We start from the raw sequence: 60948 nt of genomic DNA, 5'->3' as shown, positions 1-60948 counted from the left end.
TCAAAATTAAAAATTATAACAAATTGTGATCTTGAATTGGCCAGGAATGACTGTCATAGCTTTCCATTATTTCAATTGAAATGATACTAGCAAAAGTATGTGTTTTGGTAAATGAATTTGCAAAAAAGTGAGTCAAAAAAGTTTAATAATTAGATATCATATTAACAAGGTGTATTGTATTATATAAATTTATGACAATGAAAATCTGCTTTGCAATTTTAGGTTTATAGTGTTTCTCATGTATCACTATCACCTCTTACGTATAAGTAATAAAATATTTTGAAAGGAAAAATCTTTATATTCTAGTACCTTTAACTGTACTGGTTTTTTATTGCTTTTTTTTGGCTGTGCTGGCTCTTAGTTGCAGCATGTGGGATCTAGTTCCCTGACTGGGGATTGAACCCAGACCTCCTGCACTGGGAGTGCATAGTCTTAGCCACTGGACCACCAGGGACGTCCCTTTTATTGCTTTTCAAAGAGGCTGTGCATTTAATTTTGAACTGGGCTTTGAAAATTATATAGTGGCCCTGATTCTCAAAACTAGTAATATTTTTTTAAAGCATTTTCGCATTTCCCCCAGTTGTCCTGACTCTGTGACAAGCCTTTCAGGCTTTTACAGACTTCCCTCCAGTCCAGTGAATGGCCATCATATGATGACTTTTTGAAAACCCACATCAGTGTGGAGGGCTGGTCATCTTGGAAGGCTGGCAGTCTCCACTAGGATGTCCCGTTCAGCCCTTTTGGGGACCCACCTTCTTGACCCAAGACAGTCTCTTGAATCACTCCCCAACTCCCACCCCAGATGGCAGATCTGAGTCCTTCGTTGTCAGTTTTTGAAGTCTTTTGACAGGTAACATATGTGGTAAGTGCTTTGGTCACTGCAGGGTGGAGGGAACACCCGAATCAAGATTCAAGGACAGAAAGTGCAAACGGAGAACGACGTGACTACTGCCGCCGTTCAGCTGCTCGGTCGTGTCCAACTCTCTGTGACCCCATGGACTGTAGCCCACCAGGCTTCCCTGTCCTTCACTGTCTCCCAGAGTTTGCTCAAACTCATGTTCATTGAGTTAGTAACGCTATCCAACCATCTCATCGTTTATAAATCTTCTTGAAGACTGAAGGGAAAGGCTGTTACAGTGAGGCCCAGGGTCTAGCCAAACCCAAAGGGTTGGAGCCCAGTCCCACCATGTCCCAGGGGTCTGCTTCAGGTTAAGGGTCGTCTGCTCAGAGGGGCTCAGCACTCACGCAGTTGAGATTTTTGGTTGCATGTTGGTTTAACATCTATCTCCCCTGCTGGAAGGCCACCTCTGTGAGGTCAGGGACTGTCTACCTGGTTCACTGTTGAACTCCTAAGAGTACAGAGTCTGGCACTTTACAGGATCTGTTTAAGTATTAAAACAGCTCAGGGCAGCTAACTTTAAAAACGGTGTCCTGCAAACATGTGTGTGCATAAGCGCATGGGAACGGTCTGGAAGGAATGAGGTCACGCTCCTAATCTTGGCTGCCTCTAGAAGGGACCAGGCTACGGAGTGGCGATGGGGTGTGTGTGCATGTACACAAGTCAAGTTGGGGGGTACTGGCTTCAGCTGTAATGATTTTACATTTTAACTAAACAATAATGAACAATAAAGCATGTTCCAGGTCAGGGGAGACAGAGGCGATAGGGAAATGCCAAGCCACACTCACGAAGGACAAAAAAACACCATGACGCTCTGCATCCGCTGGTGGGTTTTGAGTCTTCACTTTATTACTATGTCACCAGAAGTCACCACCTTCACTTGGTTCACCACAAATGGACAGATGTCATAGAGGAGGGTGCCACGGGGCCACTGGATTCACTCTTGAGAGACTTAACCAGGTGGTGGGGGAGTCCAGAGTGGGGGCCCAGGATGGGGACTGCCATTCACTGCGCACACGCACACACACACAGATATATTTGTGGAGCCTTATATTATACATCTTATATATAGAAAATATATATATTTATACTATACACAGGCAGTTACGTTGCGGGCAAGGCGGGGGCACCCAGACAAGGGCTGTGGGCACCTGGGGACGGGGAGTGTCACACTGAGAGGCAGCGCCAGGAGATGGGTGGACACGTTCATCCTCCCACAAACTCTTGTTAGGAGGGGTGCTCCCCCTTTGTGCTCCATAGAGAATCAAAGGGGTCTTGGGCCAAGATTGGGGGCTCCCAAGGGGTAGTATGGGGGAGGGGGTCTTGGTTACATGGGGGAAGCCTGGGACCCCCAACAGTCTTTGAAGATCAAGAATCACCTGGGAAGGTTGGAGTGGGGAGAAGATGCTGGGACCGTCTGAGCTAGCCCCAACAGTTACCCCCCCAGGAGTGGCAGGAGCCACACCCGGGCAGATGACCTGTGACTGCACAATCAGAGGCTGGAGACCTGGATCCAGAACCTCTAGCTCTGTGCTCAACCGTGGACAAGTCACTGTCTTCCTGGCCCGGACTTCACCCCATAAGGGTCCTCGAAGCTCTAAACTCGTGTGGAACCCAGTTTTCCTTGCCCTCTCTTGTACTCGATGGGAGGAGGGGGTCCAAACTCAGCGAGGTCAGACTGCAGGGGTGCCCTTCTCCAAGGAAAGGCTTGGAAGCAGGGGGGAGGCAGAGGAGGGGCAGCAGGGAGGGAAAGGGGGTGTCACTGACCTGTGAGCACTGGCTCCAGGCTTGAGGCCTCCAGGGGATTGTCCTCAGCCAACAGAAGTAGCAAGACTTCCCCACCAACCAGTGAGGAGGAGAGTCAGGAGCCCTGGGTCTCGATTAAGTCCTGCGCTCCACATCTCTGGCCCTCTCTTTCTCACCCACCAGGGCACAGCCTGACCACGGTGGGGTCCTGCCTGGGCAGCACCCCAGGACTAGTGGGGAATGCTGAGTGAAATGATTCATCACCCCCACTCCTGGCAGGGGGTCTGGTAAACCTTCCCAATCTGGGGTGGCAGGAGACTCTGTAATAAATACCCAGTACCTTGCTCTCTCACCCAGCATCACCAGCAGCTGGTCAGTGCCCTGGGGAACAGACAGGCAGCACCCTGGGGTCTCCCCAGCAAGGGAGGGTATTGGCAGGGAGGGGACAAGGCGGAGGACTTCTCATAGCATCCTGTGTGGACACCAAACTTTCTCTGCCAGAAACAGACCACATCCACCTGCACCCTGACCTGCTTTGCAAACCTCTGGTCTAGCGCAGGCTCCACTGCTCAACTTGGAGGATACCAGAGTCCCAGCCTGTCCTGACCTGGGCCACCCTGGGGGAGCCCCTTTCCCAGATGTGGAAAGTTGAAGTCCCCAACAAGCAGCTGTCACCCAGCTGTCTGGGGTCCTCTCCCGTCACAGCTGCGCCCTGGGAGGACTTGATCAGACCTGATCCATGCTCCACTGCCAACTCACTCGCGTGCTGAGCCTCAGTTTCTCCTTCTGCTAAGTGGGGGCAATGATGCTGCTTCTCTGCCAAGGAAATTCCCGCTCCTTCCCTCACTGGCATGCTAACACCTGCCCGTCCTCCGGGCCCCTCCGTGGGGGCCTGCAGTCCATACAGCTGTACTCACACAGCACCTGCCCCCCGTAAGGGACCCAGGGTCCAGCGGTCGGTTTAACGCTCATCTCTGAGGACAGTCAGCTCCTCGAGGGCAGACACCCCACCCTTTGTGTTCCTGCCACGAATGCCCCATCACTGCTGAGTCAAAAGGAAAGTGAGTGGCTATGACCTGCTTCATAGGGTTCTCGTGGGGGGTGGTGGTGGGAACTACCCAGCACAGTACCAACCCACAATCCCGCTGCCCCATTCCCCGAGGCACTGGCGGCTGGACCTCATCCCCACAGTCTCCCTGCTTCAAGGCCTGCCCACCCCATAAGGCTCAGTGGAGAGCCTGCATTATCCAGAGTCCCTCCTCAACCTCCCCGTGCCTCGGAGGACACCTGCCACCCTCTCCCCTGGCCTGCGGCCTCCCCCGGACTTCTATGCCCGAGGGGCTCTCGCCACCCATCTTGGGGACAGTCTGTCCCACAGCAGCAGCTTCCAGGCGTAGGCCGAGCTGGGTCTAGAGCCCTGTCTTCCCGCAGGGAGCCCAGTCACTTGGCAGGCCTTCTGGAAGGCCTTGGCTTGGCCGTCCCCACCCCTCGGCCCCCAGCTGACCCCGGATGAAGGAAAGATGACACCGTGTCCCAGAGCAGTTCTGTTTCCTGGGAGGTCACAGGGGCAGGGAAGGGGGCACCTGCCGGCTGGCTGGGGCGAAGTTGCTCAGGTAGCAAGCCCAGCTCTGCCACTCGCTCACTGTGATCTCAGGCCGGGCACTCCCCCCTCCAGGCCTCCTTGTCCACCCAGCCCCAGGCAGGGACTTAGCGCGCCACTCCTAGAGTCAGGGACAGTGGTCAATCCGTCGGGAGGCCGTGAAGGCCTGCTGGAGCTCCTGGGAGGATGCACCCAGCTCGGAGTGGTACATGGGAGCCAGGCCGGCCTGCTCGGCTCTCTCGCCTGGGAAGGCAGCCAGGGGAGAGGCCAGCGGGATGTGGGGAGAGGGGCCTGGAGGCAGGGCTGTCCCGCTGGGCAGAACAGTCGGGGCAGAGCAGGCCCCTGGCTTGCAGCAGAATCAGGGTGTCTCATGGGCTGAGGTCCCCAAGGCCTCCCAGAGGGACTGTAGCACTGAGCGGCGGAGCCCCGGGCTCGGGGATGGGAGATGGTGGGGACCCTGGGGGACAAAAGGTGCTCTGTAGTCGGGCAGCCTGTGGTGGCCCCACCTCTATCACTGGCTGCCTGAGTGACCCTGACCTCGCCAGGCCTGTCTCCTCAAGCATAAAATGGAGACGGCCCAACACTCCGAGCAGGGCGGGGGTGTCACTCCTAGCAGATGACAGCCCCCAGTGTCCTGCGGTACTCACACCCCGCAGTCAAACCTTCCCCGCATCCTCCAGGTGGAAGATTCTCTCCATTCCTACCTCTGGTTAAGAGCAGGGCCTCCTCCACATCCCCTCTTCCTCGTCTCCGGGGACCATCTGTCTTAGCACTCGTGCCAAGCACAGGCATGACATACAGTAGGTGCTCAATGAAGGCTCACAGACAAGGAACGAACGCAACCCCCAGGGCGCTGCACACCTGCACACACGTGTGGACACCCCCAGCACCTCACTACCCCGCCCACCCGAGTGGCCCTGGACCTCAGAGGAACCACCTGGAGGTGCCGGGCAGGGCAGCCAGAGAGGGAGCAGGGGGGCTGGGTGTGGAGGGAGGAGGCAGGGGGCGGCTGGGGTGGCTCAGGGGCAGGCGGGGGGCAGGTGGTCCCTGTGGCTCAGTAGCCCTGTGACTGGTAGCCCTGGGGCTCGGGCTCGAAGGCGCTGGCCGGCTGCTGGTAGGTGCCGCCCATGCTGGTGGGCTCTGGCCCGGCGCTGGGCTCCACGTAGGGGGCGTAAGGCATGCTGGAGTCCTGGCTGGGGTCCATGTAGTCCTGGGAGAAGAGGGCCGAGTCGGCGCCAATCTGGTACCTCTGGAAGGCCAGCACAGCCTGGCCCGCCTGGGGACGGGGGTTGGCAGGGACAAGGACAGGCAGGACGGGGTGGTTAGGGGAGAGACAGACAAGAGCACTGGATTAGTAGAGGTTAGTCCACAGGACACGGACAGTAGAGGGTTAAATATCCTCAAAACACGCTTGAGGGGGAATGGAAGAAAGCTGTCTTCAGAAGCCAGCCCAGAACCACACTGTCCAGTCCATAAGAAGTCTGGAGATCACCTACCTGACGACCCCTAATGCCAAAGGTTACTGAGGGCAAAAAAAATTTCTAGAGTCTCCACTCTGGAGTGTTAAAATGGCCTAAGCCCCATAATATCCTTCTCCAACTGTGTTCTTAGGATGTTAGATGGGATGGAGAAAAAAATTTCTTGGTGGGACAGATAAATGTCGGCCTCTCCTAAAAGTTATTCTGTCCCTCTTGCAGCTAGGCATAGCCATATCACTAAGCTCTAGCCAATGGGTCGGCCCCAAGTTCTCTTCTCACCCTTTGACTTGATGCCTGGAATGCAGATGTGAGAGCTGGCACTGTAGCTGTCATAATGGACCATGAGGTCCATGAGCCAAACTGTAAGGCTGGAAGAGGCCTCAGTCACTAAAGACTTCTGGAGTCACTTATGCCAGCCCTGGACTGTCTTCCCAGACTTAGACTTTTTTTAGACCACTGTCATTTGTGATTTCTGTCATTTGCTGCTGAACCTAATTCTAACTGAAATGCTTAATCAAATAAGTTTGGGAAACTGAGTTAAACAGAGGAACACAGGAGTCATCAGAGCTCTGATTATTTCATGTATGCTGGGATCCCCAAGCAAGCAACCACTTATCTGACCACTGAAGCCCTTTTTACATACAACTCAGTTGGGAAAGACTTGTCTACAGCATATACACATAGGTGGGAAACCCTTTTTAAGTAAAAGCAATTACATTATTATTAAGGACAATGAAACTGATCACACCAAGCTAGGGAATAAGTTAAGCCTGTCATTAAAAGAGAGTGTTTACAGGTTTACGCTGAAAGCCTTCTCCAGAGGTCTTCCCAACCAAGGTCATCTGCCTGTGATGGGAAAATGCTTATGTTCTACATACTTCTGTGTGGGGGCCAGGAAGACTGAGGCCTAGAAAAGGGGGCCTCATGGCAGAGTCAGTGCCAGAACCCAGATCTGAACATAGGGGTCCTGCCCCTTCCTAGGCCAGGGCCCTCCCCATCTCCTTCCTTTTGATCAGCCAGTTGACAAGGCACTAAGTCAACCAGGAACCTGAGAGGACCAACAGGTGAGAGGCAGGGGCAATGTGCCAGGGGCCTGGAAAAGGCAGACCAGACCTCAAGGAGGTAGGCCGAGGAAATCAGGAGCGGCCTTTCGTATTTTCCATGATGTTACTATGAGGTCCTGGCTACAGGGTGCTCAGATGCAGGGGCCTGGGGAAGGGAGATGGGAAGCCCCTCCCCCACCCAGGGTAGGGACCACGTCTCCAGCCCCCTTGAGCCATCAGCGAGTCCACAAGAGCACAAAGGGACTGGATGAATCAGTTCCTGAGAGGAATTTCTGCAGACATGGTCCTCCCGAGCTCCCTGGCTCTACTGCTGTCCTGCACGGAGGCAGAGGCCTGGAGCCGATGACCTTTGCAGACCCTTCCAAGGCGGGACTCTGGCTACAGGCAGCTAGTGCTATCTCTGCAGTCACTCCTTTAACCCAGCTGAGTTAAGGACTCTCTGAGCCATCCAGTTCAAAGAGCCACAGACAGGAACCGTGGAGGGGTGTGGGCCCCTGCTGGGCCTGGGTGCAGAGGTGAAGCTGGGAGTTCTGTTCAGAGCCCAGGGACCTAGTGGTCCACCTGGCTCTGCTTCTTCAGAGCAGGCGCACTCTCTGTGGCATCTCCACTGCGCAGGGCTTTGCCCTGGGGGCCAGTCTGTGTTCCAGGGCTGCTGAGGGCCCCAAGGAGCGAACCTGTGCAGGACTGGAGGCCAAGGTCCTTTGGAAGATCAGGGATTCACCACACAGGAATCACTCCCAAAGAAGAAGTTATGAAGGTGTCCCTGACTCCTTGGAGAGAATGAATGAATGAACAAAAGAACTGACATTTATTGAGCATCTCTGTGCCAAGCCCTGTGCCAACCTTCGTTTCATCTGCACAACAGCCCTGAGAGGTTGGTTCATTATCACTTCTCAATCCAGGGAGGCAGACTGAGGCACAGAGTGGTGCATGGCTCTGCCAAGGGTCCCACAGCACACGTGAGCAGAGTCAGACCAGGAGTCCCCTGCTGTGCTAGGCCAGGCCCCTTCTGGCAGCCAGCCTCCACTGGGACTGTAAAATTGACCTTCGTATTGCAGCTGTGGGAGGGCCTCTCAGCCCTTATGGAGCCACCTCCAGCCTGTGGCAGTGCATTTCAGAGAGATTTTGGTTTGTCTTTCTTCCCATCCCCAGCCTGTGCGCTCCTGGGGCCAGGAACCACCTGTGATTCATCACTAGGCACAGAACAGTTGCTCAATAAATGTTTACTGAATGAACACACACATGAAGAATCAACAAAGGAGGTGATGAGAAGTGGTGAGCCTTAACTGGCCCCTCTAGCCAGCCTTCCGCTACCCTGCACACCCTGGCATCTTGGCTGGTCCAGGCAGTGGGCTGCCCTTCAACCTTGCCACTGAGCATATACTTAGGGCTTCCTGCTTCTGGAAGCTGTGCAGGCCTACGGCTGTGCCGAGGCGGGAAACAGCGTGTTGTATTCCTCCTGGAAGGTAAGGTCCTTGAATCTCCGCACGGCCAAGGCTGCGGTCAGGCTCTGCCAGGAGAGAGCAGGGGTGAGGCCGGCGCGGAAGATGAGGGGGCAGGCAGAGGCGCCATCAGGGAGGTTGGCTTCAGGGGGCAGGTTGGCACCTGTCAGTCAGCCATTCAGACTCCGCCCCTGGAAGTCCCGGTGACCACTCACTCACTCCTCCTCTGCAAGCCCCGCCCCAGGGGAAAAGGGATGTCTAGGTGTCCACAAAAAGAAGAAATCTGGCCAGGATGGGCCCAGGAGGGGAACAGGGAAGGCTGGCTGCAGCATGGTCTCACAGAAGTGGCCGGCGCTGGTGCCTATATACAGCGCCGGGGGGGCTTCTTGCAGAAGGCTGAGGACAGCTCGAAGGCCTGGACGGGAGGGGGATGCGGGAGGGGAAGGGAGAACCCTTGGGAAGGGGGAAGGGAGCCTACATGACCCAAGATATCTGCAGGAGGGAGACGGGAGAAGAAAAAACATGTTGAGAGGACAGGGAGCCAGTGGGAGGAGGGGACAGTCACGCTGCCATACCAACTGGCGCACGAGACCACCAGATCCAAAATCCACAAAGGGGGCGACCTCTGGCCAGGGGCGCCCAGAGACATGCTTTTTTTGACCTACATATACATGTAGAGGTCAAATATATATGTATTTTTAACACACAAAGATCAGAATCCACATAGAAGTTCAGATTCCTGGCCTCCCTGGGAAAACCAGAAGCCCTGGCCTCTGTGGGTCCCCAGTCCTGCTCAGAACAGGGCCTGGGTAGACCTTTTCAGGATGCTGAACACCTGCCGCCCGGTCCACTCATGCCTTCTCTCATTCTGCCTGCCAGATGGGCACCTGTGTTTGTGACAGCCCACTGCAAACCCAATCTCCCCATTTTACAGACAGGAAGGCAGAGGCCCAGAAAATTAGGAGAAGCCCCAAGATTCAACCCAGGTCTCCTGACTCTCAGCCTCTGCTCTTTCTCAGCCTTGAACCTCAAAGCCTTATCTTCCCATCTAGGCCTCAACCTCTCATCTGTAGAAGGGAACAGTAAATAACTACCACCCAATGACCAGAGTGGTTAGGAGGGGAAGCTGTTTCCACAGGAAGGGTGCCCTGCACCAGAGCCAGGGTCTGCTATCACCCCCGACTGTCCTGGCTGGCAAAAGGCAGCGGTCTCCCTCCTCAGGGAGCAGCCCCGCCGTGTGCATTGAGGCGGGAAGCAGAACAGAGACCCTGGCTGTGCTCAAAGGCCACCCACCCGGGAGCCCGGCTGGGGCGGGCAGGTGTGGGCTGGCTGGACAGCGTACTCACCCACGTGAAGATGGAGAAGAAGGAGAAGGCGATGGCGGCCCGGGCCGCGTCCGTCCCCTCGTTCAGCGGGTTGTCCTTGGGCTCGGAGACCTGCCACTGGTTGGCCAGGAAGCAGAAGCCCACGAACCAGAGGAAGGCCCAGAAGGCTGGGGTGGGCACAGGGCCAGGCAGCCCACGTGGGCGGAGAGGGCGGGTGGGGAGGAGGAGACGGGAAAAAAGACCGAGGAACCGGGGAGGTTCAAGGGCACGTCTCCCACGCTCCCCACCCACAGAGGGAGAGGAGGTGGGGGGGGGTCAGAGTTCGAGGAGTGCAGGGAAGCCCAGGTGAGAACAGAGAGGCCGGCCAGACCCGGAGCAGGAGAGACCCCGAGGAAGGAGGCGGCCAGGCCCGGACCAGAGTCAGGGAGGGGCGGGCAGTGAGAGAGGGAGGGACGGGGAGAGGGAGAGACAGAGAAAAGTCAGTGAGCCTCGGCCGCGCTGCTCTAAGCTCAGCCAGCACAGGCTTCCCGGCTTAATCCCTGACTGACCCGTGGTCTAGCCGGAGGCCTGCAGCTCTTCTGTGAGGGGCGGCCACCTGAGCCCACCCCCAACCTGGCTGCAGCCGCCCAGAGAACTGGACCGGGGAGGACGAGGGGACACGTCTATCTGCAGTCCCACGGAGCCTTGAGACGGCTGAGGGTTCCTTTGAGAGTCCAGGTCTGGGAGTTTTAGGGGTGGGAGCCTTGTGGGGACAAGTTCCCCCTGGATGCCCACAGTCTACCTAGAGAGGCCCAAAGCTGCTCTGGATGAAGAGCGTGCGTGCCCAAGGGCTGGCACCTAGAGCCCAGCCCCTCCCAGAGGCACTGCTGGGGAGCCCTTGAGAACCACTCACGGCATATCTGTACCTTCAAATCGAAGGGGCCCCAGGCCTCACTGCCTGCAGACCAGGCACATCCTGAGAGTCCTGGAAGTGGCTGGAGGGGCCCCAGACCGAGACCCAAGAGCCCCAGGCCGAGACCCAAGAGCCCCAGGCCAGGGACACCAAGCCCAAGCCTCCTCCAGCCTCTCAGACTCACTGGGACAGAGGTCAGGGCACCTCTGCCAAAGCCGCTTCTGAAGGGCAAGGGCAGCTCCCCAGCCCCAAGTTCTGACCCTCCCAGGGCACCTAACGTGTGCAGGTCCTTTGGCCATCACTCGGCTTAGTACTCACAGGGCTCCACCAGGGAGGGGGGCCAGAGGAGGCCAGTGAAAGCAGAGTAACCCCCTCCGGACATTGTGTTCCTACTCTGCCATGAGCTGTGGGCTGTCTTGGGGTCTCGGGCCCCGCCCTGGTCCTACACAACCCTGCTGCCAGCCTTGTGACCCCAAGTCTGTCCCTTTGCAACCGCCTGCACCTCGGTTTCCCCATCTGGAAAATGGGCAGAAGGGTGGCAGCCACCTCCCAGGTGTGTGTGAGGCTGAGCAGGACCACAGTCAGGAAAGCCCCTGGCAGACTGTGCTGCTGGTGGGGGGAGGGGGGCACAGTACCCACTGGGGTGGGGCTCACCCGAGACGCCGATGTCAGACAGGACAGCCTTCTTCCGGTCCTTGACGCTGCTTATCTGGGGGAAGTACACGTCCAGGGCCAGGTAGAGCAGGCAGGTGAGGAAGGCGAGCACACCCACGGTCACGCCGTAGCCGCAGGCGTTGGGGTTGCGGTTGTAGATGCAGAACTCCTCGCTTTCCAAGGGGCTGTTGAGGTAGCCCTCATTCACGATGGAGCCGAACACCACGATGGAGAACACCTGTGGCGACAGGGGAGGGGTGGGGGTGGCCGTGAGACCCGGGCAGGCCCCTCCTAGTGCTGGCTGCCTGCCCCTCTGTGAGCCCTCTTCATCCCAGTCACAGGGCCAAGGTGCGGCATGCAGGTCAGAGGGGGAGGCCCAGAGAGGGAGGGAAACTTGCATGGGGTCAACACAGCACAGGTGGGGTCAATCACTTCCTTCTCCAGCTGGAGGCACTGAGGACGCCCCCACCCCCTGCCCAACCACAGATGTGGCCCCACTCCCCTTCCAGCCAGGTGCTAAGAGGCCTTCCTGGGCCCTGACACCAAGGTTCCTCTAGGACTGGACCCAGCCTCCCGGAAGAAGCGGTCTCAGCCCTCCAGGTGGTGAATGCCACGCCTGCAAGCCCCTGGCTGACTGTGGCATGAGCCAGCCCCATCATGGGTTCTGCGGAATGACAGGCTGTCCTGGGCTCTCAGGCCCTGTCCTTGGTCCCACCCTTCCCTGATGCCCAGGCGCTGACAAGCAGAAAGAATGACAAAGGACCAAATACACCAGTTACGACCTTGTCAATCACAGGGCAACCTGCAGGACCCCAAGCGTCACAGGCGTTACCTCCTTTAACGCCCCCAACAACCTCCAAGACGGGTCTACTTCAGCTGAGTTGGCTGCCAGCAGGGGTGGTCCCTCCTGACCCTACCTCCTGGCATCTGCATCCTTGTGCTATCTCCTTCCCCTTGACTGAGGGCTGAGCCTAGCAAGTTGCTTTTCAGCAAAACAGACTATGGCAAGAAGTGACGGGATGTCACTTGTGTGAGGAGATTACAAAGACCTGGCCTCGGCCAAGCTCATCCTCTCCGGCCCCTCCTTGCTCGCTCTGAGGGAAGCGGCTGCCAGATCTGGCGCTGCCTTGTGAAGAAACATACAGACGTGGAACTGAGGGAAGTCTCCAGGCAACAGCCAATAGGGAACTCGGCCCACAAGGAATGAGGCCTGCCAGCGCCATGAAAGTGAGCCTGACGGCAGAGCTCCCCTCAGCCTTCAGATGAGACCGCAGCCCTGGCCAACAGCTCAATGTGCGAGGCAGTGGCACCTCATTAAGCAGGCTCCCGGCCACGGAAAGTGAGAGAATCAAGCGCTTTTGTTGTTGTTGTTGTCGTTAACGTGTGCTATCCTTATTTGGCTGCATCAAGGCTTAGCTGCAGCGTGCTGCAGGATCTTGGTTACCACGTGCAGGCTTCTCTCTAGTTTTGGTGTGTGGGCTTAACTGCTGCACCGCATGTGGGATCTCAGTTTCCTAACCAGGGATTGAACCAGCATCCTCTGCACTGGAAGGCAGAGTCTTAACCCCTGGACCACTAGGGAAGTCCCCGAACATTGCCTGTTTTAAGTCATTACATTTGGGGGTGTGCTGTGGCACAGCAGCAGCTAACGAATACAGTCAGTATCGCTGGCGTTTTGCAGATGAGACAGGGAAGGTGAAGGCATCAGTTCATGTGCCCAGACTCACACAGCTGGGACGTGGCAGAGCTGGCTTCAAACCCAGCGACCTGATTCTGAAGTCCATGCTTCTTCCTCCTGCCTCTCACCTCCCCTGAAACTCTGAGGATGAAGAGGCCCAACCACAGTCAATGGACAAACACACAGACAGGAAGACAGAGCCTCAGATGTGGCCTGCAGTGAACTTGAGGTACAGCTGCATAGGACTTTTTTTTTAAACTTTTTATTTCATATTGAAGTATAGCTGATTAAGCTTCACCAATGGCTCACTGGGTCAAGAATCTGCCTGCAATGCAAGAGACAAAGGAGATGTAGGTTAGATCCCTGGGTTGGGAAGATCCTCTAGAGAAGGAAATGGCAACCCATTCCAGTATTCTTGCCTGGAGAATTCCACAGACAGAGGAGTCTGGTGGGCTACAGTCCATGGGGTTACAGAGTCAGGCACGACTGAGCAACTAAGCACACCGCTGATTAACAAAGTTGTGATAGTTTCAGGTGGACAGCAAAGGGACTCGGCCACACATACACATGTATCCATTCTCCCCCAAACTCCCCTCCCATCCAGGCTGTCACATAACAGAGTTCCCTGTGCTATAAAGTACGTCTTTGTTCGTTATCCATTTTAATGCAGAGGATTTTAATTGCCTATTTCCCACTTCATTTTGCTTTCCAATTTTTCCACAATGAGGAACTATAATTTCAGTGTGAACCAGATACATTTTTGTCCTTAGCTAACACCCTGGATGGGTAGAGGCTCCATGGCAGGTGTGAGAAAAAAATATGAGAAGCATCATTTTTTTAATTGCATTTTTAAGATGTCTACACATGGATGTTATAACGTACTAGATATATCAGTGTAGTAGTAATATATATATAAAACAAATCTACATTTTTTATTGAAGTATAATTATATATTATATAAGTTACAAGTATATAATATATACTTGTGATTCAGTTTTTAAAGGTTATACTCCATTTACAGTTATTATAAAATATTGGCTATAGTCTCCACGATGTACAATAAATCCTTGTAGCTTATTTTAGACATCAGTTTGTACCTCTTAATCCCCAACCCCTGTATTGCCCCTCCCTGCTGATAACCACAATTATTCTCTATATCTGGAAATCTGCTTCTTTTTTGTTGTATTTACTAGTTTATTGCATTTTTTAGACTCCATATATAACTGATATACAGTATTTGTCTCTATCTGACTTATTTCACTTAGCATAATATCCTCCAAGGCCATTCATGTTGGCAAATTTTCCTTCTTTTTTATGACTGAGTAGTATTCCATTCCAAGACAGATTTAGAAAAGGCAGAGGAACCAGAGATCAAATTGCCAACGTCCGTTGGATCATCAAAAAAGCAAGAGAATTCCAGAAAAATACCTACTTCTGCTTTATTGACTACGCCAAAGCCTCTGACTGTGTGGGTCACAACTGTGGAAAATTCTTAAAGAGATGGGAATACCAGACCACCTGACCTGCCTCCTAAGAAATCTGTATGCAGGTCAAGAAGCAACAGTAAGAACAGACTGGTTCCAAATTGGGAAAGGAGTATATCAAGGCTGTATATCGTCATCCTGCTGATTTAACTTATATGCAGAGTATGTCATGCGAAATGCCAGGCTGGAAGAAGCACAAACTGGAATCAAGATTGCCGGGAGAAATATCAATAACCTCAGATACACAGATGACACCACCCTATGGCAGAAAAGGAAGAGGAACTACAGTGCCTCTTTATGAAAGTGAAAGAGGAGAGTGAAAAAGTTGGGTTAAAACTCAACATTCAGAAAACTAAGATCATGGTATCTGGTCTCATCACTTAATGGCAAATAGATGGGGAAGCAACGGAAACAGTGACAGACTTTATTTTGGGGGGCTCCAAAATCACTGCAGATGGTGACCACAGCCATGAAATTAAAAGGCGCTTGCTCCTTGGAAGAAAAGCTATGACCAACCTAGACAGCATATTAAAAAGCAGAGACCTTTGCCAACAAAGGTCTGTCTAGTCAAAGCTATGGTTTTTCCAGTAGTCATGTACAGATGTGAGAGTTAACTATAAAGAAAGCTGAGTGCTGAAGAACTGATGCTTTTGAACTGTGGTGTTGGAGAAGACTCTTGAGAGTCCCCTGGATTTCAAGGAGATCCAACCAACCCATCCTAAAGGAAATCAGTCCTGAGTATTCGTTGGAAGGACTAATGCTGAACTCCAATACTTTGGCCACCTGATGCAAAGAACTGACTCCTTGGAAAAGACGCTGATACTGGGAAAGATTGAAGGCAGGCTGAGAAGGGGAAAACAGAGGATGAGATGGTTGGATGGCATCACCAACTTGATGGACATGAGTCTGAGCAGGCTCCAGGAGTTGGTGATAGACAGGGAAGCCTGGTGTGCTGTAGTCCATGGGGTCGCAAAGAGTCAGGCACAACTGAGTGACTGAACTGAACTGAGTATGCCACTGCATATATATACCACATCTTCTTTATCCATTTATCTGGTTGCTTTTTTTAAAAAGTATATTTATTTTTATTTATTTGGCTGCATGGGGGTCTTAGTTGTGGCACGTGGGATCTTCACGGTGGCATGCAAACTCTTAGCGCAGCATGTGGGATCCAGTTCCACGACCAGGGATTGAACCCTGGTCCCCTGCAGTGGCAGTATAGAATTAGCCACTGGACCACCAGGGAAGTTCCTGTCCATTCATCTGTTGATGGACACTTCAGGTTGCTTCCATTTCTTGGCAACTGTAGATGATGCTGCTATGAACCCTGGGGTGCATGTATCTTTTCAAGTCAGTGTTTTTGGTTTTCTCAGATATATGCCCAGGAGTGGAACTGCTGGGTCATACGGTACTTCCATTTTTAGTTTTTTGAGACACCTCCATACTGCTTTCCACAGTAGCTGCACCAATTTACATTCCCATCAAAGGTGTATGAGGATTCCCTTTTCTTCACATCCTCACCAACATTTGCTATTTGTGTTCTTTTTGATGATAACTATTCTGACTGATGTGAGGTGATACCTCATTGTGGTTTTGATTTGCATTTCCCTGGTGATTAGTGATGCTAAGTATCTTTTTATGTGCCTGTTGGCCATCTGCATGTCCCCTTTGGGGAAATGTCTATTCAGATCTTCTGCCCATTTTTAAATCAGCATTGTTTTTTTTTTTTTTTTACAGGATTTTGTGTGTGTGTGTGTGTGTTGAGTTGTAATAGCTGTTTACCTATGCTGGGTATTAACCCCTTATCAGCCTTATCAATTGCAAATATTTTCTCCCATTCAGTGGGGCTGTCTTTTTGTTTTGTTTATAATTCCATGGACTGTATAGTCCATTGGGTCGCAAAGAGTTGGACACGACTGAGTGACTTTCACTTTGTTGTGCAAAAGCATTCAGGTTTAATTAGGTCTCATTTATTTATTGTTACTTTTATTTCCTTGGCTTTAGGAGACAAATCCCCCCAAAATATTGCTAGGATTTATGTCAAAGAGTGTTCTGCTTATATTTTCCTCTATGGGTTTTACGTTTTCTGGTCTCACATTTAGGTCTTTCATCTATTGTGAGTCTGTTTTTGTATATGGTGTGAAAGAATGCTCTGATTTCATTCATTTATGTGTAGCTGTTCAGTTTCCCCAGCATTACGTATTGAAGAGACTGCTTTTTCTCCACTGTATATTCTTGCCTCCTTTGTCACAGGCTAATTGACCGTAAGTGCATGGGTTTCAGATTCACTCACACTTCATGGGAGGACTGACTCAAATTTTTTTCCCTAAAGGAGTGCATGATCTAAAGTTTCGAGATCACTGGTCCATGACACTGTGTATTAAGGATTCGGACCCAAATATCCACTACCAGATGAGTGGAGAAGTAAGCTGTGGCGCATCCATACAGCGGAATATTATTCAGCCACTAAAAGGGGCAGAGTTCTGATACAACTCGAGGGACCTTGAAACTGATGAAGAAAGAAGCGAAAGAAGCCAGATGTGAAAGGTCAGTATTATGATTTCTTTTACGTATTATACCCTTAATAGGCAAACCATGGCAAACAGACCAGAGATCACCAGCGGCTGGGGAAGTGGAGAATGGGGAGTTGACTACTTAACGGGCATGGGGGGTCTTTATGGGGGTAATGAAAGAGTTTCGAAACTAGACAGGCGGCAGTTGTACAACACTGTGAATGCACTAAACGTCACTGAACTGTATACTTTGAAATGGCTCATTGTGGGTAATGTCAATTTTTTTCTGCAATTCAAAAAAAAAGAAAGGATTGATAGGCTGTGATCTGGTCCAGCCACGGGCACCGAAGTGGGCAGTGGGGGCCCGTGAGCTACACGTCTGCCAATCCTGAGTTGGGAACGTACATGTCACCACAACCCCAGGCCTGTGGAGGCCTCCGGGCTCACAGCTCTGCCCAGTCACAGGCTCTGGTCTTCACAATCACCCCATGGAACAGTGAGGGCGATCCCTACTGCCCCCAAATTACAGAGCAGGAAAACTGAGGCTCCGAAAGAGAAGGTGACTCTGCTGTCGGGAGTACAGGCTGAATCGGAGCCCAGTTCCCCTCAGTCTCAGCATTACGCTCTCTTCCACCTGACCGAGCTGGCTCGGCATCAGGAGGTAGACCCCTAAAGGAGGGGCGACCCTTTATTTCCAGAGACCCAGGGGATCAGCAGGAAAGCAGGCTGTGGGGCCAGAGTGGCAGGTCTGGCGTTCGGGGTCACAGGAGGGGAGAAGCAGGAAGTCCTGACTTCAAAGCGGTTGTCAGACAGATCCCTGGGCTACTGACACAGCCCAGAGGAGCAAGGCAGACACCAACGCGAGATGAAGGCGGGCTCTGACAGCCAGCTGCCTGGGCCGTGCACTGCACAGCTCCAGGGTCCACCACTCACACAGCCCCTTGGACTGTGACCGAGGTCAGTCTAAGACTCCTACCAGAAAACCGCCAGGTCGGGAATCTGAGGCGCTGTCTTCAGATTTGGTCACTAGACACCACTGATCCAGCAAAATGGAAAGACAGTGAAAGACACTCAGTCGTGTCTGCTCTTTGCAACCCCACGGACTATACAGTCCATGGAATTCTCCAGGCCAGAATACTGGAGTGGGTTCTTCTCCAGGGGATCTTCCCAACCCAAGAATCGAGCCCAGGTCTCCTGCATTGCAGGCGGATTCCTCACCAGCTGAGCCACATGAGAAGCTTGAGAATACTGGGGTGGGTAGCCTATCCCTTCTCCAGCGGATCTTCCCGACCCAGGAATCGAACCGGGGTCTTAAAAGCCTCTTGATTAGAGAGAGACTTCAGACACGAGGAGTCACACAGACCGGATGGATTTAAACCCCAAGCCTGCTCCTCATGCTGTGTGGCCTCCAGCAAATGACATAACCTCTCTGAGCCTCAGCTTGGTCCTCTGTAAAAATTAAAACCTTCCCTCCAGGGCTGATGGGAGAAGGACATCAGTGAGTACCCAGAGCAGAGCGGCTGGAACTTTGTAGGGTTAACTGCCTTCTCCAGAGGCCCTGGACACTTCCTGACAGACGTGCTCCCTGGGGGCTGGAACAAGGGTGGGTCCCCCCCCCCGTGGCCCCCCCCCAAAGCAGCCTTTCAGGAGGTTGTGGGGGGAGGGGAGCAGATGGGAAGAAGTCTGGGCTTTGGCAGAGGAGGAACCATTAAGACAAGCCCTCTTGGGGGAGAGGAGCAGGGAGTCCTCAGGGAGGCCAGAGGAAAGTGCTGGCAAGGACGTGTCCCCAAGAGGGGATGAAGCAAGATCAAAACAGCCTCCGAAGGGCCTGGAGGAACCACAGGCAGAGCGGAAGGAGGGGTCCTCGGGCCAGCTCCTAGCCACCTGTCCTTCAGAGCTCCCTGCCCTTCTCTCCACAGACACGGCCTCGGGAAGGCATTCATCACAGGTCACAGGCTTCTTGGTGCCTCATGTTGGGCTGAGAGGGGGCATCCGGGGTGACCACCTCCATGGAGATACAGCTGTCGGGAGCTGACCAACTCTGGAGGGACAGGAACAAGGGGGCAAGAGCCTGGGTCACATTAGCCTGGGTGCTGAATCTGCCTGGTCCCTTGTCTAGCAGGTGACCTCAGGCCGGTCACTTAACCTCTCTGAGTCTCGGTTTCCAAGTCTGCACAGTGGGGCGTAACAGTACCTAAACCACTGACGTTTTGTGAGCAATGAGTGAGGTCCTGCATGCAAGGATCAGCCTGTGACCTGGAGTGACCTGTGACCTGGAGCATCCAAAAGGTGCCAGACTGACCCTAAACAAGTGGAACAGATAATGTAGGCCATGACTCATGGGAGGGAAGTGGCAGCGATCAGGGAGAGAGCCCTGAGCAGTGATTTCTGAGCTGAGCCAAGAAGGGGCCTAAAGGAGCATCAAGCGGGACAGGAGGAGACAGACTGGGTGAACGGGGGTCACCCAGTGAGCTCTGAACAGACGCTTGTCTGCAGGGATGTAGGGCCATGGAGATATCTGGGAGAGATGCTCCGTGGAGAAGTAGCCGAAAGTGCGAAGGCCCTGAGGCAGGAATGAGTCTGGTGGTTGGAGAGGCACACAGAGTATAGCTGAAGGGAATGAGCAAGGTGAGGTCACCCAGGGCTTCAAAGGGAAGGCGGAGTTCAGGAGAAGGTGAGTGACTTGATCTGAGTTAGGTTTTAAAAAGCATCACCCCGGAGAGGAGGAGAAAAGACTGTGGGTCAAAGGGAAAAGCAGGGGGACCAGTGGGACCAGGTGAGGGATGAGGGGGCAGGGCTGGTGTGGGTCAAGGGATGGGGTGAAGGGGCGGGAGGGGACTGTCCTGTGGAGGGAACGTCACCAGAACCTGCAGACAGAGGCCCGCTGCTGGGAGGGGAGGGGGGCGTGGGGGGTCATGCCAGGTCCCCTGGCTGCAGGGCTGGGCCAGGACAGGGAGCCTCCCAGGGCCAGGCTGAGAGTCTGCTGGTCAAGAAACTGAGGCTCCAGGAAGGGAAGAAGTATGGCTATGAACACACAAGCAGGCCCCTGCAGTCTGCCCACGCTCCCTACAGACATTCTGAGCCCAGGTGAACTCCTCTGTTTAGCCGCAGTCTCCCCGCCTGACTCAGTGGGCTGCTCAGGATCTCAGTGGGGGCCAGGCCCACAGATGAATCCCAAGCAGGAGTGTATGCAGGGTCAGGATCAGGGAGGGCGGGAGGCAGCCCCTGCTAAAAGCAGGCCCCAGCCTCAGGTTTCTGTTCCACAGTCAGACAGAGGAGGAACCGGGATTCCTCCAGACCCACGATGGGAGTGAAGGACACACTCTTGACTCCGCGAGGTCCCTGTCCTTATTCTCATTCTACCCGCGTCCGGGGGGCCTGCCCAGGTCACGTGGCTGGTTGGGGTAGATGAAGACTCAAACCCGGGTCTCTCTGAATCCAAGGCTGGTGCCCTGTGTCAGGCGTCCTCTGGGGTAACCTGCTGAGGCCGGATCTACAGGGATGGCAAGGTGTACACAGGGCAGTCACCAGAGAACCGGAAATGAAACCCAGATGAAATTTGATGCCGGCCACAGCTGCAAAGGCATGGGAGGGAGACGCTCACCCCACAGAGCAGATCTGCTGCAGGGACTGGAGGCAGGTCTGCGGAGGCAGATCCAGCAGCTGGGAAGCAAGAGAAAATGAGGGTGGGGGCCTCGGGGGGCCCCTGGTTACTGGCAGGCACAGGAAAAACAACATCCTTCCCTTGTGCTAAAGAAAATGTTTTTTTTAAAAAAAGCACCAAAGTAAACCGGGCCAAGATGCTGTTTTTTTCCCACCATCTTTATAATCCAATCCTGTGTCTAAAAAAAAAAGAAAACCCAGATTCCAGATGGCATTTAGAGCAGAGCTATGCCAAACTCAGAAAAATAAATCGGCAGGGACCTCAGCATCTCAGGGTCCTGGATTCAGACACACAGAGACAGAGACTCCAGAACCGCCAGACCCTGCCTGGCCTCCCATCTCTTCCTCTCTCAGCCCGCAATTCAGCCATCCCAGAGGACCAGTGTGGGCAAAGCCACCGGCTGTCTGATCATTTTGCCCCAGCAGTTCCCACCTCCCAGAATGCCCTTCCCCACCTTTTCCATTTTTCAAATAGGAACGAACTCCTTCACACCCTTCAAGACCCCGCTGGGAGGTGGCAACTTGCAGCCGCCCTCTGGGACACCCTCTTTCCTAGTCACCGTCCCCGACCCTGACCCTGGACATACTCCTGCTTGGGAGTAATCTATGGGTCTGTCCCCGGCTGAGACCCTGAGCCAACCCACAGCCTCCACAGGGGCCCTGCATCCACTGGGAGTGCTTGACTAAATCATCTTGTTTAATCCCCATCAAAACCTCTAAGGATAAAAAAAAAACCTAAAAACACCCCCCCTACATGTTAGGAGATGCACACCACGGTATATAAAACAGATCAAGTCCTACAGGATAGCACTGGGAACTATATTCAATATCTTGTAATAACGTAATGGAAGAGAATCTAAAAAAATCCATAAACATATACATAAAACCGAATCACTCCGCCGCACACCAGAAACTAACACAACATTGTAAATCAACTACACTTCAATAGACAAACAGCAGCAAGAAAACACCCGCCCAAAGTAGGCTTACTCAGCCCATTTCACAGACAGGGAAGCTGAAGCTTCTCTAGACTTTGGCCTGCCCGTGGCCAGCCCACCCGGAGCAGGTCAGTGTGGCGCCAGGTCTCCCAGGCTCAGCGCCCCTGCCAGCCCCATTCCAGGATGTGAGCCAACCCTTAACCTTCAGCTGCCTCCCCATGAGGAAGTGAATTCCAGACCCCAAACTCCAGGAGCAGGTGAACCCCAGGAGTGACAGCTGCTATCCCGCGCCTGTCTCCACCCACAGTGCAGGAGGGGCCTGGCCCACTTTCCTCCATGTCTGCACACGGAGCTGGCAGCCTGGGCCTGGCCCACTGCTGGGCATAAGGCTAACTTGGGCTCCAGGGAGGGTTGGCCCAGCTGGTGGGGTGGGCAGGGGGTGGAGGTGGCAGGGGGAGGTGGGGGCAGAGGTCACTGCTGTTTGCCAGGAACTTCCCAGAGGGCTGGCTTTAAACACCTTTAGGCACCTGCCGAATCTTTCCCCATAAACTATGGAGAGATGAGGTCGGGAGCCTATACTGCCCACCTCCTTTGCTATTTCTGGATGGCATCTTCTGCCTCACCCTGTACAGGGGCGTCTGCTTCCAAATTGGGCAGCTGGGAGGAGTCCCTGGTCCTAGCCTCACACTGCAAGGCAGCCAGCTGACCTGCTCACTGGCTCTCCACCTCGCAGTCTGGGCTACTGTCCACTCCCAGGCCGCAATGTTCCACTCCCAGGCCGCAATGTTGCTGCCTGAACCAGGACCACCACCTCTCCAGCCTCCTCCAAGCCGGCTCCAGACGGCCGCCAGGGGGCACTCACCACCCCCCAACTCTCATCAGTCCCTCCTGTGCCGTGCTTAGTCGCTCAGTCCTGTCCAACTGTGTGTGACCCTATGGACTGTAGCCCGCCAGGCTCCTCTGTTCACAGGGGTTCTCCAGGCAAGAACACTGGAGTGGATTGCCATGCCCTCCTCCAGGGAATCTTCGGGACCCAGCAATTGAACCGGGGTCTCCTGCATTGCAGGCGGATTCTTTACCAACCCAACTACCAGGGAAGCCTTCAGTCCCTCCTGGGCTGAGCAAAAAGTCCAGTCCCTAAGATGGATTCCCAAGGTCCCCCTACTTGAGCCTCTGGTCTCATCTCTGGTCTCTCCCAGTCTTCAGCGACCTCCAGCCCCTTATCCATCTGCACACTGACCCCCACTCAGCTGCTCAGACCCCAGAGTGGGCGTGTACTCAAACCCCATCCAACCTGGCTCGTGGGCCTATTTCTTCAGCCTTCCCCAAACAACTCTGCTTCCTCCACGCCCCACACGCTTGTCCAGGCCACCGTCCCCTGTCGCCAGGCGATGACAGCAGCTTCCCAGGGCCTGTGTGCCACTCCTGCCCCCTGCCCCATCCACTTTGCCACAGCTGGAAAGCTCTCTTCAGACCTAAGCCAGATCACATCATCCCCTGCTGCATCCCACACCTCCACGGAGAGCCCCGTCCCCACCACAAGCGCCAGGGTTCCTGCCTTCCGCTCCGCCTCCTTTCCTGCCCTTCTCCTCTCGCTCCCTCCTGAGCTCATTCCTGCCTCAGGTCCTTTCCACAGCTGCTTCCTTTGTCTGGGATGCCTAGAGTCCCCCAGGTCTTCCAAGCTGGCTCCTGCTGGTTCCTTCTCAATATCCAAATCTCAATGCAAGCCACTTCCTCAGAGAAGCCCTCCAGACCTGACTCCCAGTATTTGCCAATGCACCCACTTATTTTCTTGATAACATCATTACGTATTTTCTTTTTCTTATGTTTCGCTTCCGTTGTTGGGTGTATGTCTCTAACTCAGACCCAGAGGGAGGGTCGGGAGTGAACAGCAAGCCTGAACGATGGGCACTTGAGTTGAAAGGGTATTCTCTCCTTGGCACCTTGGCTTACACACCTCTAACCACGGGGAGCTCGCTCCCTAACAACAGGCTGCCAAGTCCTCTCCCTCAGTGAGAGCTGAACCGCCTTCCTGCCAGCGTCCCTGTGAAATCTCTGCCTCCTGGGCCTCCAGGGGAAGGGTGGATGAACGGGCAGCCAGGCATCTGAGGGACGAGTCAGGCTGCGAGGGCTCTCTTCCCGGAAATGGGCCCTGCCCCCCCCCCGGAGTCATGTGAGGGGAGGGGCCTAAGCCAGCACAGCGGCGCGTGACGGGCACCGGGCGGGCACTCGGCTTCCCCAAGAGCCTCGTGCAGAGCCGCGGTGCCGAGGCGAGGCGGGGCGGGCAGGCCCCCTTCTCTCCTCCCTGGCCCGGCTGCCCCCTCCGCAGCCTTGGAAGCGACCTGCGGCGGATTAGGCCGTAATCTTCCTGCAAGCTGTTCCCGTGTGTGCTCTCCGCGGTGGGGGTGGTAGTGGGCTTGCTGGGCAAGGGGCCCTGTCCCCAAGGCACTGAGATTCAGCCTGCTGATCCGAAGGCGTCCCGTCTTCCCCCTCCTGTGGCTGCACAACCGCAGTGGGGCAGGGAGCCCCCTTAGACATGGGGAAACTGAGACCCACTCGCCCTGAAGACGGGAGACTTGAATGGAGAATGTGGGTGGAAGGAGGGTGGGGCAGAGAAGTTCCCAGCTTCATTCACCCACATGTGAGCCCCGACGGGATGCCAGGTGCCGTCTAGCACTGGGGACGTGACTGTGACCTGATAGACACGGTCCCTGCCCCCCAGAACTTACATCACCACGTGGTACCTCTCGGCCTCGACCTCCACCCCTGCCATTCCTTCTGCCTGGAACATCCCCCCTCTGCCTGGCTGGCCCCATCGCTCCAGCCCATCCCAGGCCTGAGTGTCTCCTTGTCCCCTCACTCTAGGTCTTGCGCTCACCTCCGGATCTTAAGTGGTTTCCCCGCTGCATTTCCCTGTGTGAGCCTCGCACAGACCGGACACATTAAAGAGGAGGCGAGAGTCCTGCTGGAACCACCGGGAGGACGCACAAACCCTTCACTGGGCCAGATGCGGCCGAGAGAGGCATTAATGACGATCGGCCGTGGGATCTGGCTGCTTGAAGGTCACGGATGATCTTGACAAGGTGGCGGGGTGGGGGCAAGGGCCTGAACGGGGCGCACGTGTGAGAGAAAACCAGCGAGGAACAGTGGGGACAGTAACCACAGCCAAACCTTCTGGAGAACCAGAGGACTGGGCGAGGGGGTAGAAAGGACACGCGTTTGTAAGCTGACGGGAGAGAGCCAGAGTGGAGGATGGAGGCGAGAGTGGGGAAGGAGGAAGAGAGGGAACCCGAGTCCTTGAGCAGGTGACGGGGGCATCCGGTGGACCCTGCGAGGCTGGCCTGGCCGCCGGAACAGGAGAGAGCCTGGGGGAGGGCGGGCGAGCGGAGGCCAAGGGTGGATGCCAGCAGGACTTTGCCAGGTGAGCGCAGCAGCGACGCAGGAAGGCTAGAGCCCAGAGCAGGTGGGTGAGACCACCCGGGAGCCCAAGTTGGAGAGGGGCACAGAGAGGATGGGGTGAGGGCCGGGGCACCACGGGAGGGTCCCGGGTCAAGGACACGAGGGAGAGAGCTGGGAAGATGGGAAGGGAGGGGAGGGGCGGACACCTGAGTTCTCACCAAGAATGACAGCCAGAACCAGGGTATGCCAGGTGAGAGTGGCTGAGGCGGAGAGGAAGGAGGCCAGCCGGAGAGAAGCAGGGAGCTGCAGAGACCAGGAAGGCAGGCAGGACGGTGCTGGGGCGGGCAGGCAGGCGCGGCGTGGAGTCTCTGCATTTTTGAGGGACAGGGGAAGTGACCCGGGGGCTGGGCCACAGTGAGGGCAGTGGCTGGTCCGGAGCTGGCCTGAGATTCCAAGCTGGGGGAGAAAGGTCTGCGAGCAGCCTCAGGAGCCAGGAGGACTCTGCCCCATCTCCAGGCTCAGCGGAGGGAGGGCATGAAGCAGAGAGTAGTCCCCACCAAGAAGGCAGCCTGTCATTCTTGGCCCGGGGAAGCAGGGCCAGGCAGGACCAGGTTACCCTGCAATTTTAAGGAAGGGGTCCGGGGGTGTTCAGAGGAGGGTCGGAGATCTGGGAACAGACCATGTCCTCTTGACCCCTGGACCCTGAGCTGTTTGAGTAGCCTGGGAAGGTTGGGGCTCCTGGACGCTTGCTTTCTAAACAGCCTGGGACTGTTCCAGCCAACAGGCCACCCCTTCCCCACGGTGCCCCTCCCCCATGCATCTTCCCCAGCAGAGGGGGTGTGAGCACGATTCCCTCCTGGGTGGGAGGGCTTCCCCAGAAACACGAGGAGGGCGTGGGCCACCCTGCCGGCTCCAGCTGACACTGTCCGGCTCACACGTTTCTGGCCCTAGGGCCAGGCCCGCTCTGCAGACCCCCACAAAGCATTGGTGGGGGGCAGGGGGAGGTTGACATCGCTTCTTCAAACACTTACTGGTCTCAAACTTCCCCACCTGCAGTGTGCTAGGAGCAAGAGGAGGGTTCTTGGAGGGTGGAAAGGCTGGGAACTCACCAGCCCAACCTGTCTCCTGTTCCCATCTGACAGATGGGGAAACGGAGGCCCCATCTTGGCCTGTTACTCAAGTCACACCACCCGTCACAGTCGGAGTGGGCGCAGAACATGGCCTCAGGCCTTGGGCCCCAGACACTCCTGACGCCCGGCCTGGCCTCCCCTCCTACCAGACAGCTGGTTCTTCCGGTGGAGGTGCCAACGCGGCTCCCATGCCAGTTCTACCATCTGCCCTTTCCCTTCCCCACCCCCTCCTCCTGGCTTTTCCTTCTCTCCGCTCTCCCTCCCCCAGGCTTCGTTCTTTCTCCCCAGGCTCAGGCCCGCCTAACGGCTCTGCACAAGTGGCCGTGTGGGACTCCCCATGTGGCTGGGGACTCCCCAAAGCAGGAAGCAGGGGCCACGTCCTGAAAGTCAGGTGCAGGCTGCAATCTCACTTAAAGTGGGGGGGGAGGGACGAAACCCACTGGACAGGGATGTCGTGCCCAGAGGAGCGGATTGGGCAGCAGGCCCTTTATCCGTCCATTTTCACAAACTGAGTCAGGTATCCCCTGGAGCCTGGGTACCCCAATCCCATGCTACTGATGAGGCTGGGACTTTCCGTCCCCTTCTGGTGGCCCTGTGTCAAAGCCAAACCCAAGACTCCTCAAGCTCCTGTACCGTCCCAGGACGTGAGATGCCCAAGACATACGCAGAAACCTACCAGCCCTCTCCTGACCCCGTCCTAGGCCTGAGAGTGATGGGACCAGCCAGTCACAGGTCAGCCACAGGTGAGGAAGATTTCAAGAACTTCAACGATAAATGCCAAAGGAGCCCCGGACCCAGCTCCCTAAGTAAGTGGCAGGGCCTTGCCTGGTGCCGGAAGAGGACAGGTTGGACCATTCCACACATTTCCTGCTGGGCCTCCTTCCCCCAGAATCCTCCCTAAGTCACACCTCCCACTGCAGGGAAGCTTCCAAAACACGCCTCTTTTCTCGGCTTGAACTCCCTCTCTGAGGCTTTCCATGGCTCTCAGATGAGGCTCAGCTTGTGAAACTGGCATCCAAGGTTTGCCCTGGGCTGCCCCCCTGCCTGCCCCCATGCCTCTGGACCGACTTCTCACTCTCACTCACACACCCAGGGTCCCCAAGAGCTCAGCATTGTTTCGGAAGCCCACTCAGACCTGCTGTTCCTCCCAACTGGAATATACACTTCCCCCACCTTCTTTATCAGGATCAACTCAGGAATCATGCCCCCAGGCAGAGGTAGCCACTCTGCACTGGATCTCCTCTCTTCCTTGACACATTCCAAGCCTTCTGGATGGTTCCTGTCGATTCAATTTTGTTTTCACTGGACAAGAGGATTGCTGGTGGGACATACAGGCAGGCATCCAGCAAGGATTTGGTGTTTGTGGAATGAACGAACGCCAGAGCTGGCCACAGGCTCTGTCACCACCCTGGACCTGTTTTACCCACTGCCACTGCAGGCTCCAGAATTCCTAGGCCGGACAGGGAGGGCAAATGGTTGGGAATAGAGACAGGGCGTCTAATTTTGAAGGCGCTGCCTTTGCAAAGCAAACTTGGCTTTTTTTTTGTCCAAGTCCATGGTGTGCAGGGTCTCTGTTCCCCAACCAGGAATCGAATCTGCACTCCCTGCGGTGGAAGCACCCACCAAGTCTTAACCACTGGACCTCCAGGGACATCCTGCCAATTCAGCTTTTATACTCAGTGTTTGCTTGCAGTGATTGAGGGAACCTGATAAAAATGAGGGTGTAAAACTGCTCCCTCAAGCCACTCCTTGACGCCACTGCAACTCAGACAGGGAAGGTGGTTCACTGAACGTGGACCCAAGTGGGCTGGGTTGAAACTGCGTCTCTGACAGTCCCAGGCCCAGTCTCTGTCTCCAAACAGCAGACAAGTCACCTCCAGCCTGCCCCTCACTTCTGTCCTCGCGGGAAAGATGTCCCACTCTACTTACAGCATCCTGAGTGTATAAGCTAAAGCCCTTACGAGATCAACTCTGAAAACAGCAATACCTCAAACAGTTTATTGGTTAATTTGTGCCAAAACAGAGTATTAATCCAGAAAGAAAAAGAAAACCTCTCATTCATCAGCGCCACTATTTTTTTTTCCCATGGGTCATTTCAATGCTCTAAAAGTAAAGATGTACATTTCAAACAGAAGGAGGGCCTTCATATGAAATCAGCTAGCTCCCAGCGACAAGGGAGCCTGGTGGGCTGCCGTCTATGGGGTCGAACAGAGTCGGACACGACTGAAGCGACTTAGCAGCAGCAGCTCCCTGGTCAAACTCCTTTGTTCTCACCTGGCTCTAAACAAAGAAAGGGGTCACTGACGGGCTGCCGGATCAGAGCCAGACTGGGCACCTCTGACGGGGAGACAGAGGCACAGTGGGGGCCACGGCTGGCGCCAGACCTCCTGTTCCCCCAGCCAGCACAGAGGAGGCAGCTCTCGGCTCTACCTGCTCTTCCTGAACTTCACCTTGCCCTGGTCAGGAAGGGTCCAAGCTGGAATCCACCAGATGACTCATCAGCCCCCTCCCTACCTTAACACTCAGGGTCAGTTTCTCAATCACAGTGGTGAGTAATCACCCTCACATGTTGGGGGAAGGAGCGAGCTAGGGGAGTGGAAGGCGAACAGGGGTGGAGAGGAGCTGAAAAAGCCTCAGTCATGAGATGAGGGGGTCCTGTGGGCCTGGGGGCTCGGGTTCTAGGGTAGGTCCAAGTTTGGTGACTCCCTGAAGCTTACATGCTTTGGGGGCCCACTTTCAAATAAATAACAGAAATAACAAAGATCTTTTACAGATTTTTACAAAATCAAGAGCCCATGTGCTCTCAATGCTAGGGCCCCTCCAGGGCTCCAAGAAGGGTCTGGGGAGCACAGGAATCCTGGACAGAGTGACTGGCCATCTTGTCTGTCTGGGACAGGGCTGCTCCCAGGATATGGGACTTCCTGTGTAGAAGGCAGGAAAGTTCTGGCAAACCAGGGAAAATCGGTGATGGATGCTCAGACTCCACTAGCTCAAAGGTGAAGCTTAAGACCTGCCAGACTCTGTAGGGAGCAGAAGGAACACGAGGGCAAAGGACAGGTCGGCACATGTGTCCACGACATGACCCCAGCATGTTAAAATGTCTCAGGACACCACGTGTTTTTGAGAAAGACTGGAAGGAGACAGAGGCCCTTCTTATGAGGTGGGATCACATGGGCTTTTTCTTCCTTTTTTTTGCAGTAAGATACATACAACATTGGAATAGAAAATGGCAACTCCAATAACCTTGCCTGGAAAACCCTTCGGACAGAGAAGCCATGCTGGGCTGCAGTCCATGGGGTCACGAAGAGTCGGGCGCCACTGAGCACACACACACATAACGTAAAATTTACCACCTTAACCATTTTTAAGTGTACAGATCAGTGGTGCTAAGTATGTATATATCATTGTACAATCATCACAAGTGACTTGTGTTCTGTGTTTATTGGCAGGTATTACTTCTAATGATTAGGAAAAAAAACCTATGTACATTTTTAAAAGTGTCAATCAGCCTGTATCAGACGCCTCTGCTCATGCAAAGGTAGTGAGCAGGGCTGGGAGGCTGTGGGGGCCTTTGGGGTATTGGATGGGGGCTGTGGACCCAGATGACCCTTATCCTTCCCCAGTCAGATCTCAGGATTCCAAATGCTTCCTGATCCAGGGAAAGCACTGTGCTTTGGAGACAGGAAGATTTGGGTTCAAATCCTCTCCATTTGCCACCGCGATGCTCAGTAACCCTGGGCCTCTCTGAACCTCGGATGCCTCAAGTGCGTCTCTGGGGGAAATAGGTGAGCAATCGTGAGTGCAGTCCTGCACACAGTAGGTGCGTAGTGACTTTTTCTCTCTTCTGCTTGGAAGGTCCTCCCTGTGCTTGGATGTGCACGCCTGTCAACCCTCCTCATTCTTCCAGGCCCAATTTAACATCACCTTCTCCAGGAAGCTTCTCTGATTCCTCCCCGAGTGCTCCCAGCCTCTCTGCCTGGGGGTGCCTGGCTCACTCCCCGGCAGGACCGGAGGCTCCCTGGCACTAAAGGGATGTGTCTGAGTCACGCCACCTTCCCTCTGGGCCTAGCCGACTCAATAAAGCTTCGCTAAATGAAGCCATCACCAGCAGAAGTGACCCAGGCAGACAAAACGCCCACACCCCCTCACAAAGCCGGTGACTTCACCCTCCCAGGCCAGCGGCCCAGAGGCCAGGTGAAGGAAGCAGAGCACAGAGCCGGCCCACCTGATCAGGCAGGTGTCCCCCAGAGCTGCACTGTTGCCGAGGATTTGCCAGGGTCTCTGCGGAGCTGGAGACGACACGGATGAATGAACCTGGCACCACAAACCTTCCAAGATGTACCCCTGGGGTGCCTGGCCGTGGGCCATCACCGGGCTTCCCTGCCCCCAGAGAGCTCCCCATCTGGGGGGCACTTGAGAAGCCTGGAGTGTAAATGTTGCCACGCTGCTTCCTGAGGCACCAGAGGCAGGTTTGAACGTTTTTAGACAAAGCAAAGGTAAATAGCTCCCTTTTCCTCTGGGAGGCCAGAGATAAACACCCAACGGTCCCACCCATCACACGCTAATGTGGCCCTGAAAATCCAGGAAGTGAGGGAGCTTGAGCATGCCTTGGCCTCAGCGGGCTTTAGGTGCACCCCCTGGGGTGGCTAGTAGGGCCCCTGCCCAGTGTCCCCAGTCCGGGCACTTCTAACATAGGCCCACAGGCAGGGGCCCCAGGCCTGCAGAGGCAAGACCCTCTAGTGAGTGGGCCTGGGCAACCAGAGGGAGCCCCAGATACCCCTCTCCAGAGAGGGGCAGGCCTCCCTTCCCTGGGGGTGCCTCCCAGGCCATGTGAACCCTTCGCCGTGTGCTGGTTCTGTCCCATCCTCTCCTCAACCCCAGCTTTGAACAGGGACCCCTCCCCACTCAGCTCTCTGCACTGGGGTATTCTGCCCTAACCAGGCTGGAGGTCAAGATCGGGCCTCTCTGCCCTTCTCTGTGGGCAGGGGTCCTTTCTCCCGCTCCCACGCCCCACTGCTGGGGCATCCAGGTGTATTCAGGGCTTGTCCCCAGCCCAAGGAGGTCTCAAGGAGGCTCCTCCCATCTCACCACAAATAGGGAAACTGAGGCAAGCCAGAGGAGGTGACGCTGCCCATCTCAGAATTTAACTACTCGTTTCCCAGGAACATTTCTCCAGTGGCTTCCAGCCCAAGGTCACGCTGCGGGAAAGGCAGTTCCCAGTGGAAGCCAGGAATCCGGCTCCCGCCGCGTCGCTCCACACTGCCCAGGTTAAGCCACAAAAGCCCGGTTTCCTGCCCTCTCCTCCTTGAACGTCCATGGCAAGCGCGCGTGCACCCCCACGAGACGATCCACGCCCTGATTCACCCCCCCACTCTCAAAAACAAGGCCACCTGGTGATTCACCGACACACACCCCCCCTCAAAAAAAAAAAAGCCACCTGAAACCAGGGTTTGGTCCCCACGGTCGCCAGTCCGCCCAAGCGGCCGCACGCAGCCCGAGCCGTGAGGTGGCTGGTCGCGGCCTGGAGGTCACCGCGACGCGGGGGAGAGCAAGTAGGAGGGTCACCGGGAAGCCAGGGGTGGGGGAGCAGGAAAGCCTCCGCGAGCGCTGGGCACCCCCGTCCGGGGGCTCGGGAAGGAAAGAGCGGCGGGCGTCAGAACCCCGGGCGGACGGCTCCCCACCAGCGGCCGCGCCCGGGTCCCCCGGTGCCCCGGGGGTAGTTGGCGTCCGTCCGGGCGCTCGGCCCTTGCCCGCACCCCCCCACCCCGGCTCTCCACCCCGAGTCCGGCCGGGCCAGCCGGCCGTCCTTACCCAGGAAACGACGCGCAGGATGGTGTGAGGCTGCCGGACCAGGGTGTAGGGGTCGAAGGCGCCCCCGGCTTTGCCAGCTCCGTACGCACCCCCTTCCATCGTGCTGCACCCGCGCGGTGCCCCCCGTTCGGCGCGCGCCGCCGGCCCGTGCGCGTGCGCGGCGCCCCCGCCCCCTCCCCGGCTCGCGCCGCCCGCGTGGTCGAGGGCTCCCGCGAGGGGGCGCTGTGCGCGGAGGGAGCCGGGCGGGCGCGGGGGTGGACCTCGCGCGCCCTCGATCGCGGGGGCGCGGGTTCTGCGGTCCCGGCGGAGGGCGCGCTCGTCGCCGGCTTGGTGACCTCTTTGCTAAGTAGAGGGGGCGGGGGGACGAGGAGGGGGTGTGTGTGTGCAGCAAATGCAGGACTTGTCGCCGCCCCCCAGGACCGGGCCGCCCTGCGTCCACCACTGCCCCCTCCGAGCCTACGCGGCTCTGGGATGAAACCACCTTCCTTACTTGTTTGCTGCTTTCCTGGCGATCTGTCTTGCCCCCAATATAATGAGCGAGGAGGGACCGCCCTTGTCCTCCTTATGGGGTGCTTGGGACACAGGAGGTGCCGCAGGAAGACTTTCCAAATGAATGAACCGTGAATGAATAACCTTTCTCTCGAGAGCCTTCTGAAGCACAGCTCCCCACCCCCTGCCCAACCTCCTAGCCTTCCACCTTGCTTTTATGCTCACTGCTCAAATCCTGTGTGTCCTCCACTCCCAGCCTGGAGGGGTCAGCGATACTTGGCTCAGAAACAAAGGCGGAAGAAGGACAATAAATTCTTTTGGAGAGGTCCTGCCTACCCCCACCCTACCAGCAGGCTTCCCAGGTAGCTAGCTCAGTGGTAAATTATCTGCCTGGCATTTCAGGAGATGACGGTTCAATCCTTGGGCCAGGAAGATCCTCTAGAGGAGGAAAGGCAACTCGCGCCAGTATTCTTTCCGGGAAAATTCCATGGACGCAGGAGCCTGGCGGTCTACAGCCCATGGGGTTGCAAAGTGTGGGACAGAACTGGGCGTGCAGGAACGCCAGCCCACCATCATACTATGCTTCCAGTAATTAGTATTATTTGTTCATCGTCTTCCTCTGCTAGTGTGTGGATTTTGTCTACTTTGTTCACTGTTGTAACCAAGGGCCTGGCACACAGTTCAGTCACTCAGTCCTGTCTGACTCTTTGCGGCCCCATGGACTGCAGCACACCAGGCCTCCCTGTCCATCACCAACTCCTAGAGCCTGTTCAAACTCTTGTCCATCGCATAGGTGATGCCATCCAGCCATCTCATCCTCTGTCGTCCCCTTCTCTTCCTGCCCTCAATCTTTCCCAGCATCAGGGTCTTTACCAAGGAGTCAGTTCTTCGCATCAGGTGGCCAAATATTGGAGTTTCAGCTTCAGCATCAGTCCTTCCAATGAACATTCAGGACTGATTTCCTTTAGGATGGACTGGTTGGATCTCCTTGCAGTCCAAAGGACTCTCAAGAGTCTTCTCCAACACCACAGTTCAAAAGCATCAATTCTTCAGTGGTCAGCTTTCTTTATAGTCCAACTCTCATATCCATACATGACCACTGGAAAAACCATAGTTTTGACTAGATGGACCTTTGTTGGCAAAGTAATGTCTCTGCTTTTTAATATGCTGTCTAGGTTGGTCATAGCTTTTTTTCCAAGGAGCAAGCATCTTTTAACCTCATGGCTGCAGTCACCATCCGCAGTGATATTGAAGCCCAAGAAATTAAGGTCTGTCACTGTTTCCATTGTTTCCCCATCTATTTGCCATGAAGTGATGGGACTGGGTGCCATGATCTTCGTTTTCTGAATGTTGAGCTTTAAGCCAACTTTTTCACTCTCCTCTCTCACTATCAAGAGACTCTTTGGTTGTTCTTCGCTTTCTGCCATAAGGGTGGTATCATCTGCATATCTGAGGTTATTGATATTTCTCCTGGCAATCTTGAGTTCAGCTTGTGCTTCCTCCAGCCTGGCATTTTGCATGATGTACTGTGCATATAAGTTAAATAAGCAAGGTGACAATATACAGCCTTGACGTACTCCTTTCCCGATTTGAAACCAGTCTGTTGTTCCATGTCCAGTTCTAACTATTACTTCTGACCTGCATACAGATTTCTCAGGAGTCAGGTAAGGTGGTCTAGTATTCCCATCTCTTCAAGAATTTTCCACAGTCTGTTGTGACAGTAGGTGCTCAGTAAACAGACCCTAGTCCCCATCACCCTGTCACTGCTTGGCCTAGAGCTCCAGGTATCATGGAAACAGAGGCTGGATGGAAGACTGTTCACTGCAGTGAGGATGATGGCTTCCAAGTCTGGCTCTTAGGATGACTCGTAGTCCCCAGGGCCTCTGTGTCCCCACTGGTTCCAGGAGGTGGTTGGATAAGGGTATCTATCTGCAGGGGCCTTTGTTGTCCCGGTGATGACAGAATATCTTGAATTCTGTGATGACAGGACACCAGATCTGTGCAGAGGAAATGTGGTGGGTGTGAGGGCACCTCTTATAAACATTTCATACACAAATATCCACCTTAGACTCTGTTTATTGATTCTTATGTTAACTCTGCAGCAGGCCGAGAGCTAAGGGCTTTGCTTATGTTATCTCATTTGATACAGCAATCGTATTCTATGGTTGTATGAAACTTCTAAGAGAAAACAAATTTTTTTGTGACTTTGGGTTAGTCAAAGAGTTCTTAGATGTATTACCTAATGCATGATCCATAAAAGAAAACAATCAATGGGTTAGATGTCATCAAAATTCAGAACACTCATCAAAAGACCTTGTTCAAAGAATGACTGAAAAGGCAAACCACAGTCTGGGAGAAAATATTTGCAAAGCATATTTATGACAAAGCATTTGTGTCCTAAATATATAAAGGACTTAAAAAAGTCAATCGTAAGAAAACAATCCTTTAAAAAAAATGGACAAAAGATTTTAACAGACGCACTTCACCGAAGAAGATATACAGATGGCAAATAAGCACACGAAAAGATGCTCAACATCATTAGTCATTAGGGAAACGCAAATTAAAACCAGAATGAGATACTGTAATTTCACACACCTATTAAAATAGCTAACATTTTTAAAATTTGACAATTTTGAGTGCTAATGAGGATTTAGAACACCTGGAACATTTGTACATTGCTGGTGGAAATACAAAATAGTGCAGCCACTTAGGAAGACAATCTGGCAGCTTCTTATATAATTAACTACACATTTGCCATATGACCTTGCAATTCCTCTCCTAGACATTGATCCTAGGGGAATGAGAAGCTATGTTCACACAAAACCCTGCACAGGAATGTGTATGGAAATTCCACTGGGAATAGCTGAGACCCAGAAATGACCCAAATGCTCCTCAACTGTAGATTGTATGAACAAATTGTGGAACATTCATACAGTGAAATATTACTCAGGAATCAAGAGGAATGAACAATTAATACACTCAAACACAAGAGACTACAGGCTGTGTGACTTCCTTCATGTGACATTCTTGGGAAAGCAAAACTATAGGAACAAAAAAAAAGACCAGTGGTTGACAGGGGCTGGGGGTGAGGGTGTGTGTGTGTGTGTGTGTAGGGTTTACTACTGAGAAGCACGGGGAAATTTGGGGGGATGATGGAATCATTCTATATCTTGTGTGGGGTGATGGTTACACAATTGACCATATATGTTTGTCAAATTTTGCAAAAAATGTCCATAAAAAGGGTGATTTTCAATGTGTTTAAGTTATTCCTATATTTTTTTATGGAGAGAAAAGTGAGCAAGATTGATGGTCTGAATCCGTGAATAATATTCAGATCAGTGAGCCATGCTCATTTATTTATTTATTCAATAAACATTTATTTGAAGCCCACCTTGCATTAGGCTTGTTGCTAGGCATAGGGCCATAAGTGTGAAGAGTTTAGAGACTGTCTCTAGCCCTTCCAGCTGTAAAGTCTGATCACACTAATGAAAAAAAATCTCAGAAAGGGTAGTATTTAGGAACCTGAACTTCAGACTGAGATATTCTTGGGTGGGCATCCTGGCTCCCCCGACCCTCCTCCACTCACTGTGTGACCTTGGACAAATGGCTTCAACTCTCTGTGCCTGTTTGCTCATCTGAAAACTGGAAATAAGCTTAGTGCCTATCCCTGAGGATTACCGCCAGGATTAAATGAGAGAATGCAGAAAATGTGCTTGGAATAGTGCCTGACACAAAGGCTTTTAGCCTCCCAGCCCCGTTGGTCTTCAAGGTAGGTGTGTACGACAGGGTAGGTAGGTATTCTCTTAAACAAAGCTCTGCATCGGGGTGGCCTCCTGACTTACCTAGGAATCTCTCCTTTTTACCTATCGTCGCAGGTCAGAGGAACAGCTTCCTCTTCTACTGTCTGTATTTATGTGTTCTGCATTAGCGGCAAAGCCGAAGGAGGAAGTCAGGTTGTCCTTTGTAGGTCAAGCTTCTGCAAACCTAGAGCCGCCTTGTTCTGTCCAGACATTCCAGTTCCCAGCCCAGACTGAGCTGTAACCTGCCTTGGCTCCTTCTCTCCTGCCCCCTGGAGGCTACTTTAGTATTGTAGGTGTTAGGTCTGTTTTCTCTGAATGTGGAGTTGCCTGGGCAAAAAATGCATTCATTGTATTTGAGTGGATGAACCAAAGCCTAATGATAATGTTAAAAATTTGTCAAAGGTACCTTTCTGGGGAGCTGTTTGGCCGTGTCTTTCAACTTAATTAAAAAAAAAATGTGCCTTTTATTTACAAAACAGACTCACAAACTTAGAGAAGGAACTTACGGTTGAGGTTGCAGGGTGAGAGGGGTGTGGAGAATGGAGGGAAGAGATAGGGAGTTTGGGATGGACATGTACACAATGCTATATTTCAAATGGATGACCAACAAGGACCTACTGTATATCACAGGGAACTCTGCTCAATGTTATATAGCAGCCTGAATGGGAGGGGAGTTTAGGGGAGAATGGATACATATATACGTATGACTGAGTCCCTTCACTGTTTACCTGAAACTGTCACAACATTGTTAATCGGCTATACTCCAGTACAAAATAAAAAGTTTATTTAAAAAAAAAACAACTGATGGCTTTTGATATAGCAATCCCTTTCTTTTCCCAAGGAGGGGAAGTAGGAGGCGCACACAGATCTAGTTAGCTCCAGGCCTTGGTTGCACACTCAGAGTCATTTGTTCCGTATATATGTAACACCACTGTGCACCAGGCCACTGAAGAATGGTCTCTCTGATACTCCTCCTACAGAGAAGTGGAGTCCAGTTCGCCTTCCCTTGAACATGGGCAGGTTTGAGATTCGTTGATCAATAGGATGACATCGTGCCATTTCCTGGCCCAGGACTTACGGAAAAAAAACAGCTTTCACATTCCCCTTCTGGGAACACTCAGCCCTGAGCTGTCATGTAAGGAGTCAGTGTTGACACCACTGAGACATCATGTTCACACTTGGGTCAAGAATCCCAGCTGAGGGAATTCCCTGGTGGTCCAGTGGTTAGGACTCAGCACTTTCCCAGCCACCAACACCACTGTCCTGAACCCTCCAGACTGACTCGTGTACCAGCTGAATACCACAGAGTAGAAACACAGGCTGCTCATGTGGTGGAGGCGGGGCTGGGGTAGGGTGGTGGGATTTCCCTGGTGGTCCTGTGGCTAAGACTCCACACTTCCAATGCAGGGGACCTGGGTTCCATTCGTGGTCAGAGAACTATATCTCACATGCCCTAACTAAGATCTGGCACAGCCAAAAAGAAATAAAGTGAATCAAATAGAACCTTTGTGTTTTTTGGCCACTCGGCTTGTAGGATCTCAGTTCCCCAACCAGGGATTGAACCCAGGGCACAGTAGTGAAAGCCCAGAATCCTAACCACTAGGCTGCCAGGGAACTCCTTTGAAGTATTGAATGAGAAATATAAACATTGACAAAAAGAACACGATAGGTGGAGAAAATAGCATGAATGCATCTGAGGAATGAATTAGTGATTAAGCTGGTCAGAGTGATTAAATGCCCTGGCGCAGTTTTACTAATGGCTGGGGTTCCCAGTTATTTGGTCAAACACTGGTCTAGAGGTTCTTGTGAAAGTATTTTGTAGATGTGATCAACATACACTCATTTGACTAAGTAAAGGAGATTACCCTCAATAATGTGGGTGGGTCTCTCATCTCACCAGGTGAAAGCCTTAAGGCTTCTCAGAGTGGAAGGAATTCAGATGACATCAGCCCCTTTCTGAATTTCCAGTCTGTTGGCTGGCCCTACAGATTTTAGACTTGCCAGCCCTTACGACCACATGAACTAATTCCTTAAAATAAATAAACTGTACATATATTTTTATTGGTTCTGTCGGTTCTGTTTCTCTGGAGGACCTCGGCTGATACAAGTGCAATGTAAAAACCTCACCACCCTAGGACTTCCCTGGTGATTAAGAATATGCCTGCCAATGCAGGGGATGAGGGTTCCATGCCGGGTCTGGGAAGATTCCACATGCCTCGAAGCAACTAAGCCTGTGTGCACAACTACTGAGCCCACGTGCTGCAACCGCTGAAGCCCACGTGTCCTAGAGCCTGTGCTCCACAACAAGAGAAGCCGCTGCAATGAGAAGCCTGTGCTCCGCAACTGGAGAGTAGCCCCCGTTCACTCAGCTCAGTTCAGTTCAGTCGCTCAGTTGTGTCCGACTCTGTGCGACCCCGTGGACTGCAGCACGCCAGGCCTCCCTGTCCATCACCAACTCCCGGAGTTTACCCAAACTCATGTCCATTGAGTCGGGGATGCCATCCAACTATCTCATCCTCTGTCATCCCCTTCTTCTCCCGCCTTCAATCTTTCCCAGCATCAGGGTTTTTTCAAATGAGTCAGCTCTTTGCATCAGGTGGCCAAAGTATTGGAACTTCAGCTCCAACATCAGTCCTTCCAGTGAACACCCAGGACTGATCTCCTTTAGGATGCACTGGTTGGATCTCCTTGCAGTCCAAGAGACTCTCAAGAGTTTTCTCCAACACCACAGTTCAAAAGCATCAATTCTTCAGTGCTCAGCTTTCTTTACAGTCCGATTCTCACATCCATACATGACCACAGGAAAAACCATAGCCTTGACTAGACGGACCTTTGCTGGCAAAGTAAAGTCTCTGCTTTTTAATATGCTGTCTAGTTTGGTCATAACTTTCCTTCCGAGGAGTAAGTGTCTTTTAATTTCATGGCTGCAGTCACCATCTGCAGTGATTTTGGAGCCCCCCAAAAGAAAGTCAGCCACTGTTTCCCCATCTATTTGCCATGAAGTGATGGGACCAGATACTATGACCTTAGATTTCTTCATGTTGAGCTTTAAGTCAACTTTTTCACTCTCCTCTTTCACTTTCATCAAGAGGCTCTTTAGTTGTTCTTCATTTCCTGCCATAAGGGTGGTAAGATCTGCATATCTGAGGTTATTGATATTTCTCCCGGCAATCCTGATTCCAGCTTGTGCTTCATCTAGCCCAGCATTTCTCGTGATGTACTCTGCATAAAAGTTAAATAAGCAGGGTGACAATATACAGCCTTTACGTACTCCTTTCCTGATTTGGAGCCAGTCTGTTGTTCCATGTCCTGTTCTAACTGCTTCCTGACTTGCATACACATTTCTCAAGAAGCAGGTACAGTGATCTGGTATTCCCGTCTCTTTTAGAATTTTCCACAGTTTGTTGTGATCTACATAGTCAAAGGTTTTGGCACAGTTAGTAAAGCAGAAATAGATTTTTTTTTGGAACTCTCTTGCTTTTTTGATGATACACAGATGTTGGCAATTTGAGCTCTGGTTCCTCTGCCTTTTCTAAATCCAGCTTGAACATCTGGAAGTTCACGGTTCACATATCGCTGAAGCCTGGTTTGGAGAATCTTGAGCATTACTTTGCTAGTGTGTGAGATGAGTGCAATTGTATGGTAGTTTGAGCATTCTTTGGCATTGCCTTTCTTTGGGATTTGAATAAAAACTGACATTTTCCAGTCCCATGGCCACTACTGAGTTTTCCAAATTTGCCGGCATATTGAGTGCAGCACTTTCACAGCATCATCTTTTCAGTTCAGTTCAGTCGCTCAGTTCAGTTCAGTTCAGTCACTCAGTCGTGTCTGACTCTTTGCGACCCCATGAATCGCAGCACGCCAGGCCTCCCTGTCCATCACCAGCTCCCGGAGTTCACTCAAACTCGCATCCATCGAGTCAGTGATGCCATCCAGCCATCTCATCCTCGATCGTCCCCTTCTTCTCCTGCCCCCAATCCCTCCCAGCATCAGAGTCTTTTCAGTGAGTCAACTCTTCGCATGAGGTGGCCAAAGTACTGGAGTTTCAGCTTCAGCATCATTCCCTGCAAAGAAATCCCAGGGCTCATCTCTTTCAGAATGGACTGGTTGGATCTCCTGGCAGTCCAAGAGACTCTCAAGCATCATCTTTTAGGATTTGAAATAGCTCAGCTGGAATTCCATCAACTCCACTAGCTTTGTTCATAGTGATGCTCCTAAGGCCAACTTGACTTCACATTCCAGAATGTCACATTCCCCGGTCACTGAAACTAGAGAAAGCCATCTTGCAGCAATGAAGACACAGTATAGCCAAAAGAAAAAAAAAATTCTCTTGTGGTTCAACTGGTAAAGAATCCGCCCTCAATGCGGGAGACCTGGGTTCGATTCCTGGGTTGAGAAGATCCCTTGGAGAAGGGAAAGGCTAACCCCTCCAGTACTCTGGCCTGGAGAATTCCATGGACTGTATAGTCCATGGGGTCGCAAAGAGTAAAACTAGCAAACTGAGCGACTTTCACTTTCTTCCCGCTTTATGTTGTGGCTGTCATATGTCACCTCTGCATACACTGCAAACCGCGTCTGCGGGAGCTGCAATAAATGTAGAGGGCTGAAGGGAGAGCTTGAGAAGGGGCCTGTGAAAGTGAAAGCCGGAGAGGCATGGCTCGCCTGTTTCTTCATGCGTGCCTGACTGCGTGCTCAGCCGCCTCTTTTCGCCCCAATGGACTGTATCCTGCCAGGCTCCTCCGTCCGTGGGGATCTTCCAGGCAAGAATGCTGGAGTGTTTTGCCATTTTCTTCTCCACTGTTTCCTCATGACAACATGTATTTGAAACATTTGGACTTCAGTAGTTCACACATGATATCGTGCACTTCAGCGTGCATCCAGTTGGGAGAGACACAATGCCAGACTGTCCCACTATCTGCTGTTGGCTTAAAGTGTGACCGTCAGTCTCTCCTTGATGTTGAAGTGCACTTTTCCTTGCTGATTAATAAGCAATCTGTAGCTGATACTTGGCATGACTAGAGTGTTTTTCAGCTGTGTTTCATCCAAGGGTTTTAAGGTCTCTTGACAATACTTGCCTAATTCAATTAGGAATTACCAAGGGGTGATTTTTCTATTTTTATTCTGTGTTTATTAAGAGAGCTGTTATCTGGTGTTTTGTTCTTAACAGCACAGTGCTAGGTTTTGATTGGTTGGATTAGAAACACAGCCTATTTAGAATCCTAAAACTAAGTGGAAGGGGCCTGGGATCATCCAGGAAAGAGATTCTGGTTCAACTGCATCATTTTCCAGAGATGGGAAGGAATTTGCTCTAAGGCTCCTTCCTGGGGCTTGCCTGGTAGCTCAGCAGTAAAGAATCCGCCTACAGTGCAAGAGACAGGGATTAGTTCCCTGTCCAGAAGATCCCTTGGAGAAGGGAATGGTAACCCACTCCAGTGTCTTTGCCTGGGAAATCCCATGGACAGAGGAGCCTGGTGGGCTACAGTCCGTGGAGTCGCAAAGAGTTGGCCACAACTTGGGGACTACCTGGAGAAAGAAATGGCAACCCACTCCAGTCCTTTTGCCTGGAAAATCCCATGGACCCAGGAGTCTGGTAGGCTACAGACCATGGGGATGAGACTGAGCGACTTCCCTTGTTTCCCTTTAAGGACTAAACAGCAAAGGCTTCCAACATGAGCTTTGCAATATCCTACAGGAGCTTCCTGGTATACAGCCAAGACATATACAGTTACTTGGATTTTAAGCTTAAATGATTTGCTCATGCTTTCCCTAGCTGAGTGGTGCTTAATGGGGCGTGCCCATCAAAATCACCTGGGGTTCCTTTACACATAGCTGTGTTTCTCCTTCCCCCAGCTCCTGACTCAGCAGGCCCCGGGGGCGGTATCTATACTTTGAAGAAGCCCAGATGACTCTTGTTTTGTTTCTTCTCAGAAATTTACATTTGTTTTTATTTTTTTAATTGTATAAATAATTACCAGGTCCATTTTTTGTGAAGAATAGAGCCCCGTACACAAAACTATCTGGGAAAGTCACCTGCACCCCATCCCTTATGCCCATGACGCTGCTCAAATGTATCCAGTTTGATAAGTTACCTTCTGGTCATTTTTCTATTAATTTACTCACTATATGTGCATGGACATGCATCTAGTTTTTAAATAAGTATGGTTATGGCATTTGCACTGTTCCATGAATTGCTTGTTTTACTTAATGATGTATTTCTCAAGTCACTGTTTATAGATCTACCTAATCCTAGTCAACAGGCTGCAAACTGTTTCACTATACAGAAAAACACGTCTCATTGACATAAGAATCCTTTTGAACTTATAAGACCACTGTGTGTGTGTGTGTGTTAGTTGCTCAGTCATGTCCAACTCTTTGCGACCCCATGGACTGTAGCCCACTGGGCCCCTCTGTCCCTGGGATTCTCCAGGCAAGAATACTGGAGTGGGTTGCATTTTCCTTCTCCAGGGGTTCTTCCCAACTCAAAGATTGAACCCAGGTCTCCTGCACTGCAGGCAGATTCTTTACTGAGCCACCGGGGAAGACTTAAGACAATTAAGAAGTAGCAAATACAGAAAAATCTCTCTTTCCCCTTTCCTCTTGTAGGGTATAAATTTTCCTTTCCTGGAGACAACTCTAGACTCCTAGCCCAGAGACAGTACCGGAGGAATCTGAAAACAAACTGTATTCCATTCATTTTCCCCCATATATTGAGTGGGTCAAAAAGTTCATTCAGCTTTTTCCACAGCACCTTACAGACAAACCCAAATGAATTTTTTGACTAACCCAGTATTTACTTCCCCACAATTTGCCACCTTGGAAGCTTAAAGCCATTTCCTTCCTCTCGTCACTTCCCTACAACCCTTTGTTGCAGGTGCAAAATAAGCCTGAGGTTGAGCCACATGTTTGAGTTACTCATGGGTTTCTCCCATGTGTCTATGTGGTATCAATGTTAACACACAGGTCAAGAAGGAATAGATTCAGACACGGCTGACTGGCTTAAAATTGGGAAACTACAAGGCTATACATTATCATCCCGCTTATTTAACTTATGTGCAGAGTACATTATGTGAAATGCTGGGCTGGATGAATCACAAGCTGGAATCTTGTCAATTCCAAATGTGGTCCAGGGACTTCCCTGTTGGTTCTTCAGTGGTTAAGACTAAGACTTTACACTTCCACTGCAGGGTGCATGGGTTTGATCCCTGGTCAGGGAACTAAGATCCTACATGCCTCCATGTGTGGTGAAAAAAATCTCCATGGATGATTCTAATGTACAGCCAAGTGTGAAGGACTCTGTCCCTGAAACTCCTCTCCACCTTTGCCAGCTGTGGGCCCCTCAACCACTCTGACCCTCAGTGACCTGGGCTATAAAATGGGTATAAGTAATAAGCTGTACTTAGGGCCTTGCTATTTAAAATGTGTCCTGGGACTTCCCTGGTGGTCCAGCAGTAAAGAATCTGCCTTCTAATGCAGGGAACACGGGTTTGATCCTAACTGAAGATCAACTAAACCGGTACGCCGCAACTACTGAAGCCCACATGCGCTAGAGCCTGTGCTCCGCAACAGGAGAAGCTCGCACACCAAAACAGACTCAGTGCAACCAAAAAGGAAAATCAACTGTGTTCCACGAACCAGTAGCCTTGGCACCCCTACTACTACTACTAGGTCGCCTCAGTCGTGTCCGACTCCATTTAACCCCAGAGACGACAGCCCACCAGTCTCCGCTGTCCCTGGGATTCTCCAGGCAAGAACACTGGAGTGGGTTGCCATTTCCTTCTCCAATGCATGAAAGGAAAAGTGAAAGTGAAGTCACTCAGTTGTGTCCGACTCTTAGCGACTCCATGGGCTGTGTAGCCCACCAGGCTCCTCCGTCCATGGGATTTTCCAGGCGAGAGTACTGGAGTGGGTTGCCATTGCCTTCTCCACCCTATCCTGAACTGGAATCCATATTCTAACAAGCTGCCTGGTGAATTGTTTGCTTACTAAAGTTTCAGGAGATTTTGAAGATTGACTGAGATAGTAAATACTATAATGGTATAATGAATTACATATAATGAGTCTAACAGCATCTGGTAACAGGCACTCATCATGTTTTCACTGAATGAATAAATGAGTGACTCCTTGATTTAGACGTGATTTTTCCTGTTTTACGCCTGAGGAAACAAAGGCTCCATTGGCTACTAGGAGAGCCGGTTAAACTCGTAAAATGCTGGGGGCGATGGGCTTGGTGTTTCAGTTCAGTTCAGTCTCTCACTCCTGTCCGACTCTTTGCAGCCCCATGGACTGCAGCACACCAGGCTTCCCTGTCCATCACCAACTCCCAGAGCTTACTCAAACTCATGTCCATCGAGTCAGTGATGTCATCCAACCATCTGGGGGATGGCAAAAAAGGAAGGTTCCAGAGACTTGAAGGCCAGGACACACACTGCACTTTTGTATATTCTGGGAGAAAGGGCTCCTTATCCTCATACCCCTCCAGGGAAGAGAAATGTATTTTTGTTAGAGAGACCTAGGAGGTCCAACTACGTATACGCTAAAACAAACATACCCTAAAATGGAAGGCTCACCCTTCCATTTGTCCAAAATATTTACACAGCCTGCCTATGCGCTTGGTGCTGGACAAAACAAAAAAAATAGTTTCATCTCTGAAAAGCCTGGGCTTCAGCTGGTAAAGAATCCACCTACAATGCAGGAGACCCTGGTTTGATTTCTGGGTAGGAAAGATGCCCTGGGGAAGGGATAGGCTACCCATTCCAGTATTCTTGGGCTTCCCTAATTGCTCAGATGGTAAAGAGTCCACCTGCAATGCGGGAGACCTGAGTTCAATCCCTGGGTTGGAAAGATTGCCTGGAGGAGAGTATGGCAACTCACTCCAGTATTCTTGCCTGGAGAATCCCCATGGGCAAAAGAGCCTAGCAGGCTACAGTCCATGGGGTTGCAAAGAGTCGGATATTTGACTAAGCATTAGCACTAGCACTGAAGAAGCTAAGTTAAAATCCACAGTGTGGATAAGGTCTGAGGAGGGGAGAGACTGGTTTACAAGATCAAGTGACTGGGGAAGGCTCCCAAAGAGATTATATAGAAGGTACAATCTGAAGAGTACAGGAATATTTAAAGATTAAGAATAAGCAAAAGAAATCACTGGGACTTCCCTGGTGGTCCAGTGGTTACGAATCTACCTTGCAACGCAGAGGATGCAGGTTCAATCCCTGGTAGGAGAATTAAGATCTCATGTGCCTCAGGGCAACTAAGCCTGTGAACCACCACTACTGAGCCTGAGGGCTCCGGGGCCGTGCTCCCCAATTAGACAGTCCCTGCACCACCACAAAAGATCCCACATGACCCAAGTAAGACCTGACGCAGCCAAATAAATAATTATTTTTCTAAAAAACAGAGAGATCCCTAGTTATCCTTTTAATGACAAGCTAGAATCTTAGAGATGAGTTCTTTGTAGTTTAAAGGTTCTTCTTTGCCCTTAAACTATTTTGCAGCTCTGTACACTGTAGATAAAGGATAGCCATACAAATAAGCCTTACCTGTACACATGCAAATAAACCCTGTCCAGAGAAATGACACCTCTCAGCCCAGCAGAAAAAGCCAGTTTTACGTCTATTTGTAAATTCATTTAAACATTTCTTGCCTCCATATAACTACGTGATTCTGTGTTCTACTTTGATCCATTTGTGGCATATGCCTGGTTCCCTCGTTAATTAATGAGCTAAATAAAAATCTTTGACATATGTTCATTTTATATCTGTACAAGTGTCGTGATTTTATCATCTTTTACAATTTATGCTTTAACAAGAATAGAAGTCAGCTTGTGTTCCAGGCAGGAAGAGAAGCAGATCTCAAGGTTCTGCTTTGGGTGGGGTCTCAGGTGGAAGTGGGGAGGTCAGTGAGAGGGGCAACCTGAGGAACATGGGATGTGGTGGGTCCCAGGTGGCAGTCCGGCAGCTCTCATGGGAAGACACTGGAAGATCTTTTTTTAACTTACTGATTTAAGTTTGATTGCTTTCGGTCTTTGTTGTGGCACGGGCCTTCTCTAACTGCGGCAAGCAGGGGCTATTCTTCGTTGCGGTGGGCAGGCTTCTCATCGTGGTTGTGTCTCTTCTTGCAGAGCACAGGCTCTAGGCACATGAGCTTCAGTAGCTGCAGCACGCAGGCTCAGTAGCTGTGGCTCTTGGGCTTAGTTGCTCTGTGGCATGTGCAATCTTCCCAGACCAGGATTGAACTGGAAGTGTCTTTTTTTTAAAAAATTATTTATTTATTTGGCTGTGCCAGGCCTTAGGTGCATCATGCAGGGTCTTTAGTTGCAGCCTGTGACGTCTTCATTATGGCATGTGGGATCTAGTTCCTGGACCAGAGATCGAACCCGGGCCCCCTGCATTGGGAGCACAGAATCTTAGCCACTGGACCACCAGGGAAGTCCCTGGAGGGTGTTAATCTGTGGTATAATGGTCTGATTCCTGGTGTAAAAGCCGTCTAGCAGCTGGGTGGAGAAAGAATGTCTTGAACGGGCAGGAGGGGGACCACGAGGATGCACGTGGGGACGGGTTCAGCAATCCAGGTGGGGGGTCACTGCGGTCTGGCCTTAGTGGGTTGAGCACTGAGGAGGCAGCAGTATTAGCTGAAGCACAAATAAATGGGGATGGCGCAGGCGAAAGGCTACAAGCGGGCACCGCATCTGATCTCATTCACAGGGTAAATGCCCTAGGCCTGGCAGCACAGAGGGAGCTCAGCTAAGCTCGCTGGCACGACATCAGACACCAGTGTGCTAGTGCGGGGCGTCAAAGTGGGCACAGAAACTCTGAGCGGGAGGGGAAGTTTTGTGGTTGAAGGAGAGCGCTCCACTGGATGATCTCAGGGAGTTACCTGATTCTTTTTCAAAAAATAAATAGATGCATTCTTGTTGTTTAGTCGCCAACTCGTGTCCGACTCATATGGGCTTCCATGGACGTAGCCCACCAGGTTCTTCTGTCCGTGTGATTTCCCAGGCAAGAATACTGGAGTATGTTACCATTTCCTCCTCCAGGGTATCTTCCAGACCTAAGGATCAAGCTCATGTCTCCTGCCCTGGCAAGCAGTTTCTTTTTTGCTGGGCCACCAAGGAAGCCAAAAATTATATATATAAAGACCTGGGGCAGATGATAAATTATATAAATATACAAAATATATATTTATATTATATTAATATAATTATTATAGCTTATATATAAAATATGTATATTTATATAATTTATCATCTGCCCCAGGTCTTAATTGCCGCACTCGTGATCTTTGACCGTTGTTGTGGCAAGCAGGAGCATTGGGGCATATGGGATCTAGTTCCCTGACCAGGGATTGAACCTAGGCCCCTTGCATTGGGAGCACAGAGTGTTAGCCCCTGGACAACCAGGGAAGTTCCAGGAAGTTACTTCTTTTGAGAAAGCTCCTTTAAAATGTAGATGATACAAGAGTGGGTTGATTGAACAATCCAATGAAATAAAAAACGATTCCGCCCTCAGTAAGTGGCAGCCAATTTTATTTCAAATAATAATGAATGCCTCGAGCACATTAAACTAACCTTTGCATTGGTATAGTGCTATAAATGTTTTTGAACCTTCTATGGAGCTGAGATACAAGATAAGATCTATTGTTTCCTGTGGCCGCTGTAACAAATTATCAAAAATTGGTGGCTTAAAGAACAGAAACTCTACTGCAGCTCTGGAGACAGGAAGTCTGAAAGCAGATGTCGGCAGGGCTGGTTTCTTCCAGAGGCTCTGAGGAAGAAGCTGACTGTTGCGTGCCTCTCCTGGCTTCTGGTGGCTACAGGTGGCATCAGCATTCCTTGGCTAATCTCTTTCCCTCTTCTCATGGCCTTCTCTTCTTTTTCTCCTCCCTTAGCTTCTCTTATTAAGATGGCTGTCATTAGGGTTGCTGCTGCTGCTGCTAAGTTGCTTCAGTCATGTCCGACTCTGTGCGACCCCATAGACGGCAGCCCACCAGGCTGCCCCGTCCTTGGGATTCTCCAGGCAAGAACACTGGAGTGGGTTGCCATTTCCTTCTTCAATGCATGAAAGTGAAAGTGAAGTTGCTCAGTCGTGTCCGACTCTTAGCGACCCCATGGACTGCAGCCTTCCAGGCTCCTCCATCCATGGAATTTGCCAGGCCAAGAGTACAGGAATGGGGTCATTAGGGTTAGGCCCCATCCTAATTCAAGATAACCTAATCTCTAGATCCTCAGTCCAAAGTATCCTTGGCAAAGATCCTTTCCCCAAATAAGGCCACATTCACAGGTTTTAGATGGGCATGTCTTAGGGATGAGATGGTTGGATGGCATCACCGACTCAATGCACATGAGTTTGAGTAAACTCATTGGTGATGGACAGGGAGGCCTGGTGTGCTGCAGTCCATGGGGTCGCAGAGTTGGACACGACTGAGCAACTGAATTGTTGAACTGTTGTCTTTGGGAGAACACTACTGAATCTACTAGAAAAACCCACGAACTCGATCTGCTAAATAATCCCTGCTCTCCTTTTTTTTTTTTTGTCCACGCTGCAGGACTTGTGGGATCTTTGTTCCCCAGCCAGAGATGGAACCCAGGCCCTGGCAGTGGTGAAGAGCTGATTAAAGACCCCAATGCTGGGAAAGACTGAAGGCAAAAGGAGAAGGGGTGGCAGAGGATGAGATGCGTAGATAGCATCAATGACTCAGTGGACATGAGTTTGAGCAAACTCTGGGAGACAGTGAAGGACAGAGGAGCCTGGTGTGCTGTAGTCCACAGGGTCGCAAAGAGTTGGGCGCAACTTAGCCACTGAAAGCCAACCTTGGCAGTGAGGCCCCTGGGCACTGGACCACCAGGGAGTCCCTCCCCATTCATTTGTGATATCACCTTTCCAATGTTCTAAGTGCCCATTTGTACCAAGTTCCCATTTGTAGCCAGCTTATGTCTGGACTCTACATTCTATTCGATTTGTCTGCCTGCTTTTTCTGCCACATTGTTTTAATTACTGTGATTTTGTAATATGTCTTAATATTTGGTAGAGCAAGGCTCCCAACTTGGCTGTGCTTTTTTTAAAATGCCTTAAAATTTTAAGGACCTTGATTTTCCATATACATCTTAGGATCAGTTTATGAGTATTTCCCCCCCTGCCTCAAATGCCTTGGGATTTGGGTTGCAATCCTAATGACTTTATAATTTGGAGAAAATTGACTCCTTTAAGACATTAGGTTAGTTCACCCACAAACTATGTCCGTTTTTATTCTGGTCTTCTTTTTATGTCCTTTCAGTCCATTCTGAAGGAGATCAGCCCTGGGATTTCTTTGGAAGGAATGATGCTAAAGCTGAAACTCCAGTACTTTGGCCACCTCATGCAAAGAGTTGACTCACTGGAAAAGACTCATGCTGGGAGGGATTGGGGGCAGGAGGAGAAGGGGACGACAGAGGATGAGATGGCTGGATGGCATCACTGACTCGATGGACGTGAGTCTGAGTGAATTCCGGGAGTTGGTGACGGAGAGGGAGGCCTGGCGTGCTGTGATTCATGGGGTCGCAAAGACCCCATGGACACGACTGAGCGACTGAACTGAACTGACTGAAGTGTTCTCCAAGAAGGCCTTGTATGCTCTGTTAGGATAATTGAGGGGGAAGAACATTCTACAACTTACAAATGACTTATTTTTATATATCCCCTCTCCCTGGAGCTTTTTTTATCCACATTTTACAGAAAAGGAAACAGGCCCAGAAGGGTCAAGGAACTTTGCCAAGGACACATAGAAGTGACAGAGCTGAAACCAGGCCCCCTAGCCCAGGCCCTGGCACTCAATGTGTCTTGCATACTGAGTACTACCCATCCTTGCCCCCGGCTCAGCAAAGGCTTAAGTGAACAGATCTGATGCCAGTCAATCTCTCATTGACAAAGGTAAACCATGGACATTTCACAGGCTGGCTCACATTTAGTCATTTATTTTAAGACCTGCACAAAGAGACACGCGGCGTAGATATACAGAAGAACAATAAGAATACAGGTCGCTTTGACTTGTTGTGCGAGGGCTTGCCTGGATGAAGATCTGAAGTCCATCTTGCTTGTGCTACTGTTGTGGAACCTGGTGCTAATGGGCACCTTGCTGGTCCCCTGACTGCATCCTCCGTCTCCCTCGTTGGCGTCCTTGTCCTCAACTACTAGGCACAGGCTGACGGAGGCTGGCCTGAGCCCGCTCAGGGTGGCTGGGTCAGGCCCAGGGAAGCGCTGGCTAAAAGGAATGGTGGTCACTGGAAGGACGGTGGTGACCGCATCCAGATCTTCAGAGGGTGCCTTGCACAGCCTGGCCCATCCCAGGGACCGCAGGCCACCGCCCCACATGGCTCTGGCCACCTGTCCCATGGCCACCCCCAGCCTGTCCAGGCAGCGGAGCAGCAGGGACACGGCCGTCTGCTGCAGCACAGCCTGTGGCAGCAGCTCCAAGGCCCTTCTGTGCTCATGGTGGAAGTCGACCAGGCTGTAGTAGGCACACTGGGCCACAGACAGCAGGGCGAGGTGGGCCTCCCATCGCAAGTGCCACTGGAGCCACGGGACGCAGCGGCAGGCTCTGTGCATCAGGGTGGCCAGCAGCTGAAGGCCCCAGCCCCGCGCTATGGTCAGCAGGCGCCACACGGTCTGCTGGGCGGGCAGCAGCACCTCCATACACAGCTTCTGGGCCAGGAAGAGCATCCCCATCACCTGTAGATTGCTGCCCCAGAAGACGCAGAAGCCCAGCATGTAGAGAGGCAGGCAGTGGGAAGCCATGTTTGCCACGGCTGCCTGCAGCCCCAGCAGCGGCCGGTAGAATTTCACCAGGCTGGGCCCACACAGGAGCAGGAGCTGCCAGGTGCCTCGGGCCAGCCCGCTCCCATTCTGTGGGGCATCACCTTGGCAGATGGTGGTGGAGGAGCCGGGAGAGGGGCCTTCATGACCCAGAGGCTCTGTGCCCAGCCTCCCGTTCTGGGGGCATGGAGCTGCCCTCATGCCACAAGCTCATATTAACTGGCCCTCTGGCCCAAACACCCTGTCAGCTGAGCCAGGTGGTTGTGCAACAATCAGTGACAGCACAAAAGATCAGGATGTGAGCTCTTGTCAAAGAGGGAGCATTATTGCCTCAGTGGGTAAGGGAGGCAGCCTTTGAAGCTATGAAGTTTAGGTGGGGCCTGCTGTGTTCATGCCCACATCTGACAAATGGCAGCCTGAGCCTTCTCGGAGCTAGGCCCTGCAATCTCGGCCGCCATGAAGCTTGCGGTCTGGCAAAAGAGATGACAAACCTTGACAGTGTATTTAAAAGAAGAGTCATCACTTTGCTGACAAAGGTCCATATAGTCAAAATTGGTTTTTCCAGTGGTCACGTATGGATGTGAGAGTTGGACTATAAAGAAAGCTGACCACTGAAGAATTGATGCTTTTGAACTGTGGTGTTGGAGAAGACTCTTGAGGTTTGTTTGGACTGCAAGGAGATCCAACCAGTCCATCCTAAAGGAAATCAGTCCTGAATATTCATTGGAAGGACTGATGCTGAAGCTGAAGCTGCAATACTTTGGCCACCTGATGCAAAGAGCCGACTCATTGGAAAATACCCTGATGCTGGAAAAGATTGAACGCAAGAGGAGAAGGGGGCAAGGGAGGATGAGACAGTTGGATGACATCACTGACATCAACGGACATGAGTTTGAGTCAGGGAGATGGTGAAGGACAAGGAAGCCTGGTGTTCTGCAGTCCATGGGGTCACAAAGAGTCAGACATGACTGAGCGACTGAACAACAAGAGAGATGAACATTGAAATACACTCATGACAAAACTGCCTCACTCAAGTCCTCTCTTCCCTCTTGCCCTCATACTTCTCCTTTTTTTTTTTCTCTCTCTCTGCTATGAAAGAAAGCAGGGGGATTGAACCTGGGGCCCCGGAAGTGAGAGAGCTGTGTCCTAACCACCAGACCAGCAGGGAATTCCCCTGTGCTTCTCCATTCTGCTTTTCTGGTCCCCCTAACCTCCTGCTGCCAAGGTTGGTCCACGCTTTGGGTTTTACCTAGCAGCAGAAAATAACTGCCCTTCAATGATTTGAGCAAAACATGGGCCCTTTTCCATTCCTTACTAGGAGTTCCATTTTCAAAAACACTATTGACAGAGGCCCATTTATGAACAGAGTCAGTTCACTTCTTTCCAGACTCTGGATTTTTTCTTTGGATTAAATTAGTAATCGGGGATCAAGTAACCTAACTCCTTTGTTTTGACCTGTTGCAAACAGCTCACCCAGATGGGCTTGGTGTGTCACCCAGATTTCACTGGTCTGCACAAATGTGTTTAACTGTGTATTCACTGTGGGGTGATGTTCAGGGTGTCATTAGCTGCATCCCATTTTGACCCCTTTAGGAGAACCCCATCTCCCTGAGAAATTTCTTTAAAGCCTTATTCCAGGCACAGTGGACTCCTCTGGCCATTGTTTGTTTTTATCATGTGGATGTTGTGAATCATGTTACTAATCATATTTATCTTTTGTATTTGGCTGGAAGAGGCTTGAAGCCAGATGGAAGGACTACTCTGGCATGAAGAGTGGTCTATAATGTGTGTTTGGGTGTGATCCTGAAACTGAGTGGTGCCCTGTCGGGTTCCTGGTCATGGAGGCCTTTTTGTCTCCCGTTTCTTGTAGGCAAGACTCCAGCCTCCATGACCTTCCCCGAGTTCCAAAAGGCCAGTTCCAGCAGTTGCTAATCAAGGTAGGTACAGCCAAGAACTTGGGCTGAGGAAAGATTAAAGAGACTGTCCAGTGGTTAAGAATCTGCCTCAAAATGCAGGAGATGCAGGTTCAATTCCTGGTCCAGGACCTAGGATCTCATTTGCCACAAAATAACTAAGCCTCCACACCATAACTATGGAGCCCACATGCTCTGGAGCCATGCGCCCCAACTAGAAAGTTCCTGTTGCAATGAAAGATCCCTTGTGCCATAACTAAGACCCAAAACAGCCAAATAAATAAATATGTCAAAGGAAAAAAAAAAGATTAAAGGGATCAGAGAAGCTCATCAGAGACCCTACACACACCCTTACTCTTATCAGCAACCTCACCGTGATCTGTTGCCATAAAACTCCTTACCAAACTCCCAAGCCCTTTGCCTGGCAAAGCAATAAAGCTTTTCTTTCCTGCTTCAGCCAAAACCCTCTGCGTGATTTGATTCTGCACCGGTATATACAGAAAAACTGAGCTTTTGGCATCAGTCCCTCTCAGGCTTCATATTTCTCTTCTCTCACATCCTTAGTTTCTTGTTAATTTGCATACATCTTGCTGTGTAGCCTTAGACTTGTTCTTGGAAGAAGAGATGATACAGTTAACCCCATAAATGATTCTAAACCTATCAGTTCAATTCAGTTCAGTCGCTCAGTCGTGTCCAACTCTTTGTGACCCCATGAATCACAGCATACCAGGCCTCCCTGTCCATCACCAACTCCTGGAGTTCACTCAGACTCACGTCCATAGAGTCGGTGATGCCATCCAGCCATCTCATCCTCTGTCGTCCCTTTCTCCTCCTGCCCCTAATCCCTCCCAGCATCAGAGTCTTTTCCAATGAGTCAACTCTTCGCATGAGGTGGCCAAAGTACTGGAGTTTCAGCTTTAGCATCATTCCTTCCAAAGAACATCCAGGGCTGATCTCCTTCAGAATGGATTGGTTGGATCTCTTTGCAGTCCAAGGGACTCTCAAGAGTTCTCCAACACCACAGTTCAAAAGCATCAATTTTTCGGCGCTCAGCCTTCTTCACAGTCCAACTCTCACATCCATACATGACCACAGGAAAAACCATAGCCTTGACTAGACGGATCTTAGTCAGCAAAGTAATGTCTCTGCTTTTGAATATACTATCTAGGTTGGTCATAACTTTTCTTCCAAGGAGTAAGCGTAATTTCATGTAATTTCATGGCTGCAGTCACCATCTGCAGTGATTTTGGAGCCCCCCAAAATAAAGTCTGACACTGTTTCCACTGTTTCCCCATTTATTTCCCATGAAGTGATGGGACTGGATGCTATGATCTTCATTTTCTGAATGTTGAGCTTTAAGCCAACTTTTTCACTCTCCTCTTTCACTTTCATCACTTTCATCAAGAGGCTCTTTAGTTCCTCTTCACTTTCTGCCATAAGGGTGGTGTCATCTGCATATCTGAGGTTATTGATATTTCTCCTGGCAATCTCGATTCCAGCTTGTGTTTCGTCCAGTCCAGCGTTTCTCATGATGTACTCTGCATCTAAACCTATACACAGAAGTTAATCTATCCTTTGTAAAAGTAACACTGTGCTGTGCTTTCTCGCTCACTCTTTACAACCCCATGGCCTGTAGCTTGCCAGACTCTGTCCTTGGGGATTCTCCAGGCAAGAATACTGGAGTGGGTTGCCATGCCCTCCTCCAGGGGATCTTCCCAACTCAGGAATCAAACCCAGGTCTCACAAAATGCAAGCAGATTCTTTACCATCTGAGCCACCAGGGAAGCCCAAGAATACTGGTTTGGGTAGCCTACCCCTTCTCCAGGGGATCTTCCCGATTCTGGAATTGAACCAGGGTCTCCAGCATTGCAGGTGGATTCTTTACCAGCTGAGCTACCAGGGAAGCCCCAAAAGTAACACTATCTATCCAATATTCCAAAATGGTTATCTTAACTCCTGCTATCTCTGCTTGCTCTCCCAGGTCCCTCACAGTGACTCATACAAATAGTCTCCAGATCCTATGGATCCTAAAGATCTTCTGATTCTGATCGTTCATGTCGACTCTCAGGGTCCTTTTCCTGGTCACCCACCTGATGGCTTGCAAGGAATAGTGAAAGCCCTTCTGCTTTATTCCCATCTTTCAGTTCAGTTCAGTTGCTCAGTTGTGTCTGACTCTTTGCGACCCCATGGACTGCAGCACGCCAGGTTTCCCTGTCCGTCACCAACTCCTGGAGCTTACTCAAACTCATATTCATCGAGTCAGTGAGGCTATCCAACCATCTCACCCTCTGTCGTCCTCTTCTCCTCCTGCCCTTAATCTTTCCCAGCACGAGGGTCTTTTCAAATGAGTCAGTTCTTCACATAGGTGGCCAAAGTATTGGAGTTTCAGCTTCAGCTTCAGCATCAGTCCTTCCAATGAATATTCAGGGTTGATTTCCTTTAGGATTGACTGGTCAGATCTCCTTGCAGTCCAAGGGACTCTCAAGAGTCTTCTCCAACAACTACAGTTCAAAAGCATCAATTCTTCAGTGCTCAGTTTTCTTTATAGTCCAACCCTCACATCCATACACGACTACTGGAAAAACCATAGCTTTGACTAGACGGACCGTTTTTGGCAAAGTAATGTCTCTGCTTTTTAATGTGCTATCTAGGTTGGTCATAGTTTTTCTTCCAAGGAGCAAGTGTCTTTTAGTTTCATGGCTGCAGTCACCATCTGCAGTGATTTTGAAGCCCCCCAAAATAAAGTATGACACTGTTTCCACTGTTTCCCCATCTATTTGCCATGAAGTGATGGGACTGGATGCCATGATCTTTGTTTTCTGAATGTCAAGTTTTAAGCCAACTTTTTCACTCTCCTCTTTCACTTTCATCAAGAGGCTCTTTAGTTTTTCTTTGCTTTCTGCCATAAGGGTGGTATCACCTGCATATCTGAGGTAATCGATATTTCTCCCGGCAATCTTGATTCCAGCTTGTGGTTCATCCAGCCCGGCATTTCTCATGATGTACTCTGCATAGAAGTTAAATAAGCATGGTGACAATATACAGCCTTGACGTACTCTTTTCCTGATTTGGAATCAGTCTGTTGTTCCATATACAGTTTTAACTTTTGCTTCTTGACCTGCATACAGATTTCTCAGGAGGCAGGTCAGGTGGTCTGGTATTCCCATCTCTTTTAGAATTTTCCACAGTTTGTTGTCATCTACACAGTCAAAGGTTTTGGCATAGTCAGTAAAGCAGATGTTTTTCTGGAACTCTCTTGCTTTTTCGATGATCCAGTGGATGTTGGCAATTTGATCCCCATCTGCTGAATGAATGAATGAATCCTTCATTTGACAGATGGGAAAGCTGAGGCCTAAGGCAATATCTCTAGAGGAAAACAGTAGAATGGGAAAGACTAGAGATCTCTTCAAGAAAACTGGAGTTACTGAAGGAATATTTCATGCAAAGATGAGCACAATAAAAGGACAGAAATGGCAAGGACCTAACAGAAGCAGAAGAGATTAAGAAGTGGCAGGAATACACAGATGGACTATATGAAACAGTTCTTAATGACTCTGATACCATGACGGTGTGGTCACTCACCTAGAGCCAGACATCCTGGAATGTGAAGTCAAGTGGGCCTTAGGAAGAATTACTACGAACAAAGCTAGTGGAGGTGATGGAATTCAAGCAGAACTATTTAAAATTCTAAAAGATGATGCTGTTAAAGTGCTATACTCAATATGCCAGCAAATTTAGAAAACTCAGCAGAGGCCACAGAACTGGAAAAGACGATGCTGTTAAAGTGCTGTACTCAATATTTCAGCAAATTTGGAAAACTCAGCAGAGACCACAAAACTGGAAAAGGTCGATTTTCATTCCAATCCCAAAGAAAGGCAACGCCAAAGAATGTTCAAATTACTGTACAATTGTGCTCATTTCACATGCTATCAAGGTCATGCTCAAAATCCTTCAAGCTAAGCTTCAACAGTACATGAACCAAGAACTTTCAGATGTACAAGCTGGATTTAGAAAAGACAGAGGAACCAGAGATCAAATTGCCAACATCTGTTGGATCACAGAAAAATCAAAGGAATTCCAGAAAAACATCTGCTTCTGCTTCAGTGACTATGCTGAAGCCTTTGACTGTGTGGATCACAACAAACTGTGAAAAATTCTTAAAAGATGGGAATACCAGACCACCTTACTTATCTCTCCTGAGAAACCTGTATGCAGGTCAAGAAGCAACAGCTGGAAAAAAAGAAAAGAAGCAACAGTTAGAACCGGACATGAAACAATAGACTGGTTCAAAATGGGAATGGAGTACGGCAAGACTGCATATTGTCACACTGAAAATTTACCTTATATGCAGAGTACATCATGTGAAAGGCCAGGCTGGAATTGGGCCAATGCCCCACTTTTTCGTCTTTGATGGGTGGCCTTGGAACTGGCGAGTGTGTCAGGTAGCTTGCTGATGTGTTCCAGTGACCACATACTGAGGCTCAAGGTCTAGTGGAAGTGGACTAGTCTGTTATCTTGGACCTATTTGGTTTTAATCAGTACCTGGTGTCCCAGGGATTTGTCATTCTTTCAAAGGTTGTGCCCTGCCCCCTTCCCTTTTGCGTCATTCCCACAGCCTGGTGCAGCATCTGAGATGCAGCGAGACTCCAGGAAGAATTTCTTATTGAGCAAATGAGTGACTCAGGACCCCAGAGCTCCTTTTCCAATGAAGAGGTGACTGAACCCTGAGTCTGATGTCATGAAAACCTAACCTAGAATCAGACTTGAGCTCTGTCCTTTCTTAATTGTATGACTTTTGCCAAATTATTCCTTTTTGGCCTGAACTTAGTTTTCTCTGTAAAAGGGGACAGTGTGGGCCATAATTCCTTGTCTGCCATTCTGAAATAAAAAGTTTTGATTTATAATGTTAAGTTTCTGGTATAAAGGAAAGTGATTTGGTCATATATTCTTTTTCATATTCTTTTCTACTATGGTTTATTATAGGATATTGAATACAGTTCCCTGTGGCATACAATAGGACCTTGTTTCTCTATTTTATACACAGCAATTTGTATCTAATCCCAGTCTCCCAATTCATTCCTTCCCTAACCCTTTTTCTCTTTGATAACCATACCTTTGTCTTCTATGTGAGTCTGCTTCTGTTTGGTAAGTAAGTTTATTTGTATCATATTTTAGATTCCACACAAGTGATATCACAGTATTTGTCTTTTTCTGTCTTCACTCAGTATGATACTCTCTGCTGCTGCTGCTGCTGCTGCTGCGTCGCTTCAGTTGTGCCCGACTCTGTGCGACCCCATAGACGGCAGCCCACCAGGCTCCCCCTGGATTCTCCAGGCAAGAACGCTGGAGTGGGTTGCCATTTCCTTCTCCAATGCATGAAAGTAAAAAGTGAAAGAGAAGTCGCTCAGTCGTGTCCGACTCTTAGCGACCCCATGGACTGCAGCCCACCAGGCTCCTCCGTCCATGGGATTCTCCAGGCAAGAGTACTCTCTAGGTCCATCCATATTGCTGTAATTTGAATTATGAAAAACTTAAGTCAGTTGGTGGCAAAAACGAAACTAATCTGAATTTTTTAGGCAGCAAAGTTAGCCTTGAACTGTGGGGCTATTTATTCCACTCCATGTGAATATTCATATCTCTTTACAGAATTAATGTGTTTCATTAAAGAGCTTAGGGAGGATTACATAATATACAGTATGTGCACCATACTGCATGATATTATCTAAAACATGGAAAATGCTGAATTTGGAAACAGATCTGGCCTCAAAGATTTCCAATAAGGGGCTGAGGACTCTCAACACTGCCACTGGGGGATGGAGTGAAGGTTAGTTGAGAACGTTTTCTTAATAACGGTGTGAGCAATGGCCAGGCCCAGAATCAAAGAACAGAACGGGGTGGGATGGAGGTAGAAGGTGGGAAAGTGTGTGTGTGTGTTCACCCACAGAAAAGAGGCTGGAGCAGCTAGTTAGGGCAGATTCTTGGCTTGCAGGCTCAGGAGTTAAGCCTTAAACCAGAGGAAATAACTAGGAGTGGGGGTGAGGAAGGGCATGGGAAGTAACCAAAAGATAATACGATTTTTAGATCTGGATGGACAAGCCTGGCGGGAGGGTGAGCAACTAGGAGACTCCTAGGTGACCACGAGCCCAGGCAGAGATGAGCGAGGGTCCTTCACGCAGAGGATCTGGGAGGCAGGGAGAGCCAGGCTTCGTGACGCCCGGCAGCTGGTGAGGGTTTCGCCGCCTCAGACCTTCAGAATCAAGAGCCAGGCCCCGCTGCCCGATAGTGGAGGAATGGCCTAGATGGAGCTAGAGGGAGGGGAAATCCCAAATCAGCACGCATTAAAGGCAAGCTGGTGTCGGGAAGAGCCTCTGAGTTGGGAACCAGGAAAACCAGGGGTTCAGTCTTTTCTCTCTAACTTTGAGTTGGTGGGGGCTGCGCAACTGATTCCACTTCCCAATATGCCTGCAAAATGGCAACAGCGATGATCCAGAGTGCTGGAGGGAAAGGATATACCACGTGTGAAAACGCCTCGGAACTGAAGCCCCAGTAGGGTTATTCAACTCCAGAGGTGACCGACCATCTCCCTTCACCGTAATAGCGCGTTTCAACGTTTCCTCAAAAGTTGGCTACTGCCCAACGTTGTAGGGTAACAGTATTTTCATTTTATGCCGGCGCGTCCGAGAATTTTCACCAAGTGTGATCCCAGCCGCTCGCCGTAGGACCTCTAAATCCCGCCTACCAAACTGACGCCCTGGTCTGAGCGCAAGCAAGGCGAGAACGAGCATGCGCGGAAATGGAGTCTAGTGTCCGCCCCGCGACCTGACGTCGCAGCGGGTGCGCGCTCGTACGCCGGAAGGGGCGGAGCCAGACTAGCATTTATATATCTCGCGCGGCCCGCGGGCCGACCTCTACCGGCAGCTTCCGACTGCAGGATGGTATGTAGTGTCATGGCGGCTTCCTCTTTGTCGTGTTGGCATGGCTGAATCCGCGGCACATCGCCGCCATCTCGGCTCACCCGGCGCCGGGGTTCTGCTGTAATAGCACGGGGCACTCAGCGGAACCCGCGGTCAGGTCTATTTCCTGGGAACGTCTGGGACTTGAGGATGGTGTGGGGGCGGCCGAGAGGCCTTGGCTTGTGGGGCCTGGGCCCGACAATTTTCAAACCATAGACTGACTTCCTGGATTTCGATCTCAGCATTCGAGATTCAAGTCTTGAGCCTTTTGGCAGGAGGACAGTGTGTGCGATTGTTTGGCTCGAGTGTTAAAGAGGTGCAGAAATACAGGCTGTCAGGCTGGGGAGGGTATTCGGGGCAGGAGTTGTTGAGGCCTCATTCTGAAACGTCTGGGAAGGTTGGTACAACTCCTTTGGCCTCTAGAGTTGTCAGAAACCAGAAATGATGAACTTATTGACGGGCGGACAGAGACGCTGTGCTGATTGTCATGTTCTGATTTGGCTCTGCCGAGTTCTAGTGGCCTCCATTTTCCAGTTTGGCTCCCGCTGGGAGCATGGGGAATCCTTCAGTACCTTTGCCCACCACCCAGCCCTTTGACAAGGAGTCCCTGGGCAAAGTGGCAATAATGATGATCAGAATCTTGAGCGTAAGGCTTGTTAAGCCATTCTTAATGCGACTCTCTGGTGTGTCTTTGTCTTTTTAAGTTATAAGGTGAAGGGTTGAGGTAAATAGTCAATTCAGGTGTGGCTGAATAATGCCTTCTGGATGTGTGATTACGAAGAATTTAACTTAATTCTGAATGTAAATTTTTTAACCTGGGTTGCTGGCGTGGAGTCATCATTGCTTGAAATCCTCTTGAAACCTAGGCCTCTGGGAACGAAGCTCCTCAGAAGGTGCTAACGTTCTTCTATTTCTCTTAGTCTCACAGGAAGTTCTCTGCTCCCAGGCACGGGTCCCTGGGCTTCCTGCCTCGGAAGCGCAGCAGCCGGCACCGCGGGAAGGTGAAGAGCTTCCCCAAGGATGACTCTTCCAAGCCCGTGCACCTCACCGCCTTTCTTGGCTACAAGGCTGGCATGACCCACATTGTGAGGGAGGTCGATAGGCCAGGGTCCAGTAAGTACATGCTGCACCTTTCTAGCTGATGGGAGAGCTGGAGTTGGTGGGAACTGACTAGATGGGGCCAAGCAGTCAGAAGGGAGCAGGCTTTGGGGGAGATCAACAGAACCTCTGGACTTCAGAATGGAAATATATTTTAGGATTGATTAGTGCTCCAGAGTTCAGGTGACTGGCATTGT

At 51.2% G+C, this 60948-nt stretch overlaps 2 protein-coding genes across 6 annotated transcripts in view; one reads left to right on the top strand and one right to left on the bottom strand.

The window, feature by feature from the left end:
- Positions 1714-31888, bottom strand: SYNGR1 (synaptogyrin 1). 5 transcript variants are annotated; one of them, XM_018048786.1, is made up of 4 exons: positions 31716-31888; positions 11100-11337; positions 9575-9720; positions 1714-5520 (listed from the first exon to the last, which is right to left on the bottom strand). In XM_018048786.1, the coding sequence occupies exons 1-4, from the start codon at positions 31812-31814 to the stop codon at positions 5299-5301; spliced, it is 705 nt and encodes a 234-aa protein (XP_017904275.1). In that variant the 5' UTR covers positions 31815-31888; the 3' UTR covers positions 1714-5298. The 5 variants fall into 5 exon arrangements, with proteins under 5 accessions (XP_017904275.1, XP_017904278.1, XP_017904277.1 ...); XM_018048789.1 differs by having other exon boundaries at positions 1714-5454; XM_018048788.1 differs by lacking the exon at positions 31716-31888 and adding an exon at positions 25884-26005.
- RPL3 (ribosomal protein L3) overlaps positions 59556-60948 on the top strand; it is a 6235-nt gene continuing 4842 nt past the window's right edge. The window contains exons 1-2 of the mRNA XM_005681086.3: positions 59556-59635; positions 60574-60766. Of these exons, the coding sequence (XP_005681143.3) occupies positions 59633-59635; positions 60574-60766 (196 nt within the window). The 5' untranslated portion in view covers positions 59556-59632. The remainder of the gene's footprint in view (positions 59636-60573; positions 60767-60948) is intronic.

This window comes from Capra hircus, chromosome 5 (genome assembly GCF_001704415.2).
Source record: "Capra hircus breed San Clemente chromosome 5, ASM170441v1, whole genome shotgun sequence".
In the NCBI taxonomy this organism is placed as follows: Eukaryota; Metazoa; Chordata; class Mammalia; order Artiodactyla; family Bovidae; genus Capra; species Capra hircus.
The sequence above is the reverse complement of the archived record's forward strand: the minus strand, read 5'-3'. Positions and strand labels throughout refer to the sequence as shown.

Bases quoted from the DNA above. Each gene is read 5' to 3' on its own strand.
- SYNGR1 (XM_018048786.1), bottom strand. From the start codon at position 31,814: ATGGAAGGGGGTGCGTACGGAGCTGGCAAAGCCGGGGGCGCCTTCGAC. The intron at 11,338-31,715 runs GTAAGGACGGCC...CTGTCGCCACAG, and splicing joins TCCTGCGCGTCGTTTCCTGG to GTGTTCTCCATCGTGGTGTT. The intron at 9,721-11,099 runs GTGAGCCCCACC...TGCCCACCCCAG, and splicing joins GTCTGACATCGGCGTCTCGG to CCTTCTGGGCCTTCCTCTGG.